Genomic DNA, 72,089 nt, shown 5'->3' with positions numbered 1-72,089 from the left:
GAGCATGATCCCTTCCAGCTCCATCCATGTAGCTCCAAATTGCATGTGTTTATCTTTTTTGAATGCTGATTCTTACTGAACAATTTTAGAGTAAATGGACATCAACTGGAATTAATATGTAAATACTGTCATTCACAGAATGATACAGGCTTTTTTTCTACTTTATTTGGAATTGGACTGCATTATTAGATACAAAATGAAAACTACATTTAAAAATAAATATCTAAACAGGTTGTTAAATCAGAACATTTTATTGCATTACAAATGATACTCCAAAATGAAGAGTCAGAATAAAATGCAAAATTGTTCAGGAAATCTTTGAAAATCAAATGCAAATGATTCCTAGCCAAAGTTGGGTGTGAAAAGGAATAGGTTATTGGAGATTGATAATTTCTTTGAAAAGAGTCTACTTTTGACCTACATTCAAATCCAAGTGCAGAAGGAGAATGTGATATGTACCATCTGCTTTAAAAGAATGCATGTAGAAAATACCAGGGTTTGGTGTGTGCATTCACCTGAGATACCTAAACAGCCAGAAGTGAAATGTGATTCTGAATGGGCCAGCATTTCCTGAGTATTTTGCGTCAAGGAACCCTGAGGCATAATGTAGGTACCTAATCCAAATCAATACTCCTGGTAAGAAGTTCTGTAGGGCCAGGAAATATGTCCACAGAAGAAAAAGTCAGATAGAATTTATATAGAAACAAAGTCCAGATTATAGAACCAGCTATGATAGTAATAATCAAATAAAATACTACTCTTTTATAAATATCTCTCTATGCTCCAGTGTCAGAGCATTCAGAAAGATAATGGAAAAACACAGAAGAAAAAGATTAGCTAAATATGCCTTGTTTGTGAGTGCGCATTAATTTTTCTATCTGCTATAGGCCATACCAGGGAGCAGAGTAGCTATAACTTTGAATGAAAGTGTAATCTTGCATTATTATATTAGAGAACATTATATTAGTGCTCAAAATTAGATAATATAAAGTGTTTTTGAACTCCCACTCATTTGTTGAACCCATTTGTTGAACAAAGGTAAAAAGCTAAGGAAGAAGAAATAAAGCTGATTTCAATAAAACAAAAAATTGGCAGTCGTTTGCACTTCTGTGTAACTCTGGGAGTGTATTTTTATACCTCCATATGTGCATATGTTCCATTCACCCTCCATCAAAACTCCCATGTCAGTGTTCGACCCCTTTCTTTCTTCTACCCTTTCCTTCTTTCTCTCTTCCAATAACCTCTGGTAATCAGAGGTTTTCAGAGAGTTTAAGAATTCTTTTTGCTGTGCTTTATCAGTTTATGTTCTGTCACTTATATTCCACAGATAAGTAAAACCACCTGTATGTTTTCTTTTACTTTATGATTTTTTCACTTAGCATAAGCACCTCAAAACCATCCGTTTAATACTGAAAGAAACTGTTTCCTCTTTTTTAAATAGTGGAGTAGTATTCCACTGAGTATATATTTTACAATGTCTTTAACCAGCTATCTGTTGGTTACTTAGGTTGGTTCTATTACTTGGATATTGTAGCTAATATCGCTATGAACATAGGATAATGCTGCATGTGAGCATTTGTGTTAGAGTTTTAATATTTGGTGGTTAAAACCTACTTAGCAGTGGTATTGTGGATCATATGGTGAATAAAGTTGATTTAGGATTGGATTCCACTTATCTGCTTATTCTGGTTGTATCCCGCAGAACTGGGTCCCCTCAGGACTTCCCTCAGATTTTCTTTTAACAACCATGTGCATTAACAGATCCATGCTGGATGCTCTCTAAAATCCTTAGATGCAACAATGGAGCCATGCCTTCAATGGAAAATTAAAGATCAGTTTTAATTATTATCAGCATTCTAACTTTCTGAATTCCACCATTTTTGACAATTTAAGTAACTACTTCTCTAATTACTAAAAATCACCATGTAAGTCAATGCAGTGCCTGAGTTTTTGTTTAAGAACAGAACTTATTAGACTAAATTTCAAAGCTAACGTAGGAGATAAATAGCCCCTTTGTGACTATACATCATTGTGTCATGATTATAGGACTTAACAGTTATAAGAAGAAGAAAAATAATAACAGCAAATAAACTTGCCTCACTAGAATCTGAGTTTTTAGTTACGACATGATTTAGACTCTGGAAGTTTATGGTCTCAATTATTAGAAGAACTTGAATAAGCCCCTTGGTGCTATTTATTTTTTTTAACAAAAAGAAATTCATGCTGACCAAAATCCAATTGATATTGAAAAACACCTGCCTTTTTCATGCTTGTCGATTTTCTTTTTTTTTTTTTTTTTGTATCTCAAGTAACAATTATGTACTCTGTACAATGTTATTTAAATTTTCAAGGCAGTAGCATCTTGGACCCCTTTAAAATCTGACTCTTCCTTCTCTTGCTCATAAGGATACACATATGCACTTAAAGCCAATTTTCTGCAATTAGTAACATGTTACTCTCTTTTCTTTGAGCAAAAATTACTTCTTTTCAGTAGTGGTACCCATTTAATTGTGGTATGTTTGGAACTGATCCCATCCTCACAAATGTAAAGGGCTGGATTTAATAGTCAACAGTGAAAGAATGGCAAAGTGAAAATTTCTTAAGGAATGGGAGAAACTATTTGCATCAGATAAGAAATGCAAGGAATGGGCCTTCCTCATGGCACATGGGTTAAAGGCAGCTCTATCAAGCTATCTGCAACCATGGCAGCACAAGTTGGATCCCTGGCTGGCCAGGGAGCAACCCAATGACACAGCAGACCTCTCTTGCTTACCCACTGCTCATCTCAGCAGTGTATTTCAGTAGATCTATTTGTTCTGCTCCCCACTCTCTCTGGTGAATCCTCTCACCTCCCACACCTCTGGCTTACACCCTGGTTCTTATATGCATAAATAAATAAATCTTAAAAAAAATTCAAGGAATGGGAGAAACCATGCATCAGATAAGAGGTTAACCTCTAAAATACATAAGAAACTCCCTTAATTCAATCGCAAAACAACTAAGAATCCAAATTAAAAATAATCCAAGATCTTGAATAGACATTTCTTTAAAGAAGAAATACAAATAGCCAGTGGAATCTATTAAAAAAAATGCTCAACTTAATCCATCATCAGGGAAATGGAAATCAATCCCTAATGAACTATTACCTCATAACTCTCAGGATGGTTATTATCAGAAAGGACAAAAAAAGTTGTTGGCAAGGATGCAAATAAAAGACAACCCTAGTGCATTGTTGGTAGAAATGTAAACTGTGCAGTTTTCATAGAAAATAGCATGCTGTTTCCTTAAAAATATTAAAAATAAAACTACTACATGATATAGCAATCCTACTTCGATTACTATCCAAAGTAATTGAAATTAGGATATTGAAGAAATATTAGTACTGCCACATTCCTTGCTCCACTATCCACAATAACCAAGATGTGGAAACAGCTTAATGTCCCTCTATAGGTGAATGGATAAAGAAAATATGTATGTGCACACAATGGAATATTATTCACTCTTGAAGGAAATTCTACAATATGCAACAACATGGATGAACCTGGAGAAAATTATGCTAAGTGAAATAGCCCAATCACAAACACACAAATACTGCATGATTTTTATATGTTGTTGCATGATTCCATTCATGTGAAATTTCTAAAATATTTAAATTCATCAGCAAGAATGGATTGTGAAATGCCCAAAAATAGATGACTGGATCAAGAAGATGTGGTACATATACACAATGGAATATTACTCAGAAATCAAAAAAGATAAACACATGCGGTTTGCAGCTACATGGATGGAGCTAGAAGGGATCATGCTCAGCAAAATAAGTCAGAAAGAAAAAGAAAAATACCGGATGGTCTCACTCATAGCAGGAATCTAGAAAACCTAAATAAGAGACCAGGAAAAAGACTAATCAATACAAAGTAATAATCAAAATCAACAAGCAACTATAAACAAGAGATACACTACATCACTACATAGGGGGAGGGGCAGGGAGAGGAAGAACTAGAGTCAAAATAAGGAGGGGGTGCAATTGTATGGGGAATATAACCAAAATGAAAATGCATACATTGTGCAAAGATGAAAAATGATGTAAGAATTATATAAAATAAAATATTAAAAAATTTGTAAAGAAAAAAACAATGGATTGTGGTTGCCTAGACTTCTCCACGCAAGGGGAAGGAAATGAGGAGTAACTAATCTACAGGCATAGAAGTTCCTTGAAGTAAGATCTCAAAGAGATCGCAGCACAACTTTGTACTTACAGTCAACAATATTGTCCTGTACATCTAAAGATTGGTTAGATCTCAAGTTAAGTGTTCCAATCACAATAAAATAAAACTATAAAAGAAAGAAAAAGGCACTAGAATGTTATCTAAGCCTAACTCTTCAACTGAGTCATCTCACTTTCCCCAGTTATACATTAAAGGCTTCATGACCTAAACTAAACCAGGTATACCCTGGTCAGAGTTCTCCAGAGAAACAAGATCAATAAATACATTGTTAAGAGGATTGGTTCGTGCAGTTACAGAGGATGAGAAATCCCACAATCTGCTGCTATTTGCAAACTGGAGAGCACAAAAGCAGATGACAAAGTTCTAGTCAAACCCAAAGACCAAAGAACTAGAAGAGTCAATGATATAAATTCCAGTTAGAATCTGAAGACCCAGGAACCAGAAGCATTGATTTGTGAGGACAGAGAGAGAGATGGATATACCAACTCAAGCAGAGAGTCAATTTTCCCTTTCTCCACCTTATTTTGTTTTCTTCAGGGCCTGTGGATATTAGCTATTCAGGTAGTAATTGGTGGGGTTCTCTACTCAGTGTACCAATTCAAATGCTAATCTGTTCAGGAAACAGCTTCACAGATACATCCGAAAACAATATTTTGCCAGTTATTTGGACATTTCTTAGCTAAGTAAAATTGACACATAAAATTAATCATCACATACTTCCATGTAACTTTCTCTTGAGGTGTGGGTAGAGTATCCTCTTTTTCTCAGATCTAAAGTAGCAGGATGTGTACCTTAGGGAAGAGTCATCATTTGTGCCTTATTTCAGGGTCTCTCCCAAAGACAAGGAGACAGAACCCTAACATCCTTTGAGCTTCAGAAACAAGACACTCTTGTAGTCAGCTATACACGTTGTTTGGTAATGTGTGTTTAAAAAAATTCCCTTTTTCATGTTAATTAGTTTACAGTTTTGTCTTTTCTCTAACAGATGTACTGAATTACTAAAAATCATTTATAATTTCATAGGTTTCTGGATCTAAGCAATTCATTAATGTCCCAATTCAAGTTCATAGTATTTTTCTGTATATGACATCTAGAAATGATGTCCTGAGATTAGACAAAAAGAAAATGTAACCAAAGGAGAGTTAAATAAAAGCCTGAGTATCTCCCAATTCTTGAGTCCTTCACAGTTTCTTAGTGTTCTTGGTTTACCTTCAGGAAGTAGGGAAAACAGAAGACCTCTCTGAAACATTTAAAACATTCATCAATGGGTTAATGTTTATGGAGGAATAATAATAAACAAATCCCCAGTAACTAAATGGTTTATGATTATGGACAATTGTTCACTAGAATATAAATTTTTATCACTGTAAGTGCTTAGTACATAATAGATGATCAAGAATAACTGTTACATGTATGAATAATTTATGGATAAATGATGGATAAAATCTGTGGGTAACTATGCCTGCATGAATGTCATGTGTATTTTTATAAACTTTCATTATGATTCTTAAAAGGTGATGACATTTTTATCCTAAATACATGAAGTTTTCCCTACAAAGGGTAAAGTTGCTGGTCATTGTGTGGGACCATATATCTGCCACATCAAAATAAATCTTTGACAAAAGAGAGACTTTGAAGCTTGGATAAAGTTGCTTTTGAAAAAGACACATGAAGAATTTTCTTTGTAAGAGTGTTTCTCACTTTACTAGGGACCTAATCTCCTTATCTTTTCAATAAAGAAGGCAGTTAAGTCTGCATACATTGGTTTACTGTGCTTTCCTCAGTAAATGCCCTAACCAACCTTCTCCATACTCCCTCTATCCACGCCTCCCTTTTCTTAAGCTATGTTAAATGGCATTTGAATCCATGTGCAAAGTCACTCATGCTTACTAGACCTCTTCCACTGATACAAGCAATATACAAGTCATTAAACTTCTTTTTAGTTATTTTTCTTTTATCAGTCTGTTTGGTGCTTGTTTGATTATTTGCCAACTTAGAAGAACCAAGAGGTGTGGGGTGTTTTCCTTTGCACCCCAACATCATAGTGGTGAAATGAGGATGGTTGTGTGTGTGTTGCATGTCTGTGTGAAGCTCCTGTTTGTGTTTAGATTCATGATATGAAAATGGGACAAACAGAAGTGGTTTTTGAAATAGAGGGCTCTACCAATGGATAGAAAAGGGAAAACTTCATGTTACTTTGTTAAATTCCAAAGAAGTGCCACACAGTGAGAAACAACAGGTAGACTATGACATAATAAAAATAAGTTACACATCCCCACTACCATGGTTACCTCAGGTGAAAAGTTTAAAATCTTTCCTCTACCATTTAGAGAAGCATTTTCATATTTGACTCCTTGAGTTAAACTTATTGAAGTAAGCTTTCTGTTAAATACCTTTCCTCCTTGAACATGATATTACATAAACTGCTAAGTAATTCAAGACACTATCATCTCTTTGCAGAATTTCTGGAATGGTTTTCTGAATTCTCCCTACTTCTGGTCATGCACTGTGTTCTGTTTTCTCCTACACACCCTGAATGATTCTATTAAAATGTAAGTGATTCCCAATCTGAAATTCAAGTCAGTCTTGAATTAAACTTTGTGTATTGTGTGAAGAAGTGATCTAGAGTCATTCTTTTGCATGTGGCTGTCCATTTTTCCCAACACTGTATATTGAAGAGACTGTCCTTTCTCCAGTGTATATTCTTGATAACTTTGGTATGAATTAGTAGTACATACAGAAAAACAAACAAACTCTTAGGTCCAGAGATAAGATTGGAGACTAACAAAGGGGAAAGGGAATGGCAGGGGTGACTGAATGTATTAGCAGAATGAGAGGCACCCCAGACCCCCAAACTTGCCTGCTCTAAATAGGTTCTGCCATCTGCCACATAGACTTTAGTGCCTAGGACTTTCAATAGAAAATAACTTGAATACAATTAATGTGCAACAATTAGTGTTCAATAAAAAGAGAAAGAATATAATTAAAATAGTTTCCAGATAAAGCACCTAAAGAGGGACTCCCTGACGGCACAAGGGTTTAAGATGCAACCTATAAAGCTGTCAGCAGCCTCTAAAGCATGAGATCGATCCCCTGCCAGGGAGCAACCCACATGGGGCAGCAGACCTCTCCTGTCTCACCTGCTGCTCCCCTCAGCAGTGTACTTCGATCAATCTGCCTGTTTGTTCCCCACTCTGTCTCTGGTGAATCCTCTCACCACCCCGACACACACACCTCTGGCCTGTACCCAGCTCTCCTATGCATAAATAAATCTTTAAAAAAAAAAAAAAAGCACCTAAAGATACACATCCCCTTGTGGGTAAATGCCAATCCAAACAGGGTTGGCCCAAAGCAGGACTGCTGAGGCCCAAAAGCTTGCCCCAAATCTAAGGCACCTATTAGTGGGAACCATAGGAAAGGGGCAGAAGGCACCAGGCAAATTTGGAAGGAAAAGAGCAAAATCAAAATCCAAGTCAATATAAAGGATGTCGTTGTCAAACTCTGCGTGGTGGGTCTCTCACCCACATCACTTTAGAATTTCTTTTTTCATGTCCCCCAAGTCCCTGATACAAATTGAAGGCTGAGAAGCAAACATGGCTTCTTCTTCACATGTCTTTCTGCTTCACATGTCTCCTCCAGACATCTTTCCCCATCTTGCTCTGCTGCTTCCTGTTCTTTTCCTGTTCTGCCCCACCCTACTTCCGGTGGGGCGGGGCAGGGAATCTGGAATCTCCCCTTTCTATGGATATCACACTGTTACAAATGGACAAAAGGGGTAGCTATATGGTGATAAATGGAAACAAGACTAGTGTTTTTTCACAATGTAGTATATTCAGATTTTAAATTACGATACTGTGCCCTTGAAAATGTAATGTTATAAACCAATGTAACATCAATCAAAATTAATAAAATGTATAAATGACACTGCTATTCTGTGCCCTCTTCAAATCTTTCCATAACCAATAGGCTTTATATTACTCAGCCCATTACTATTTCTGAGTTTATCTTCTGATTTTCTCCCTCTTGCTCTTTTTTAGCTGAGATCACTGGCCTCCTTGCTCTTCCTCTAACTTATGCTCTGCCTAGAACATTTGTCCCGTGGATGCTGACATGACTCACAGTCTTAACCACTTTCAGGTCTCTGTTAAAATGTCATTTTGTCAGAGATATCACCCAGATCACTTTATGTAAAGAGGCATTTACCACCATTATCGCTCTTTATTCTCTTAACAGGTTATTTTTTATTTTCCATCTCCCCTCTCTTAACTATAAACTCTACCAGGAAAAGCATTTCATTTTATTCATAGCTGCATTCCCAATTCTTAGAAGACAGTCGAATCTGCTAAAAAAAAAAAAAAAAACCTGTTGAAAAATGAATTTTCTAAACACAGAAGTGGAAGCACAGATTTCATAGCATGAATTTCATAGCATGAATACATTGACAATCACTGGTAGACTAAAATAGTAATATCCAGTTTACTAATAAAAATGAGATAGAGTTTAAGGGCTTTGTAGATTATATCATTAAAAAGAGAGAACTGAAGCTGGAAACCCTGTCTTCTTCATATTTCTTCTTTTTCTCTCTTTTTTTGGTATATCTTAAAATTCAGCTGGACATACTTTTAAAACATAAATCTCTAAAGCTTCTGACATCTGACAAAGGGGCATAGTAACAAACTGCCTTATTTATGAGAAGTTATGCTTGGAAAAAAAAATCTATGTGGTGGAAACTAACTGTTGAGTGTGATGAAACAGAGCTTGGAGGATATGCCACAGCACAGTCAGAATTCAGCTCTCAAATCCTTTCTAGAATGTCACAAAGCATTATGCATTGTTAAAGAGCTGCCAACTCCTTCCCTAGAGGAGATGCCATATCTGTGATGGGTGAAGTAATTTTCTCTGCTGATCTGCAAAGGTGCTTAGCCCTTGAGTTCTGTGGGAATATGAATGCAAGATTTTATAAGTGTGAAATGTTAACAACAATAACTAGTTATTCATGCCATTCAAATGTAATTTGTTTGCAGGAAAGACCTGACTTCTTTTCTAAAGTGGTGTATTAAGGTTTCAAATTAAATACTTATAATAAGAAATGTTATCTTATGATCTGTATAATTATAGATTGCTTCTCACTGCTTTTATTATCTTTCTTTCAATGTACTCAGTACCATCTTTTACAGCCTATACTTGAAGACAAAGAGCTGTTTAAGTACATTTCACTTTGGTATCCTCTTGTGGCTATTTGCCACCCATCCCTCATCATTCTTTCATAAGATCCAATTTACAGAAGAATATAGTAGAGTACAGAGGGTCAAATTTCCTCCACGTATCTTTTTGACTCTCATCAACCATTTTTCTTTTATTTTTTGTTATTTTTAAGTCCAGTATGATGGAAATAAAAGCCACCTTTCAATTAGAGATACTCACATTACAGATTTGACTTTGATTAAAGACAACAAGATGGAAAAAGGCAATATATAGATAAAGAGCTAGAGAATTAGGGTAAAATGGATAATGGGAGTGGCATGAAAGGAAGGGTAAAAGAACAGGAGAGGGTAAAGTGGAGGATAAATGTGTAGGTGAGGAAGAGGTTTGCAGTGACCTTGCCATGGAGTACTTGCCAAGCGGAACTTCCCGACTGGCATCTGACATTTTCTCTAAATCCCTAGGATTCTTCTGTCTCTATGAGGGCCAACACCCAGGGCTTTTATTAACAGTTGTGTTTTTTTTTTTTTTTTTTTGAAGGTGGTGTGCCATTAGCAAGATACTAAAAGGGAAATATGACAGGATATATCCTCATATTTAGGAAGCTGCACCCAGGTAACTCTTAAGGTTGTTTTCTACTTCATGATCGTCACTTTTAACCTGAATTATTTTTGTCTTAATTTTATTCCTGGTGCATGCACGTGTTTTATTATTAGGTGATTGGAACATGTGCTTTATGATGCCTTTCCCCATTGTTGATTGATATCTATGAAGGACCCACTAATTTAAACTTCTGGCCTTCTCAGGTTGTCCTGACTTTGGGCATAGACTCAGCAATATCACATTATATTGAAATGGATTTCAGTGCAATTTGTCAGCTGATGTTTGATCCATCCATGCTTAGAAGTCACCCTCTGTGCCTACTCTACATTATGCTGGGTCTCAATTATTAAGAAGAAATATAGTTTTGAACAAGATAGGCAAGGTTTCTATCATTACAGGTTTTTAATCTCCTGTAGGACATAGATAGATATGGAATTGTTAAAGCAAAATGCATGTGGTAAAGGAGAAATGCTTTAAAGACTGGAGGTCTCTGAAGAAATTTAAGTTGAGATCTGTAAATTATTGAGTTAGCTAGTGAAAGACAAAGTGGGAGGGAGATTCCAGGCAAAGGCACCAAACTTATAGAGAATATCATATTAAAGAACTGAGGAAACACTGTAAGAGTAATGAGTGTGAGAGGGAATGTGACATCTAATTGAGGTGGGAGATGTAGGGAAAGACAAGTGGGTTCTAGAGCGTATGCAGGTTTTGCATATTTCCCTAACAGCAATGGAAACTCACAGAAGTTTTTAAGAAGGTGAGTAGCATGAATGATTTAAATATTTTAAAAGGTTTTCTAGTTTCTCACTAGAGAGTATAATTATAGAAGTTCAAGGAAATGGAGAACCATGAAAAGGTGATTGCGAAAGAGGGTTAGTGGGTTGGGCTGGCAGATTCAAGTGGGATTGGCCAAAAGGTAAGAGCTTCAAGAGTTGTTCGAGTGACTTAAATACTGTAAAAATAAATCAGTGGTTTTGGAGGATAGAGTGAATCAGTGGCATACCTGAATTACTTGGATTCAAAATTGAGATTAATTGTGATAATTGCTATAATATTCATGAGAAGAGGCAGAATGCTTGAAATAGATCTCAAAGATGGAAAGTTATCTCTCTACATAAATGTCTTAGGTTGTTACACTGTGTCTAACAGTAGTTTTCACAGACTTAAATCTGTCCAAACACAATAGCTCTAAGCACTTTTTTACTAGTTCACTTATTGTAGTAAGTGTTAACTGGTATTTGCTTCATTTGTATTACATTGGTTGTACTTATGATTTTTCTAATCCAAGTATTAAAATTTTTTCTGGCATCAGTATTTTCACCTTGTATCCAAATGAATTAAAAACAACTAGGTAACCATATACATATATATTTTATTTGGCTGAGACACAAGATTTATCATATTGGATATCAGTCTAAATATACATTGTATATCAGCATGAACCTTACTCTAATGTGCACATATAATACAGCAAGCCAGGTGTGTAGTTTTATACACATGGTTGACATTTTTTTAAAAATTGGTCACTTCTTTCCAAATTCATTCAGTGGGAATTAGTCACATATTAAACAATTTAGAGAAAATATGGGCATATATGGAAATGTGGAAAAAGGGGTTGTAACTTAAACAAAATAGTGGTTATTAGAGCAGAAGGGGGTGGAGGGTAAGCAATTGGGGGACAAGGGTCAATTGTTTAGTGGGAAACAAGTAGCATATGAAGATGTTGAATTATAATGTTGTATGCCTGATATTTATATAATGTCATAAACCAATATGACTTCTTATAAACCAATAATTTTTTTTAAAAATTCTGTTAATTAAAAGCTGATATTTTAAGTGAATATTTACTTTCATTAATGTCTGGCAGTCAAATCAAATTCCATATTTCAAAATTACCTATTTTAAGTTTTTTAACAACAATGTAATGATTGGCAGTTTATTCATGACTAATAAAATGTTTTCTTCATAATTTAGTTTCCAGCATCCTAAACTAATTGCATCATTCAGATTAAGTACTTTGGAATTGGCTCTATTTAAAATCCCATTGTGTTAAATGCCTCCTATTAAATAACTCCATTATTAGTTCAAGTACAGTGGGGATGTTTTTATCTCATTTTCTTACCTGTTTCATTCAAGTGCCCTTGAATATTTTAAAATTTGATGTGAACCACAGCTCTATAATATCCATATAGGACATCAATCATATAACTGATAAAGAACTGGTGGGAAGTAATTGGGAAATGAAACACATTCATTTGTTCACACAGTGTTGTTTCCATTTACATCATTACTTGTACAATCTCTTACTCAAAATTCCTTTGACAAATATTGAGTAGGTACTGCATGTGGGTTTCAATGTAGAGGTAAAGAAAGCATAGAAGTTGCCTACAAACAACCCAGAACCTCATGGAAGGAAGATCATGCCAGTGGTGACTGTACACTGTCTGGTCATATAAGATGTCTTTCCAGGGAGCTGTGAGAACTAGAAGAGCAGCATCTCCCTCAGCTTGCAGAGTCAGAAGAGACTTGTCAGATGAGGGGACTTGATTTCTGAGGCACGAATATGAGACAGCCAGTTGGATCAGGGAGCAGAAACATCTGTGACAAATAAAAGGACATTTGTAAAGGCATCAGATGATGAGTAAACTTGAAATTTGAAAGGCTGCAATCAGGTCTTAATGTCACATACCCAGGGTGTTGTCATAGTGAGGAGAAAGAATGACATAGAGCCTCCTGTGCTATGCTGAGGGGTTGGACCTGACACCTAACTCAATGTGATGAGAAGTAAAGTCAATGGAAATGGAAAAGACTTCCACCTGCTAAGAAAAACATATGCAACTTCCTCTAAATTGTCTTTTAGATTGAAGGTTATTCATCAATTTCATCAGCAAACACACCGTGTGTGTGATAACATGCAGGATCATACACCTCACACATACCAGTTTTTTTTTAAATTTCTTTTCATGTTTCCTCCACTATTATATCTGCATTATCACTGTAAATTTGTAAGTAGTCATAACGTCCATTTTTCTCTTGCAACAATTCATTCTAAGTATATATAAAAATTTTATCTTCCTAAAATCACTTTTTTCCCCTCTGGTCTATTGCTTATTCAAAAATCTTAATGTTTTGTCTACCAAATCATATTATCTATTGTCAAGGTAAAGACTAGAATTTTGAAACTGGAATTGAAGACACTTCATAATAGGGCTGATTTTTAGCTTTTTAAACCTATTTTCAAGGTCCTTTTTTACTGACTACCAAACAAGTACATCTGTGGAATGCTATCTTCAGTATTTAGTATTTGTATTTTCTCATTATTTGCATATTTTAAGTCATTAAAATATGAATCACCATCACTGATTCAGATTCAGTCTATTGGCACACAGTGACATTCCTTCTTCATGCTTACAAATCTTTTCATATCTTATATTATTACTTTGCTACTCAAATAACCTGTAGGTGTTTAGAGATGGTGTATGTCTACTTTTCTTATTTCTTATAGCAACTTGCATATTACCTGTGAATAGCAGATTTTCATTTTGTATTTAGTGGCTCATTGACTGGTTGATTGAACAAAAGCGACATAAGTATATTCACTTTAAGAGTTTACAATATAATCCTATTATTGCATTATTTATTGCTGGTATATTCTCAAAGAACTTGGAAACATTCTAAAATAATGACTCATAAGATGAGACAGAGGTCCAGATCAGAAACGTTCCCTAGTAAAATGATGGTGGAGTTCTACACAACCCATCGTTTTTTTTCCTTATGCTTATATTCCATTTTGTAAGAATGCAGATAACACATATATTAATATGGAAAAGGTGAGGTTTTAAAAAAACAAGATATTGAGATTTTAAAAATCATCAAGAGAAGGGAAAGGATTCTAGATGGTAGATGAGATGCCTAAATAAATATCTAAAAGAAACCAGGTTATAAGAAAATTAGCCTGGTATGGATGCAAGCTTCTTTAGTTGACATGAAGTATGTAATATTGGGAAAGACCCATATAAAGGTCCCATCAAAAAACATACAAAGATAAGTTACTTAACCTGTAAAACTAAAGCTATAAAAGGGAAAGACTATTTATAGTTCTTAATGCTACAGTTACTTAGAAAAAAAGATGTTTCAAACATTCCTTCATGTCTTTTTGCTTTGCAAGCCTAGAATGTATGGCATATAAGTGTCTGAATGTAATTGAAACAATCAGCTTTCCTTTCTTTTTCTCTACAAAGTTCTCCAACTAACTTTATAAAGAAGCAAAAACTTTTAAGTTATTTTAGAAAGTACACAATATGTCAAAGTTTCCCAGAATTGATTCAGAAAATGCTCTGAACATGACTTCAACTAAAAAAGAAAGATTTCAAATATTTTATAAATGCTTGCTATATTACCTGTATCAGCAACACAGCTGGAGAAAATTACTGCAGAAATAGGGTAAGACCCGGTGGTACAGAGAATGATCTGAAACTGATTGTCCAATAGTTCATGCAAGCTGTATCACTTATGCCAGGATGAACTTGTAGGAAGGATATTACTGAAAGTCAAAAAGAATCATTATGTTCATTTCTATGAAAAATAAAATACTTAGATAAAGGACCCATAAAGAATGGTTAAAAACTGAAACACATAAATTTCTCTCATAAAGCTCCTTACTGAATGGAAAGGGGGGGAAATGGAACATATTCTGGGTTTTACCGATGCCATATCTTAAAGTGAGGCCTTTGTAAGCAATAAAATTAATTAAAGCATACTCATAATTTTATTTCCATAGATGGAAGTAGAATATTTGTTTTCAGATAAAAGGATATATGAAATTCATCACATATTTCTGTTTATCTAATAGTGGGAGTATTGTTAATCATGAAATATGTCTGTGTTTGTGTGACAAGGGGATTATTAATGCTCCTTAAGATGGTCTTAAGTAAGAAAATACTTGAGAAAATCCTCCTTGAACAAATAAGCATGCCCTTTTGAGATCTACCTGCTTTTCCTGCACAGTTATTCACAGCATCCAAGTGCAGTTAATCTCTCTGTTTAGTGGACATGGCTATTTTTGCATTGCCTAAAGAGTTTTGTTGGTTGCCAGATCATTAATGGGCTATGAATTATGCAATAAACTTCTCCTGCACCAATAAAGAAGAAGCCAGCAGTGAAGTCTTGCCTGAGTATAGATGAGATGCAACAATAAAAGCCATAAATGCATTTTTTCATTTGGAAATCCCATTAAGAATTAGAAATAATTCATGTTCAGATGATTTTGTATGGCAGAGATGCTGTAATGAAAGAGTTTGCAGGACTTTTAGAAAATAGAAGAAAAAGGACAAGATCATTGGACTCAAAACAAGAGACTGACTGAGACGCAGAAAGCCCATTGCCTGTTTCTTTTTTCTCATTAAAATTTCAGGCAAGAAAAATTTACACTTATAATCACAAAATTATGGGTCAATATACAATTTGCCAAGCATTTTTTTCCTAAATAAAAATGTTGTTTTTCTAAAAGCATTTTCAAGTAATGTTATTTTAAATTAATGTTAAAATATCTGAAAAGGTATTTTGTATTTGGAACTGCTTCTCCTGATGATGTATTTCTTTCTGAGTCTGAGAGCAAAAGAATGAGAGATGAATAGCATTTCTTCTTAAACAATTAGGAATGCTTTAACCTAGAATTGCAATTTAGTTTGAGTGAGTCTGTCATTATATGAAATTTAGTCATTTAACTTTGGGGTTTCTACACAGTGGAATACATATGCTTAAAAGCCTGGGTGTGAAACATGCATTGTTCCTACACTCTGCTTTTTCACTTCCTCATTGAACTTGGGGCAAATGAATTATATTGTGTTATAGGTTGAATTGTATCCTACAATCTCAAATCATATGTTGTAGTTTTAACCTCCAATACCTCACAATATTGCCTTACTTGATGTGATTACTAACAATGAGGTGATTAAAGTATGCCTTAATCCATTATGACTAACTGTCCTTAAGAAAAGGGGAAATTTGCACAGAGACACTGTTGAGGAAATAAACTATTGTCTCAACCTAGAATCCCTTTCCACAAAGATAGTAAACCATTTTAATAATACATAAGAATTAAACCAAAATGTAATGCACATTAAAAATAATCCACAAAAACATTGCAAAGAGAGAAAGAAACCCTCAGCCTTCAATATAGCTACAGATACAGCCCGTTACATGCATGTTTTCAAGATAAATCACTAATCAAGTAAGAGGTCTTGATAGCATACCCATAGTTCATGCTAATTTTATCTGGCATTTGAAATGACTTTGTATGTTAGCAAATTGTCTTCACCCAGAAGCAAAACAAACTCATCTTTGTTACAGTAGAGATGGTTTTGCAGCTTGGAATAAGGCCCCTCTGATGTTAGAGATCCTACCTTTCCATAGAAACTGGGATATAGGGGTACTATCTCCTGTACTGCTTATATTTCAAACAGATGTCTCCAGCTACTTGAGAAAGACAACCCTAGTTCATCAAACTAATGGAGACCTATTTAGTCTTCAAATGTATTTACATACAATGAATTAAAAAAGGGGACAAAGGGCCCTCCCTGGTGGCACAGGAGGTTGAGCTTCAGCACTATCACGGTATCCCAGCACTATGGGGCAATCCACAGCTGCTGCAATGCGGGTTCCATCCCTGGCCAGGGAGGTGACCCACATGGCTTAGTAGACCTCTCCTGACTGTCGCTCTGCTCCCCTCAGCAGTGTATTTCAGAAGATCCACTGTTCTGCTCCCCACTCTGTCTCTGGTGAATCCTCTCACTACCCCCGCCATCTCTGGCCTGTACCCCAGCTCTTATATACATAAATAAATCTTTAAAAAAAAGGACAAAGTACTTACATTTACAAATTTTCTAAGGTTAATCAATATCCTAAGGGATATAAGAAGAGGTCTCTTATTTCAATAGAATTTAGTCTCATATTTAATATACTTTTGTCATTTCAACATACAGTAAGAATACTCTGAAGATAAATGCAGAGATGGGGTTGATATGGCAAAAGCCACGGAATGCCAGATTGGTGGTAAACTCCCAAGAAGGGGTGGAACAGATTCTCCTTCACAGCCCTGAGAAGCAACCAACCCTACTGACACCTTGATCTGGAACTTGTAACCTTCCAGAACTGAAAAGATAAATTTGTTGATTAAGACACTCAGTTGTTGGTATCTTTTTAAGGTAGCCCCAGCAAACTCATGGACCCTTTATATTTCACTTTCGTTGGCAATGGGAAAGGTGTGGGTGTTTGAGAAAGCATGAGAACTATAAAGTGTTATGGTAACAATATCTACATCAGAGTTATTAAGTAAAAATGTTAAAGCAAATAAGCATGTTAAAATGCCTCGGGCAAGCACTCAGTACTTCCCTGTTATTACCATACTTCTTTCCTTGAGCAAATAGCATTCTTGGAGGCAAAATTAAGAGATGCTACGTGTATTGATATTGTAATGATCCTGACTGATCCAGCACTATATGTATTGCCATTGATTGTAATGACCCTATGATAGAAGGATGTGGCCTATTGTAGAGCCTTTAAGTAACAAAGTGACTTAAGTTATCAATAAAATCAACCCCTTGTTTAAGAAGACATTGATAAACAGACATTTGTAAGGCTGGATAAAAACATGGCTGTGTGGAAAGAGATTCCACTTAAGTCAAAATTAACAGATGGCCCTAATAAGATGCCTCCAAGAAGTGGCATAAATACGGGCACCAAAGTTGAGGCAATTTGTGATGCCAGTGGACTCCACCCTGGATACCATGGTCCTGAGGCCTTTTCTAGAGTTTGGTGAAAGCCACTGGGGATTTTAGCCCTGAGAAGTGGCATCCACTCCCCCACCTCGCATCACAGAGGGATTCCTGGAACTCAGCCTGGAGCTGCCCATTCTGCATTTCCAGACTCCTGAACTGTGAGGAGCATCTTTGCTAAGGGGTTTATTACCTATTCCTCTTCTTGCTGCCAATTTAATCATGTGCTTATATTACTGTAATGTGGACTCCCCCTAATAAATTCATATTGTATTTATAGGCATTTAACTTGAGTGGAATGAAACTTGATTTTGTTTATTTGTTTTCTTTTGTCCTTAAACTCAAGGTGGGTTTCTGTTTCTTACAGCTGAAAATTGATACAGCTTTCAAAGTAGATAACAACACACAGAGTTGGAAGTAACATAGTAAAAAGTTAAAACATTTTAACTGCACTTTAGGACTTGTAGAACAAATTATAAAGCAACCGAAAAAAATGAACTTTAATAAATAGAAAGACAAAAATCTATTATTCGATTGGGTAATTTAAATGTCATTCCTCTCAAAATAATCTATCAATTCAACAAGATACCTTAAAATTCATTATTTTACATTACATCAAAATTACTTTTAAGCTTTATAGGAAAAACCTTGTAAAAATAACTGAGAAATTTCTGAAAATGAAGAATAATATAAGTTTCACACAATAGACCTTATAATCGGTCCAAGATATGGTTAGCATAATTCCAAGTGACAAAGCTGGCCATTTCTACAGTTGCAGGTACAGTCAAATTGTGTGAACTCAAGACACCAAGAGTGTGGACAAGGAATTGTTTTTGATAGAAGTATATTTTGCACATTTTACCTGAAATCTTTCCATTAAATTGTTCAAGATTTAGCAATTGTTCATTAAACTTACTCTGATAGTTTCAATTCTTTTCTTTTAATTGAGGAAATGTTGGTGTATAATATTTCATATGATTATAAAGGTAGGTTCACACCTCTTCAGATATGTTTTACCACATACTCCCACCGCCAATACACTCCTCTGTAGTCCGTTGTGTTCTCCTTTGCTCTTCACCTTCCCTTAACCCTTTGGTAGCTTCAATTTTACAGTTAAATTTGTAGGATTTGTTTTGGTTTAGTTTTGTCTCTTTGCTTTTTTGTCTCTGTATTTCAAATGTGAGTGAAGTCATCTGTTATTTGTCTTTCTCCTTCTGACTTATTTTGATTAGCACAATCCCCTCCAGGTCCATCCATGTGATCATAATGGTAAGATTTCATCTCTATCTCTCTTTCTCTTTAAATAGTTGAGTAGGGAGCCTCCCTGGTGGCACAAGGGGATAAGCACTGCATTATGAAGCAATCCTCAGCCTCTGCAGCATGAGTTCAATCCCATAGCCAGCCAGAGAACAACCCACATGGTACAGTAGACCTCTCCTGTCTCTCCCACTGCCCCCCTCAGCAGTGTAATTTGGTTGTCTGCCTGTTCTGCTCCCCACTCTGTCTCACCCTCCCGCACCTCTGGCCTGTACCCCAACTCTTGTATAATTGAAAAAAAAAATAGTTGAGTATTCCATTGTGTATATATACCACATCTTCTTAATCCACTCATGTCTTATTAGATACTTAGGTTGTTTCCATAACTTGGCTTTATAAATAGTGCTTGTTACTGGGGGCACAGCAATGAAAAAAAAATAAAGCCAATTCCTGCTGTCATGCTTCTACATGCTAGTAGGGATCACATTACCACTGTACAAAGTTAAGAAGATCCCAGCTAGTGCTCTGGTTTCCAGCACTAGTCCAGGTGAAACTATTGCCTCTTGCATGTAAGTCTTCACCTGAAAAAGGGATAGTAATTTTTTTTTTTCAAGTTCTGATTTGACTACCCCTACCTCACTTTTAGTATCTACAATTATCAGCTATAGAGACCAAAAGATTTACCTTATCTATCATTGGGAAATATTTCTTTCCTGTCTACTGTAAAACCCAATCAGCTAATTGGTTTATATAACTTTAGTAATTTTTTTTTTAATTTATCCATGTAGAGTCTCTGTCTTGGCGTCTTCTTCAAACTGGATCTATTACCTGAATTTGTCAATTAAATGATTTATACAGGAAGCAATTCTTACTACATACCAAAATGAAATACAGCATTATAATGCAAAATATATATAACACTAATTCAAAAATAAAAATCCCCATGAATCAAATATAATAGAAGTCAAAATTCAATTATTATAAGAAAAATATGTGATATAAGTAGCATTGATTAAAGTAAATAATTTCAATTAATGTTGCTGAAAATATTGAAATAGTCTAAAAGAAAACAATAATAAAATTGGGCACCCTGTCTTAACATCCTACACTAAATTTCCAATTAGTTAAGATCATAATGGGAAGAAATTGAAAACTTTTAGGTGTAAGAAAAGGATTTCCATTTTACTACCAATATTCAATTTAGTACTGATTGTCCAAACTAGAGCAATTAGGCAAAAGAATGATAGAAAGGAATCCAAATTGGAAAAGAAGAAAAAAACTATCATTATTTACAAACAATGTGATAGTATACATGGAAACTCCTAAGGACCCTATTAAAAAAGTACTAGCACAATAAATCATTTAAGTGAGGTGGGAGGCCACAAAATAAATGGACAAAAAGTGGTTGCATTTCTATACGCAAATAGTGAATTGATAGAGAAAGAAATCATGGAAACAATTCTATTTACAAATCACATAAAAAGGAATTAAATACCTAGGTGTAAACTTAACAAGGGTTAAAAGATCTGTGCAATTAGCACTGTAAGACATTGCTAAAAGGAACAGAATAAGATACAAATAAATGGAAAGTTTTTCCTTGCTCATGGTTTGAAGAATTAAATTGTTAAAATGAATGTTTTATCTAAAACATGTATACACTTAGTAAAACTCCTAAAAAAAAAATCAATGGCATTATCAAAGACATAGAGAAAAATTATTTAAATTTATATGGAACCATAAAACAGCATGATAGCCAAAGCAATCCTGACAAAAAAGAAAAATGGAGGTATCACACTCCCAAACTTTAAACTATACTATAAAGATACATCAAAATAATGCAATATTGGAACAAAAATAGACAGACCAGTGCAACAGAATTTAGAACGTAGAAACATATATGTGGATAGTTATTTTATAAAAGACTCAAGAGTGGTGCAGGGGTTAAAGATAGTGCTATCAAGCTATTAGCAGCCATTGTAGCACCAGTTTCATCCCAGGCCAGCCAGGGAGCAACACACATGGTACAGCAGACCTCTCCTGCCTCGCCTACTGCTTCCCTCAGCAGTATATTTCAGTAGATCTGCCTGTTCTGCTCCCCAATCTCTGGTGAATCCTCTCACCTCCTGCACCTTTGATTTATACCCCAGTTCTTGTATGCATAAATAAATCTTAAAAAAATAAATACAACTGTGTCAATTGTATAAAATGGAGAAAGGAGAATCTCAACAAATGGTGTTGGGGTAATTGTGCAGTCACATGTTAAAGAATGGAACTAGACCATTACCTCATACCATACACAAAAATTTTCTTAAAATAGATTAAGGACAGGGGTGTAAAACTGAAACCATCAAATGCAGAGAAGAAAACAGGAAAAATGCATCAAGATATGGTTTCAGGGATGTCTTAGTGGACTCAAGTCCAACGAATACCAGAATAAACAAATGGGACTACACCTAACTGAAAAGCTGAAGAGCAAAAGCAATGATCAAAGCAAAGATCAAAAGCAATGATCATTAAAATGAAAAGACACCTTACTGAGTGGGAAAAAATATTTCTATTTCTATATCATAAGTGTGACAAAGGGCTAATATCAAAGACCTAAAAAGAATTCATACAACTCAGCAACAACAAAAAACAATTTAATAAAAAATTGGGCAGAAAGCTAACTAGAAATTTCTCCAAAGAAGATATACAGATGACCAACAGGCATGTAAAAAAAAATGCTCATAATGATTTGTCATCAGGAAAATGAAAATCAAAACCAGAATAAGACACCATTTCACATTATGACAAAGACCCATATCAAAAATAACAGAAACAAGTGTTGTGGAGGGTATGGAGAAAAAGGAAACTTCATTCACTATTGGTAGGAATGTAGACTAGTCTAGCCCTTATAGAAAACAAGTGGAAATTTATCAAAATATTAGAAAAAAGGTCAGCCTTGTGATCCAGCAATTCTACTCCTATGTATCTACCTAAAACATGCAAAAAACACTAATTTAAATGGATATATCCACTGGAATGTTCATTGCAGCACTTTTTACAATGGCTACGTTATAGAAGCAACCTCAATGCTCAAGAACCAGTAAGTGGATTAGGAAGATGTGGTATATATACACACAATGGAATACTACTTGGCTATCAACATGAGATGAACTCTTGCCATTTGAAATAACATGGATGGAATTAGAGAGGATTGTGCTAAGCAAAATAAGTCAGAAGGCCAAAGACAAGATGATTTTACTCATGTGAGAAATATAAAGAAACAAAAAAGGAACAGAAAAAACGAAATCAAACAAGCCATAGAAATACGATGGTAGAACTGAGGCTATGAGAGGTTGTGGGTAGTGGGATGAAAAACAAAGTGGGTTGTGGACCCAGTAGACTATGGTGTAAGCTTGTGGGTGCTTTGGTAGTGGGTAACATACATAGGAAGAGGTATGCATCTTTACCCCTAAATGGTATACATTGTTTAAAACCAATGTTACCTCAATAAAAAATAATACAATACAAAAAAATAAAACTGAAAATGTGATTCAAAATGCCTACATAAAGAGAAGCATAACATTTGCAATGCAAATGAGAGAAAAATTACTAAAATAGGACTTGGGGGCCTCCCTGGTGGCCTAGGGGTTAAGTCTCAGTGCTATCACCTCAATGGTCTGGGAGCTAACCCCCAGCCATGGAGCTAAACCACATATTGCACAGCAGGCCTCTCCCGTCTCACCCACTGGTCCCCTTAACAGTGTATTTCATTACATTTGCCTGTTCTGCTCCCTACTGTCTCTAATGAATCTTCTCACCCTGGCACCTCTGGCCTATGCCCAGTTCTTCTATACAAAAATAAAGAAAAAAAAATCTTTGAGGAAAAAAAAGGAGAAAACATATATATATATATATATATATATATATATATATATATATATATATATATATAAAAGGATTTGGTTATTACTACTTCTGTAGTTTTTCTTTTAATTTCTTTTAATGGCTGCTCTCTTCAAGGGGCACTTGTGTATTGCAATTATGTTTTCTTTGATACATTCAAAAATGTTTTGTAGTTATAAAAATGTATTTATTACTTTTAAGTAATTTAATAATAGTAAAGTCAACTGTAGTTAAGGTGAAAGCGTATTTTCACTCTGACTTTACCTTCTAAAATTTTCCATGTTTATTTAAAAGGTTATACACACACACATGCACACACACACTCACAAATATAAACCTATTTCATGTTTAAATTGAAGGTCTAGGTGATGCATTTACATGTGAATTTATACAATTTTTTTTATCTTCAGGAATAATATACAATGTTTTGATATATTTAAATGTCAATTTTCTAGAGAAACAGGAAAATATGTAAATTAGAAAACTGAGCTATAAATGCTATTTATTTCACTTTCCTTTCCACCCTATCCATACTGAGTCAAAGTGTTTTTTATTTCCTCTACCTACTCTGTATGTTATATAAATTCTGTTTTTGTATCAAAACATTTAGGTAAGAAGAGAAACTGGGAAATTATGCCACAATAATAAAGGGAGTATTTCATAATCATCAAAATAATGTACTTGTTTCTTCAAACTGAAAGCAAAGTTTCTAGTATTGTTAATATGCTGAAGACAATGTGTTCTGGCCAGACACAATGGATTTTGATTAGGTAAGATTAGGACAGCTTTTAAAACTTACATCTCCTTTTTCAAATAACCATTCTGTCTCTTCTTTTCAGTAAATAATCTTCTGAAATATCTGAATGTTTGCCTATCACTTTATTTTTTCACATTTCATTGTATTGTTTTCCAAATAATTAGCAATGCTATTCCAAAGACAGATGCTTGTTTTAATTTGTAAAATAAGGATTATGTCTTTTTCCCCTTTGTTATTCAGCAAATCATGTTCAACCTGTTTTATCTTATTTACACAAGAGGCATGTTGACATAATTCCAGTGGTAACACATTATGCTGATAGAATGTGTATAGTGTGTGTTTAATTGGTTTAATTAGTAATTTCCTTTCCTATGTCAACTCAGTTGTCAGACTGATCTTTCAAAAATATTGATGAAATCATATTTTTATTATGATTGAAACTTTCTACCATTGTTTACACAATGGTTCAAATATTTAATCTGACTCAAAAGCCCTTCCTATGTGCTTCTAACCTACCTCTTCAGTCTTGGTGGTTATCACATTCTTTTCTAGCTCTCACTTCCTAACTTCCTCCAATTACAACTGGTTCTTGACAAATGTCCTTTTGTTCAACGTCATTGCATTAGAACATGGATGAGGAAAAAGTGCAATTTCTGGCCTGTTGTTGTCTGTACAAAATTCCCATATTTTTCTTGTGTGTATGGGTTTTCTCCAAGCACTCTGATTTCCTCTACATCCCAAAGATGTATAGCCTATGATCTCTGGAGTGTCTGACCAGCTCCATCTGAGTCCATGTGGTGTGTGTGAATGATCCTGTGAAGGAAGGGTATCTGTCCTTGGCTAGTGCCGACTTTGCACTCTGAGATAGTGTCTCCCACTATCTCTACTTCCTTACACAAATTGTTCTATGACTAGTCACTCCCTGAGTTGTCCTTTTTTACATTTCCTCAAGTTTCTATCTCAAGAATATCTGCTTTCAGGCCTCCCTTGTAGTGCAAGGAATTAAGGCAGCACTATGAAGCTATCTGCAGCCACTGCTTCATTAGTTCCATCCCTGGCCAGGGAACTAACCCACATGGTGCAGCAGACCTCTCCTGTCTTGCCTGCTGTTCCCCTCAGCAGTATATTTCAGTTGATCTGCCTGTTCTGCTCCCCACTCTCTCTGGTGAATCCTCACCCCCCATACCTCTGGCCTACACCCCAGTTCTTGTATGCGTAAATCTTTAAAAAAAAAGAAATTTTGAGATTCTAATTTAAATTCTATCATCATTTACAAAAGCTTGACACTAAGGAATTTTCAGTATATTATCATTTTTTGGCATAGAAGATCTGGGGTGTAGGCCAGAGGTGTGTGTGGGGGAGAGGATTCACCAGAGACAAAATGGCGAGCAGAACAGGTAGATCTACTGAAATACACTGCTGAGAGTAGCAGCCGGGGAGATAAGAGAGGTCTGCTGTGCCATATGTGGGTTAGCTCCCTGGCCGGTTATTAAACTCAGGCCATGGTGGTGTTAGCACTGAGACTTAACACCAAGGCCATCAGGGAGGCTCCAATAAAATATTTTATTCCTTCATGATCATGTTAATTGTTTTTGAGGAATTTTTTAAAATCTCTCTCCCTTTGACATATTTCAAAGTTATTTAGGAAGTTGGTACTTCTAGATGCTTACCAGGTCAAGTCTATACAAAGTAAAGGAACCAGAATTTACAGCTCAAGGCATTTTGGTTTATATCTTAAATGTTCGCATACCTGGAGTAACTGGGGATAGAATCTATTATCATGATATAGGTAGTTTGGCCTCTCTCTCTCTTTCCTTTTAAGTGTACTTCCCAATAGTCATCTCTTTATTCATTTAAATAATTGGCAAGAGATGCAGTCCTTAGCAGAAGGTGGGAGCTTATTTATGTCTCCTCTTTGTCTGTAAAGACAAAGGGGAAGAACAGATGAGATCAGATCAAGTAGTACTTTGTTTTATAATCTCTCTAGAGAAATATAGGAGTTCCCTCCCTCCATGCTCATATTTCTTGTTGTGAGACACTAATGAAGACACTAATTAGTTGTTTAGTGGCATGGGCTTCCCTTGGATATGTTCAAGATCTACTTTGCATTTTGCATATGCTTCACTTACATGTTTCTCGTTGTTCTTTCTAAATTCCATCCTTGAGATAGAATAAAGAAAGCAACAGCAATCCTCAATCTCTTTCTCTCTCTTTTTTTTTTTTTTTGGATTCAATGTGTCTACAAGCTCATAGTGAATGCACGTCAAAGAAAATTTACTTCAGTCAGATACATCAGGCAACACATCAGGTAAAAACAAAGTGCCACTGACTACATACAGTAAAGTTCAAAAATGAGAGTCCAAATCTTCTGATAGATGTCCTCGCTAGAATGTTTATGCTCTCATTAGCATATTGCAATGCTAAGTGAACAGTGATATGACAACAGAAGTGGTCTCTAAGGATTAGTACCAAATTCAGGATTAGCAACAGCTCTCATTTCTTGCTCATCCTAAGTTTGAATTGCATAGAATATATCGATTTCATTAGGTTTAATGATTTCATTCAAAATACATATTCACAAATATGTGATTCTTTTATTCAAGATATTGTATGTCATAAGAGGTAAATTCATCAAATTCATCCAACTAAGGACTAACTACATAGTCTATAGATAATAGACTATATTGTTTAACTATTAACTATAGACTACATAGTTAATATCAAAATTTATTTTGGAAGGTTAAATAAGTAGAATTCAATCTAGCAACAGAAATTATGACATGAAATAAATATAAAGACCCACAAAATACATATTTGAGAACATCCTAGCATTTTAACTTATTTCAGACTCACTTTGAATCAACAGTATGGTTCTCTGGTGAGCAAACAAAAGTCAAATAAAAATATAAAAGCTAAAAGCAGCAGAATTAGAATTCTACAGCATTGGGTCATAGAATTATAGAATTCTTGAGGAGAACAAAGAAGATAGTTGAAGAGTTTGACAGACAGTTTGAAATAAGAAGCTATATAGTTTGAAAAACTGAAAAGTGCTGTTTTTCAATATTGGGATTATTCTACATGGTCCTAGAGATAATGCCTCCATCACTTTATTTATGTAAAATAAAAAATGTATTAATGTATGATTTAATTAATATAGAAATACATTGACACATAGTCCATAGATTTACTGTATAAACGTAGTGCAGTGATGAACAAAAAAGACATGATCCCTGATTTAAAATTACAGAATGAAAAAGGATAAACATCAATGGCAGAGACAAAATATTGCAAGCAGATTTCACTCAGTATAAGGAAGACTTTCAACCAGAACTGCTTCTAAATGGAATGGCTTCTCAAAACTGATATTTCTGTTTCTGTTACAGGAGGGATCAAATGTACCAAATGGCCACTTGTTTGGAAATTGAAGCACGGAGTAAAACCCTGTACCAACTCTTTCTCTAACTTTTATGAGTATATTTCTACTTTAGTTTCTTTATTTGAGAGCAATTTAGTCAGATGCAACTCAAAGGAAATGTTATGATCATAAAATAACTAAACATGAAGCTTTTTTTGTTTGTTTTCCATGAATAAGCTTAGGCTAAACATGATCAACATGAAATCCTGTTTGCAACCTTTATATATATTCATAACACTTATAGATTATAATTTTAGAGTTCTAAGAAAAAATACACCTATAAATATTCCAATTTACAAGGATAGTCACATATGGAATGGGGAGAATGAAGATGGGACAGATAACTCCTATTCTTTACAAGTAGCTTTATAAGAAGGGGTTATTCAGGTACAAGCTATAAAACCCAACTCAAATTTGTTTAAGATGTAGGTGATGTTTGTATATATAACATGTGAATGTGTGTGATGGATAATTGCAGGAACAGATGTTTTCACTCCTGCACTGAGTCATAAAGTATCTTCCTTTTTCCTTCTCTACTTCTCAGCTCTTCTTTCTGCCACAGTGACTGTCTTTTTGTGTGGTGAAAATGCGATCAAATAGTTGACCCAGGCCTGTAATGTCCAAGGGAATTGCAATAGTTGATTAAAGTTGTCTTTCTTTCATGAAATGTGTTTTATTGATTCTCCCAATCTCCCAATGTGTTCCCCATATGCCTAACCTTATGATGGAGTTAGTGGTATCATCAATAGTTTTATTTTATGGGAGAGATAATTCTCCCAATAGATTTATTGCTCAGTAGACAAAAATATGGCAGAGGAACATTAGAAATACTGTTCTCTGGATTTCTTCATTTTGGAATTTGCATGATATAACTCAATAAAGATATTATCAACAACAAATTTTCATTGAGTAGAGAAGTTTTGCATTATAATAATGCAACTAATATTCGCCAAGATCTAAAAATTAGTAAAGATCCAAAGGAAAGGTGTCCCAGAATTACTAAGTTAATGAGATGAGTGTAGTAAAATCACAAAATTTTATCTTATAACTTGCACAAGTATCTTTCTTTACCTGTACCAGTTTTCATCCATCTGAATTAAACTTTAATTATATCACTTGCAACTGTGCACTCAACCTGCCTAGGCATTGAATGACAAAGCTTCATATTTATTAAGCTTTATTCATATAAAGACACTCTCTAAACTTCATGACATTCTCCTGAAGATGACGGGCATTATGCTTGTTCTCTAGATAGAGAATTTGAAGGCTTTCAAATGTCTCCAAATCGCTAGCTAGTTGAGAGCTAAGCACAGTAATTCTAACTAACATTTCAGTGTTCTGCCAAACCCAGAAGATGAAATGTTATGAAAGTTTCTTCTTTGATTTATTTTAATTCAATTCAGCTCATTTTGATTCACTAAGCAATATTAAGAATCTACAATATACTCAATGTCACCCAAAATACTCTGGGAAATGCAAAATAAGCATAAGGTAAAATCCCTTAACCTTAAGTATTTCATAATTTAATTGAAAATATAATACCTAAACTCAAGGAATAGTTGGATAAAAATTTGAATTAATACATATTGGAAATTCTTAACTGAAAAATAAGTATAGAGGTGATCAGTGCAATTGTATTTAAGATATTATACAACAAAATTTGACATTGGTTGTCTCACATACTGCAATAATACAGTATTATTATTTTCTGTAATACAATCTTAAAACACTTTTGTAATGTATTCACTCAAAATTAGTCTTTGTATACCTACATTAAATCAGTCGAGGTCTCAATTGCAGAGTGCACAGTGGTGACTAAAAATATATCATCTTGAACCTCATAGCATTATATTTAAAGGAAGACAGAGATTAAACAAACGTTCCTTGATCAATAATACAACTTGTTATACTTGTTCTGTAGGGGAAGTCCAATTTGATAGAGATTTGCAAAAGGGGATTAAGAAGATTAAGGATGAGACATTTAAATTTAAACCTGAAGAATGGTTTAGAACAATAAAATAATTATATATATGACAACATGATTTCTCTTATTCTTCAGATTTCTGGGGCAAATGAGAATTTGGCATTGTGTTTATTCAGAAAATTATTGGCCCAAGGACTGAAAAATGTGAGGAAAAGCTCAGATAAACATATGACATTAGCAAGGATTTTGGGTAAATTTGGGTAAGAATAAAGGGAAGAAGGACCATCTACAAGGGTTATGTTCTGATAAAGGGATGTGAAGTTACTTATGAATATTTTAGATTCAATTGACTGAATACTAGAAATTCATTATAAGGTGTTTAATTATCTCTCTTTCTAATGAAATGTAGTCTCATTAATAATCTCAATGAATGTAAGAACAAATCTTGGCCTGCTGTCTTCCCATCAATACTTAAAATACTGCCCAGTCTGTAATAGTATTCAGGTAAATTTTGTGGATCAACTGAAAGACTGATTTTATAGGACACACATAGTAAAACTAGATAAACTAAATTATGATGTCTGGAGTAAGCTTCTTTAAAAAAAAGTTTAAAATACAGTTTAATATACAGTTAAAAAATAAAAGGCTGTAATTGTTCCCATTATTTGAACCTGTTGAACCTGCTGTGTCTTGTGTATTACAATGCTCATCCCTAAGCAGCACAGTAAGTTCAAGTTTCTGTATTTACTACTATATTTTGAGTCCAGACAGATACTAAACTTGAGTATTTTGTATCCAGACAATTTATATGTGGCATGAGATAAGTGGTTTATATTTACTGAATGGTGAATGAAGGAGTAAATGAAGTGAGCGAGTGAAGAGATAAAGTGACCAGGTCATCTTGAATTATCATTTGGTTAAAGCTGATATGATGAAAAGAAAGGAAATGGAAAAGCATGGTGTACAGCACATACAAACCACTTGGGGAGAGTGTGCTGAAAGGAAAAAGCTGCCCTGAAAAAAAATTGATATGATTATGTACTAGATATGGGAAAAGCAAGATGAGTTGAAATGTACAGAAGATTCATACTTACAAAAGTCTTTGAACTGTTGTGGATATAATAATCACTTGGAGAACCTTTTGTAAGTGCATGTATACTTAAACTGATAAAAGTATTCAAGAACTGGGGTGTAGGCCAGAGGTGTGGGGGGTGAGAGGATTCACCAGAGACAGAATGGGGAGCAGAACAGGCAGATCTGAAATACACTGCTGAGGGGAGCAGCAGGAGAGACAGGAGAGGTCTGCTGTGCTGTGGGTCGCCTCCATTGATGGGGATTGAACTCGTGCTGTGGTGGCTGGTGATAGCTTGATAGTGCTGAGACATTAACCCCTGAGCTACCAGGGAGGCCCAAATGGATAAAACTTTTAAATTCATTAGATTGAAAAAGACTATTAGCAGTACTACTGCATGTGGTCCCAGGTCACACTTAGGGAAATCCTGCACTAGCTAGAAATGGTAGCATCATTCATTCTGTTTGAAAACTTGAAAGGAATATTGTTCCCTTTGAGTTGGACAAGAAGAATTTTAAACAACTCTAATTTTCATCTGTATATATATATATATATATATATATATATAAAATTTGTTGAAAGAAACAAACATTGTATGATGCTAATATCTCCCTTTGATTCTTGACCCAGAGAAAAAAACAGCTTGAATTGTAAACTGACACTCAATTTATTCATTACTGAAACACCTTTAATCAAGCATTTGGGAGTATATTTCAGCAGTTTACAAAATAATGTGCGACACAGATTCCTGCTGGAGCTTTCCCCAAACCTGTGACTTTATAAGCAATTATGTTCTTATTGCTTATAGGGAGGTGACCATTTAGAACAGGTCATGGAACCACTAAAAGCAGTAAGGTTAAATGTTATATCCAACATGGCCAATTTATAACAGAGTTTCTCAGAGTGTTGCCATTCTCCTTTGAAATGAAATAGAAGAGAGAGCCATATAAAGGGATTATGGGTCTGCTTGGATTTCATTTCCACACTTTCTGGGAAGAGCTATTTCCACCATTTTAACTGTGATTTTAGTGAGATTTCTATGTTCTCCTATGCTCATTGGATGCTGCCCCTGGTTAATTTCAATGAAAATGGGCAAGTAAACCAGCTAGTATCTTGAGAGGCATGTCTCAATCTAGAAACAGAAAAATATGCTCCTACCCCACATCTAATGGCAGGATGGATTTACTGAAGCAAGTGTTTTCTGCATAAGAGACTGGTTTTGCCAAAGAAAATTAAACAGTGTGCATGGATGTGGCACAGTAAAGACATTAAGGTGAAGGAGAGAGATCAAGACAGAGGAGACAGACAGTCCCTTAATTCACCTTTATCTTGGATCCATACATTTTATAATAACCCTCCCAGTTTGCCTAAATCAATGTGAATTGAATGTTTAAACTGATAGATTTTGGGGCCTCCCTGGTGGTGCAAGGAGTTAAGCACAGCACTATGAAAGTATACTGTAGCAGCCACTGCAGCAACCCACATGGCACAGCAGACCTCTCCTGTTTCACCCACTGCTCCCCTCAGCAGTGTATTTCAGTCAATCTGTTCTGTTCCCTACTCTGTCTCTGGTGAATCCTCTCATCCTCTACATTGTGGGTCTGCCAAACTTAAGTGGCCTGTTTGGCATTCCTATACAAGGTCAGAACTACATTCCCTTTTTTTTTTTTAAGATTTATTTATTTATACAAGCACTGGGTACAGTCAGAAGTGCGGGAGGGTGAGAAAATTTACCAGAGCCAGAGCAGGGAACAGAACAGGCAGACTGACGAAGAAATACACTGCTGAGGGGAGCAGCGGGTGTGGCAGGAGAGGTCTGTTGCACCATGTGGGACCCTCGCCAGCGGCCAGGGATCGAACCAACGTTGCAGAGGCTGCGGGCAGCTTCACAGCCCAGTGCTCAACTGCTGCGCCACCAGGGGAGGCCCAGAACTGCATTCCTATACAAGGTCACAACTGCCCTTCAGAACCGGTCAGTCAGCCATAGGAGCCAAACCTTACAAGGTACCTTTCATATCAATCAAGAGCTTGATCCCTCTGGGAAGGGTATGCATCAAGAGGTATGACCGGGAACATCCAGGGGGCTGAGGACGGAAGCATAAACTTACTCCAGACTCATACATCATGAGGTATGACAGGGAATGCCTGGAGGCGGGTGGAGGGGCGAGGACCAATGTATGACAAGGGACCCCAGAAACTGACCAGCCAGCGGAATGCCTTGTTGATAAGATTAGGACCATGGCGGGGGCGGGTGAGGGTCTGGGATCTGGTTTAGATTATAACACTTGCTCATCAACCTGATAATATGGTCAGCAGATTCATGTACCCTCAAGCCCTAGATGACATTTCTTAGTTTCACCCATCCTTTCTCCTTGTCCTCCTAACCCACATAGCTGATGCTGTATGATTATTCTATCAATAAAAACAACCAGGATCTTGCTCTCAGCAGCATCCTGCATTCTATAGCCTACTCCACAACTCCCGTGTCTTTGTCAGTGTGGTGTTGCCTGACACAACACCGCACCTCTGGCCTGTACCCAGTTCTTGTATGCATAAATGAATACATTTTTTAAAAAATTACTTTAATAGATTGTATCTATATATTTAGAGAAGATGTAGGTTCACGGGAAAGCTAATAGCATGCAGAGATTTCTCCCATCTCTCCTGCTCCAGCCATGCACAATCTGCCCCCATTAACATCTCCACCAGAGTGATACATCTGTTGTAAGTGATGAACCTACATTGACACATCATTATCTCCCCAAATTCTTAGAGTTCACTCTTAATGTAATACGTTCTGTGGGTTTGGACAAATGTTTAATGGCAGGTATCTGTCATTATATTATCACATAGATAATTTCACTGTCCTAAAAATCCTATGATTTGCCTAGTCATACTTCTCCCCAAGTTGGATTTTTGACACTGAAATCAAGGATTTCTATCAAGTGTGGATGTGGGATTATTTTTCAGTGACTTCATTAATTTGACCTGTGTGAATTACAGAGAGTTAATATTTTGGAGGAATAATTTCATATTTTGTGAAGTTATTAGTTTTAACTAATTTAAAGTTTATATTACTAATTTAATTAGTTGAATTAAAATTTGCATAACTATGCTTTACATTATCAGAGAAACTCCTTGAGTGAAAAAAAAAGCTTTTTCTCAGTTCCTTACCCACATCCCACCTCAAAGAGTAACAGCATTATAGAGACCTTGAATATGGGGAATAACCAATCACTTTAAAATCTCATTTTTTAAAATGTTTCCATTACACTTCGCTGCTCAAAAATTATGCTTTTAATTCTAATGACTCTTGACCAAGGTCTATTTAAAGTGTCTCCTTTTGTTGCAGAGATATTTCACTCCAATCTTGTTTGGATTATGTATATTTTATTAAGTTATTCATGTTTTCCTGTCTCAGTAACAAATGGTTGAAAATTCTTTTTAACAGTCATAAATAATCTGTTCTCTAAATGCCCAAACTTTTGCAAAATTTAATCCTTCAAATCTCATTGTCTTACATTTAAAACTCACCCATGCAATTACGTGAAGTTCATACATCATCGTCCATGATGTTCTGGCTCCCTTGCCACTTAGTGACTGATGATTACCAACTTTTCCTTGTCTTTATGCTTTTACTACTATTGAAGACTTTTTTTTTACTACAGATTTAAGGTTGCTATCTTTTTGCATAATTACTAGAAATTGTTCCTTAAAATTTCCTTAAACTTTGAATCTTCCTACCCCCTAATTTTATTGATTTTCCAATTGTTTACCTCATTTTATATAATTTTGGAGTTACAACTTCACAATGCTTCTCTGACCCTTCACCAAAGGTCTGATGCCAATACCCTATCACCTTCCCTCCTAATTCTGTCCTCTTTCCCCACTATGCCTTCTGATAACCTGTATATTTTTCACATCATCTAAGACATATTTTTGTCTCAATTGAATCTTAAACCTGTGTTATATTTGCCCTTTTAACTCATGACCTAAGGCTACCTACATACAATTTTCAAAATTTAAGGACGAAAAACATGCCAGAAAACATGTGATGCAGGCCCAGGAGAAGAAACAGATTAGATTCTCCCCAATATTTTATTTTATTTTTTTTTTAAAGATTTATTTATTTATTTATACAAGCACTGGGTACAGTCAGAAGTGCAGGAGGGTGAGAGAATTCACCAGAGCCAGGGAACAGAACAGGCAGGGAACAGAACAGGCAGACTGATTAGGCACGCTGCTGAGGGGAGCAGCGGGCGCGGCAGGAGAGGCCATGTGGGACCCTCGCTGGTGGCCGGGGACTGAACCAGTGCTGCAGAGGCTGTGGGCAGCTTCGCAGCCCAGCACTCAACCACTGCACCACCAGGGGAGGCCCTCTAGTGAATGTTTTGAAGGCAAGTCTAAGAGATTATGAACAAGAATGTCTGGACTGAGCTACTATTGGATTCCTGATACTTGGAGACCATAAGATCATAAGCATTTGCTAATTGAAGGCACTCATTTTCAGGAAACATACAGAAAATGTAACTTGTCCTGAGTGCAATTAGATTAAAACTTCCACCAAATATATGTGCTTATTTATATAATTTCTACAGATCATACCTATGTCAATGAAGAGGAAATACACTCAAAGATAATGATCAACTGCTCTTCATTTTCACATTAAGCCAGGAAAGTATATACTTGATTTTATTCTAGGCAATTTTTTTTTTTTTATAAATTTTATTGTTATATTCCCCATACAATTGCAGCCCCCCATTCTGACCCCAATCCCTCCCCTCCCGCCCCCGCCCCCCTAAAAGTGTCTCTGGTTCATAGTTTTTTGTTGATTTTGATTTTCACTTTCTTATAGTTATTCATTTTCCTGGTCCCTTATTTAAGTTTTCTACATTCCTGCTATGAGTGAGATCATCCGGTATTTTTCTTTTTCTTTTTGGCTTATTTCGCTGAGCATGATCCCTTCCGGCGCCATCCATGTTGCAGCAAATTGCATGTGTTTATCTTTTTTGAATGCTGAGTAATATTCCATGGTATATATGTACCACATCTTCTTGATCCAGTCATCTATTTTTGGGCATTTGGGTTGTTTCCAAAGCTTAGCTATTGTAAACAGTGCTGCTATAAACATAGGGGTGCAGGTGTTCTTTGGAATTGATGTTTCTGTGTCCTTTGGGTAAATAATTAGGAGTGGAATTGCTGGATCATATGGAAGCTCTATGTTTAGTAGGTCCAGAAATCTCCACACAGCTTTCCACAGTGGTTGGACCAGTTTGCACTCCCACCAACAGTGCAGAAGAGTTCCTTTTTCTCCACACCCTCGCCAACATTTGTTGTTGCTAGTTTTTTTAATATGTGCCATTCTCACTGGTGTAAGATGGTATCTCATGGTAGTTTTGATTTGCATTTCCCTGATGACAAGTGATGTTGAACATTTTTTCATATGCCTGTTGGCCATTTGCATTTCCTCTTCAGAGAAGTTTATTTAAGCTCTTCTGCCCATTTTTTGACTGGATTATTTTCTTTGTTGTTGTTGAGTCTCATCAGCTCTTTGCAGATTTTTGTGATCAGTCCTTTATCATTAGTGTTGGGTGCAAAAATGTTCTCCCAGTTGGTGGGGTTTCTCTTTGTTTTTGTTATTGTCTCTTTTGCTGTGCAAAAGCTCTTTAATTTGATGTAGTCCCAGCTGTTTATCTTTGCCTTCACTATCACTGCTTTGGGTGATGTGTCTGTAAAGATGTCTTTGATGTGCAGATCACGTAGTGTTTTGCCTATATTTCCTTCTATATATTTTATGGTTTCAGGTCTTATGTCTAGTTCTTTAATCCATTTTGAGTTGATTTTTGTGTATGGTGTGAGGTGGTGGTCAAGCTTCATTCTTTTGCATGTAGCGACCCAGTTTTCCCAGCACCATTTATTGAACAAACTTTCTTTGCTCCAATGCATATTCTTTGCTCCTTTGTCAAAGATTAGTTGACCATAAATCTGTGGGTTTATTTCTGGATTTTCTATTCTATTCCATTGGTCTGTATGTCTGTTCTTGTTCCAATACCATGCAGTTTTGATGATTATGGCTTTGTAGTATAGTTTGAAGTCTGGGAGTCTGATGCCTCCATTCCCTTCTTTTTTTTTCAGGAGAGCTTTGGCTATTCGGGGTTTTTTGTGATTCCATATGAATTTCATCAATAATTGTTCTATTTCTTTGAAGAATGACATTGAAATTTTGATTGGAATAGCATTGAATCTGTATATTGCTTTTGGAAGGATGGCCATTTTAATAATGTTTATTCTTCCAATCCATGAGCAGGGGATGTCTCTCCATTTCTTTGTGTCTTCTTCTATTTCCTTTAACAGTGTTTTATAGTTTTCTTTGTATAGGTCCTTTACCTCTTTTGTTAGATTTATTCCCAAATATTTGATTTTTTTTGTTTCAATAACAAAAGGGATGGTCTTTTTGATTTCTTCTTCTTCAGATTTATTGTTTATGTATAGGAAGGCTACTGACTTTTGCGTGTTGATTTTGTATCCTGCCACTTTACTGAACTGATTGATGAGTTGAATTAGCTTTTCTGTGGAGTTTTTGGGGTTCTCTATGTATAATATCATATCGTCTGCAAATAGTGATAGTTTGACTTCTTCTTTTCCTATTTGGATTCCTTGGATGTCTTTCTCTTGTCTTATTGCCCTGGCTAGGACTTCCAGTATTATATTGAAAAGCAGTGGTGAGAGTGGACATCCTTGTCTTGTTCCAGATCTTAATGGAATTGCTTTCAGCTTTTCACCACTGAGAATGATACTGGCTGTTGGCTTGTCATAGATGGCCTTTATGATGTTGAGGTATGTTCCTTGTATCCCAAGAATTTCAAGGGCTTTTATCATGAATGGGTGTTGCACTTTGTCGAAAGCTTTCTCAGCATCTATTGATATTATCATATGGTTTTTATATTTCTTTTTGTTGATGTGTTGGATAACGTTGATTGATTTTCGGATGTTAAACCATCCTTGTGCCCCTGGAATGAATCCAACTTGGTCGTGGTGAATTATCTTATGGATACATTGTTGGATTCTGATAGCTAAAATTTTATTGAGGATTTTTGCATCAGTGTTCATTAGGGAGATTGGCCTGTAGTTTTCCTTTTTTGTGTTGTCCTTGTTCGGTTTTGGTATTAGTGTAATGTTGGCTTCATAGAACGTGTTTGGTATTTTCCCTTCCTTCTCAATTTTTTGGAAGAGTTTGTGAAGGATAGGCACTAATTCGTCTCTGAATGTTTGGTAGAATTCATTTGTAAATCCATCAGGTCCTGGGCTTTTGTTTTTGGGGAGGTTTTTGATTACCATTTCAATTTCGCTAATTGTAATTGGTCTGTTTAGGTGTTCTATTTCTTCTTTATCTAGCTTTGGGTGATTGTAGAGTTGTAGGAATTTGTCCATCTCCTCTAGATTGTTAAACTTGTTTCCATATAACTGTTCATAGTAGTTACTGATTATTCTTTTGATTTCTGCTGTGTCTGTTGTGATTTCTCCTCTTTCATTGATGATCCTGTTTATTTGTGCTTTCTCCCTTTTTTCCTTTGTGAGCCTGGCTAGGGGTTTGTCTATTTTATTGATTTTTTCAAAGAACCAGGTCTTGGTTTCATTGATCTTTTGGATTGTTTTTTTAGTTTCAATTTCATTTATTTCTGCTTTGGTTTTTATTATTTCTTTTCTTCTACTGGTTTTGGGGTTTTTTTGTTGTTCTTTTTCTAGATCTTTGAGCTTCGAGATTAGGTTGTTTCTTTGCGTTCTTTCTTGTTTCTTGATGTGAGCTTCTATTGCTATATATTTTCCTCTTATTACTGCTTTTGCTGCATCCCATACATTTAGGATATTGGTGTCCTCCTTGTCGTTCAATTCAAAAAATTTTTTAATTTTTTCTTTGATCTCCTCATTAGTCCAATGGTCTTCCAGTAGTGTGGTTTTTAATCTCCATGAGTTAGGAAAGTTCCTTGCCTTCTTTTTATGGTTTATTTCTAGTTTGATGCCTTCATGGTCAGAAAAGATGGTTGATATGATTTCAATCTTGGTGTATCTGTTGATGTTTGTCTTGTGCCCCAGTATGTGATCGATCCTGGAGAATGATCCGTGTGCGCTTGAGAAAAATGTGTACTCCGTTTTTTTGGGGTTTAGTGTTCTATAGATGTCTGTTAAGCCCAATTGCTCTAGAACTTTATTTAGAGCTTTGGTTTCTTTACTTATTTTTTGTCTTGTTGATCTATCCATTGTTGATAGTGGTGTGTTGAAGTCTCCCACTACGTATGTGTTTTCTCTGATGTCTGTTTTCAGAGAGGACAACAGTTGTCTGATATATTTTGGTGTTCCTTCGTTTGGTGAGTATATGTTAATGAGTGTTATTTCTTCTTGAAGTATTGTCCCCTTGATCATAATGTAGTGACCATTGGGGTCTCTTTTTATCTTTTTGAGTTTGAAATCTGTTTTATCTGATATAAGTATAGCTGTTCCTGCTTTCTTTTTTGGTCCATTTGCTTGTAGGATTGTTTTCCATCCTTTAACTTTGAGCCTATTTTTATCTTTTGTAGCTAAATGTGTTTCCTGGAGACAGCAAAAGGTTGGGTTTTGTTTCTTAATCCAGGCTGCAACTCTGTGTCTTTTTATTGAAGAGTTTAGTCCATTTACATTTAGAGTTAATATTGATATGTTAACATCTGTATTTGCCATTGTGTTTGTCTTTCCTTTGATTTTATTTATTTATTCTTTTAATAACTTTTTTTTTTTTTTTGGCCTTCTTTCATTGTTATTCGTCGCTCTGAGGTTCTGGCTTTAGGACTCCTTGTAGTATTTTTTGGAGTGGGGGTTTAGTTGCAATGAAATCCCGGAGTTTCTGTTTGTCTGGGAAGGTCCATATTCTTTCTTCAAAGAGGAAGGAGAGCTTTGCGGGATAGAGTATTCTTGGTTGGCATCTGTTTTCTTGGAGTCTGTTGACTATGTCCCTCCACTCTCTCCTTGCCCGTAGTGTTTCTTCGGAGAAGTCTGATGTCAGCCTGATTGGTTTTCCTTTGAATGTTATCTGTTTCTTCCCTCTTGCCAGCTTCATTATTTTTTCCTTGTCCTGGATTCTTGGGAGCTTTACTATTATGTGTCTTGCTGTATTTTTCCTTTTGTCATGGAAGTTTGGTGTTCTTCTTGCTTCTTGTATATCAATTTTCAGCTCCTTCTTCACATTTGGGAAGTTCTCTTCAATTATCTCTTTGAATATTTTCTCTGTTCCTACATCTCTCTCCTCTCCTTCTGGTATTCCTATAACTCTTATATTTCCTTTCCTCATGGAGTCAGATAGTTCCCGAAGTCTTTCTTTGTTCTTTTTCCTTCGTACTTCTCTTTCCTTTTCTGTTTTGGTTCTTTTTATTTCTGTGTCTTCAAGATTACTTATTCGTTCTTCCATTTCATCTATTCTGCTTTCATTGCTTTTCCCAGAATTCTTTAGTTCTTCCATTAATTCTTTGATCTCCTGCATTTCTTTTACTTCCCTCTTTAGGGACTCAATTTCTTTCTTCTGACCATTGTTTTCCCTCTCTAGGGACTCAATTGCATTCTTCTGATCGTTGATTATTTTTCCCTTATCATTGTTTTCCTTTATGACTTCTGTCAGTTTTTTAATCACGGCAATTTTAAATTCTCTTTCTGGAAGGCTCAGAAATTCTTCCAAGTTATTGTCGTTGCAATCTGGGGGATGGCTTTCTTTTTGTGGTGTGCTTTTTCTCTGGAGAGTTGCTAGGTTGCGTGTGGTTCTTCTCCTCCCTACTGTCTGTTTTCTAATTTGCCGTATGCGTTGGGACACTGTGTTGTTGGGACTGGCCGGCATCTTGGGTGGGCTTCTCTGTTCCCCTCTGGTTCTTCCAGGAGTCATCTGTCAGTTTCAAGCAGCCTTTACTGGAGAAAGGTCCCTGTTCTAAAATGCCGATGTGGGGACACACTCCCCTGTGCGCCTGGTCTGCCCCGGCGGTGGGTTCCTGCTCCCCTCTGGGCTTGGACTGCAGGCCAGAGGGGGTCTGGCGTGGGCGAACTTCCCCCGCTCACCTCTGGCTCCTGAGGAAGCCTTCTGCAGGTAGTCTTTACTGAAGAAATGTCCCTGTTCTAAAATGGTGATGTGGGACACACTCCCTGCGCTTCTGGTCTCAGGCACACTCTTCTGCGCGCCTGGTCTGCCCCGGCTGTGGGTGCTCGCTCTCCCTGTGGGCTCAGACTACTTGTTCGGAAGGGGCCCGGTGTGGGCTAACTCCCCAGCTGGCCACTAGCTCCTTCAGTAGCCTGTGCTGGGGTCAAGTCACTAGGTGGCGCCAGAGATCTCTCCTAGAGCCCTTGGGGAGCTGATTTTCCACCCCGTGGGACAGGGAGCAGAGCGGGGATGGTAGGGTACACCTCAACGGCTTTGGGGTACTGTGTCTGCCTTGTGCCCCACCGTCGTGGGGAACCCACGCCCCTAATTTCGTGCCCCGGGTCTCAGTTCCAAAGCCCTCAGTTCCAGGACGCGGGCTGTAGCCCAGTTCAGTGGCGCGGGAATGGCGCCTTTTGAATCCCGCTCCCCTGCCTGGGCGCCTTGTTCCTGCTCACTCAGGGAGGGCCTCCGCCCGGGTCTCAGTTCCAAAGCCCTCAGTTCCAGGACGCAGGCTGTAGCCCAGATCAGTGGCGCGGGAATTCTCCCCAATATTTTAGAAAAAGAAAGGCTTTTCTCCATAGGCTTCATAGCACACAATACAAAATAACTGGGAAGAACAGGAAGGGCAGTTCTAACAGCAAAGCCTGTTAGATGATGGAGAACCTGGCCTTGCCATCTGCCTGCTTAGAATTCACAAGTCTCTGGAGATGGAGGCGCAGAGAATATAGAGAGCAACTGGCCTGGAGGTCTAACTGGTAAGGCTTAAAGATCCATAAATTGTTCTGTACTGGTTTGACACTCATTATTGCTTTGTGGAAAGTAGACAAAGTCTCTTCAAAGCTTAAAAAAAAAAAATGAATATGTAAAATAGGTCTAAGATACTTTCCTAATGCTTATAATATTGAGAGGTTCAAGAGAGAGAAATGTTTTCTCATGTAAAATATAATGCAGGTTAACATTTCATATTTAGAATTAGAAAAGAAATGCTTGAAAAGGTTTTATCATTACTTTCTAGATGCTATACCTGTCAGTTTCTTCCTTATCTTGGTTTTTAGGTATTCTTCTGTTCAAATTCAGAGTACTAGAATTCTTGTAAACTTTACAAGTCTTCTAAGCTTCTAAGGATAATGTTTATATGTTTTGCTTAATTTTAACTGCCATTTTTTGAGTGTTCTCTAAGTGAAAACTTGTTTCATAATGTTTTTTACAAACTTCATTATAGAAATGATTCTTATACTCATCTTGTTAGCTACCTCCTCTCATAGTGTGTATACCCTTTCAAGGCAGGTTTAAAATTTTACATCCCAGAGTCTTGGAGCTAGTGGCCTCTCATTTGTTAAATGAACAGAAAAAAGGAAGCAAATAGAAAATTTAGAATTACATTTTCTTGATCAGCTCTTCTGTTTTGCTTAGATTGCAGGTCAAGTACTAGAAAGGATTTTCCAGAAGTAAATATGATATTTAGAGCATATTTCTTAATGCATGTATTTATTTTGAATGCACTTATATACAGAAGGCAGTAAAGCATTTAATAGGACTGTATTTACCCCTTTACTACTACCACTTACCACTGCTATTATTATTATTTAAGAGTCTATTATTTAAATTTACTAAATGCTACTAATTTCCATCCAGTAAAGAGGAAAAAGCAAAAATTGAACCATGAATGAAACCATTCACTTGACTCTTAGAGCTACTTTTCTCTTGTGAAAACACCCTTTCTAATTCATATCCTAGATTATGAATTTATTCATGCCTGTTTGATTAAAGAAACATTACATTCTGTTTCTGAACATGATGAATGGCTCCTGCTCTTTTGAAAGGTGACAATGCAACATTAGTTTGATTCTTGTGTAAGACTGTAATGATCTTTGCTAACAGCCGAAAGCAACAGATTCAGATGAAAAATTAAAATGTTTACTATCCTGCCACTGTATTATGTAAGAAGAGTTCCTCAGAGAACATCGTTTTCATTAGCAAGGATAATGTATCCTTGTGATTTATTTTGCTGTAAAATTCAGAGGACAGACACATTTCTGACTTTATGTACAGTTTCGTCTCTCCACAAGGCAGCAAGAAGTGAAATAACCTCTCAGGAAACATTGAAAGCAGATACTTATTACGTGAAACAGTTTAAACTATTCAACATCCACAGCTAATTCTGTTATGCTTTGCTACAATAGTGCAGCATTTAAATACTGAAGAAGCAATATACTGATAATGAAACCATTTCCAGGCAAAGAACTTAGAACAGGTATTTAGTCTAGAGACTTTCATTATAAATGTCTGTGCAAGCTAAAAAACATTTCAGGCTAATGCAATGGAAAGAACTGCATCTGGAAGGGAAGACCAATGTCTGTTTTAATCAGAACTTGATACAGAAAGGACCTTTTTAAATGAAGATTCCCTTAAATGGAAAAACAACTCTTGTTGTGTTATTAGCACACACATGTAATTAATTCAACTGTTAATATTATCTACTTAACCCAAAATTATGAACAGACTTCTGTATGCCAGGCATTTCCTTAATGCAGGAAAATTCTGGGATAATAAGACAGGTTAAATATATGAGCACATTTAAGCCCAGAGATGATGAACAATTTCCAATAAAAATTAAAGTATTAATTCTGATCATTGTTGAATGTTTTACTGTAATCAAAATGAATTTTTGATTTAAAATTTTTTTTTTTTATTTTGTTTGGTTTCCAACTGTGATGTAGACATGTATAGTACAGGCTTTTAGTGTTACATGGCACACAGGAAACGTGGACACCAGGACTAACAAGAAACAGGTTTATGCACTGGTGCTGACCCAGGGATTCACACCCCAAAGCTGAGCCCCCTTTGTAGGAAGTCAGGGGCTTATATACACTTTTCAGTTTCTACAAGGTTCCGGGTGGGCTTGCATTGGCAACTCTACATGGTGAGATAGGATGTGCCTACATACAAGAGGTGAGTGGTATAGTTGCATACTAAGGGTGAATAAAGGGTCAGCAGTCACGGGGCCCCCCAGGTCCAGGCTGCCTTATGGCAGTATACAGTCTAACATGAAGCAAGAGTCATATCAGGGACTAAGTTGCATATCAGGAACTGAGGAAAAGGTTGTTACTAAGGTTCCCAGGCTGCTTATCTCAGGTCACCATGCCTCATTAGCTTGCAAGGAAGAAAGGGTAAGAAGAAGCACTTCAGATTTAAAATAAAAAAACTCTTGCTAACGAGGTGATGGCAGGCCTATAATTTTGTAATCAAATCATGAAAATATTAGTTTAAAATTCATTTTTATATGTTCATATTTTCTGGGAAGTGTTTTAATATTAATTAAATTAAAAACAATTAGATAATTATTTTAGTGGATTTTGCCATTTTTGTTTCTTTCTGTTATCCTTTAGGGCAGTGGTCTGCCCTAATCCTGTCCAAGTAGGGATTGGAGATAGGGGCAGCCCTAGGGCAGGGACCTGTCTAAGTCTTGGCTTCCTCTGTGCATAGAGCTAATAATCATAGTGCCTACCCATATTTGGAGGATTAAATGAGTTAAGGAGCATTACTTTAATATACACTTGAACCTTGGTCAATGTGAGGATTAAGGGTATTTTTGACTCCCCAGAAACTTAGATACTAATGCCTATTGTTGATTAAAAACCTTATCAATAGCATGAACAGTCAATATTTTGTATATTATATGTACTATTTCCTGTTTTCTTACAACAAAGTAAGCTAGAGAAAAGAAAATGTTATTGGGTCTCCCCAGAGGCACAGCGGGTTGAGTGCAGTGCTGTGAAGCTGTCCACAGTCTCTGCAGTTCAGATTCAATCTTGGCTGGCCAGGGAGATACTCACATGGCATGGCAGACCTCTCCTGTCTCACCTGCTGCTCCTCTTAGCAGTGTATTTCTGTCCATCTGCCTGTTCTGCTCCCCTCTCTGTCTCTGAATTCTCACCCTCCCATGCCTGTGGCCTGTACCCCCATTCTTGTATAAATAAATCTTTAAAAAAAAGAAAATGTTATTAAGAAAAGCAAATAGAAAATATATTTACAGTATTGCACTGTATCAAAACTGCAAGTTTATGTCATGTTTATTTTATTTAAGATTTATTTATTTATACATACAAGAATTGGGGTGTAAGACAGAGAGAGGTACGGGAGTGAGAGGATTCATCAGAGTCAAAATGGGGAGCAGAACAGGCAGGTCTACTGAAACACTGCTGAGGGGAGCAGTGGCCAAGACCCCACCATGTGGGTTAGCTCCTTGTCTGGGGATCGAACTCTTGTTGCAGTGACTGGCAATATCTTGACGGCGCTAAGATTTAATCCCTTGTGCCACTAGGGAGACCCTGTCATCTGCTTACAAGACAAATATGTGTTTAAATGGATCTGTGCAATTCAAGTCTATGTTGTACAGATTATGCCTCAGGATTATCAAGACAAATATTTGATCAGCAGTGTAGTCTTCAACTTCAGAGATCAGAAGACTGCCCAACCATAAAGATGAACAAAAAACCATCTAAAGATGTGAGGAACCACGGTCACGTCCCTAAATGACTCATCTCTCCTATTCCAAGTTCACCCAAACCCTAAACAAGATCTTCTAAAAGACAGATGGTGTTGTATAGGGAAAGGGGTTTAGAAAAGGAAGATCAGATTGTTTTAACCCAAAATAAGGAAATTATATTGTACCTACATTATTGTATTGCATCTTGGATTCAGTGCTGTAATCCACTAAAGATATGAAAGTTTAATTTTGCTTTTCTAGGTATCTTCAATATATTCACACCCATGCCTGATACATGTATATAAGTTAGAGATGAAAAGACAGGCATAGATAGTTATAAATGTATAGATTGGCAAAACAATTAAAATGCTCTAGGTTTCTCCCCATAACTAGATTTAAAGCCCAGTAAACTGACAGCTGGCTATTCAATTTACCACAAAGGACTCACCTCTAATTAGCATTTCCCATGTACCCAGCACAGCAGAAATTGCAAGCTGGTTGAAAGTCAGGACTTCAGATTCACTGACAATGGGTGGTATCATCCTGTCCTGTCAAGCTAGAAACGGTATATTACATGGTAAGGAAACAAACACAAGCAGACATACGTGCTGCTGGGACATGATAGCTTTGGGTCTGTCCTGTCCTCACAATTCATGTTCCAGTTTAAACGTTAATCTATAAAATGAACACTTGTATTTAAACACCTGTTTCTCCTAGGAATATTAATTCCATCTTGGAATCCTAATATCTAATCAATAAATGATTTTTTGAGTCATATATTACAGATAAACTCTTTTCATATCCTCAAGGTCCTGCTAAAAGAATTCATAAGTCATGGATCTTCCTCACAGTCTTGATAATATAATGTTTGCAGTCTAGCATTAACCTGAGTGAAGATTCTACAAATACACTTGTAGCTTTAGTGTCTATAATAAGCTCTATTTTTTCACAGTCTCTGAACCATGGGACTATTTACAACCAACTCTCTATATGCCAAAATCATCTTACCAGATGATGTCATTTTCAGAGTTGTTGGGTTTAGAGAGTGGGGCCCTTGGATTCACTCTAAGAAAGGTTGCACTAGTGCTCCTCTTTACCAGCACCAGTGAGTTTCCCCATAAGACAGAGATGTTATATCCAAAAGGGCAGGTTTATTATAAAAGGAAGAGAAGGATAAGGAATACTTGCATAGATACAAATGGGCAGAAAGGGCTGCCCCAGAAGGGACAGGATGCTAAGAGAGGCCTGCATGTTGCAGGCAGGTGTTCCTGAGGAGAGCTGCCTCTGTTGAGGGAGGTCAGCGAGGAGAAGCCCCGGCATGGTACAGGTCCCGGGCAGACAGGAAGGCTGCTGCCCTGCAGAGGGACAGAGAGTTGGTGAAAAGAAGCACCTGCATAGGCACAGGTAGGCAGAAGGACTGCTGCCCCATGCCAGTGCAGAGATTGCACTGACATAGACTTCTTCTCTTTGGGAGGCGCTCACTGCTTTGTGGAGTGGTTTGTTTGTTGTTGACTTTGAGTAAACTATACAGAATTTGAGGGCCTCCCCGGTGGCACAGCGGTTGAGCACTGGGCTGTGAAGTTGCCCGCAGCCTCTGCAGTGCCAGTTCAATCCCCGGCCGCCAGCGAGGGTCCCACATGGCACACAGACCTCTCTTGCTGCCCGCTGCTCCCCTCAGCAGTGTACTTCGTCAGTCTGCCTGTTCTGCTCTCCCCTCTGGCTCTGATAGATTCTTTCACCCTCCAGCGCTTCTGACTGTACCCAGTGCTTGTATAAATAAATAAATCTTTAAAAAAACCAAACCACTATGTAGAATTTGAAAGGAGCCAGATTTCTACATGGCCCTCAATCTCCATATCTTCACCTTCAAGTCTGAGCTCCTGACACTCCCTACAGCCCTCTGATACCAGCTTGGGTCTTGTGCTTTGTGATCTAGGCATTGGTGCCTAGGAATCTTAGTTCCTAAGGCTGGGTTAATGGCTATGTTTATCTGTTCTACCCCCACCTCTAGCTGTTGGCATCCTGTGAGCCAGGTTTCTGATCTTGTGGCCTCTCCTTTCCAGTTTTTCAATCCTTATCCTCCATCACCAGATACCCATTAATAACCGACAGCTATTTATAGAAGTGGGGAATTACTACATTCATAGTTTGAAATGATAAGCACATGTGAGTTTGACCTCTGTATATTCAGGGTTCAAGTATTAAAAAACCCATGAAGAAAACACTCCAAACCATGTTTCAAGGGATCATAGGCAGCATTCAAGGAATAATAGTTAAGAAAAATCAAGTACCTCTCAACCCAGACATAGTGAGGTTTATACCACGAGTAACTTAATAAGCATCCCTGATCTTTACAAAAGTTATGAGTTGCAGGTGAAGTTTTTTTTTTTTTTTTAAGATTTATTTATTTATACAAGAACCAGGGTACAGGCTGAAAGGTCCATGCAGGAAGCCCAATGCAAAAACCCACCAGGCAGCCCACCTGGGAACAGGAATGCGGAAGCCTGCCTAGAGAATTCAGACAATGAACCTCCCACTGCCCTACAAATCTTTTCTCAAAGAAACTCCCTCCCCACCCCCACAAATCTTTTTGCACCTTACAAACTTTTCCCCATAGAACCCAGTTTCCCACCTGACCTCTCCTCACCCTATAAAAGCCTGCCTCTCCATGACAAAACTGTGAGGCTTCACTGACCCCCACCTTGGGCCCACCTGTGAAGTCTGCCCAGGGAGCAATAAATTTCCCTTCCTTTGAGAAAGCTTAGCCTGGCTCTCCTTATCTTTACCTCTCCGAACCTTTCACAGGCCAGATGTGTGGGAGGGTAAGAGAATTCACCCAAGACAGAGTGGGGAACAGAACAGGCAGACTGACTGAAATACACTGCTGAGGGGAGCAGTGCGCAAGACAGGAGAGGTCTGCTGTGCCATGTGGGTGTCTCGCCAGCCAGCCGGGCTCGAACATGTGCCACCAGGGGAGGCCCATATATTTATATATATATTTTAAATTTAGTTGATAATCTGGGAGCAGAAATTTGCAGTTAATCTGACATAAAAAGGGGCATCCCTGGTGGTGCAACCTATGAAGCTGTTTGCAGCCTCTGCAGCTTGAGTTCCATCCCCCGGCCAGCCAGGGAGCAACCCACATGGTGCAGCAGACCTCTCCTGACTCACCTGCTACTCCCCTCAGCAGTGTACTTTGGTCAATCTGCCTCTTCTGTTTCCCACTCTGTCTCTGTTGAATCCTCTCACTCCCCCCTCCCCCCCCCCACCTCTGGCCTTACCTCAGCTCTGGTATGCATAAATAAATAAATCTTTTTTTTTTTTAAATCTGACATAAAAATACAAAATTATGTAATAAATTTAAAACATAGAAAACCTTTTACTTAAGCTATGCTTCTATAATATTTATTTATAGGAAACATTTATGGGAGCTCAGAAGATGCAGAAATGTAGTTCTTAGACATGGTGATGTTATAGAACAGGGAGAGGGGCAGCCCAAACCCCGCAAACCTGCCTATTCTAAATGGGTTCTGCCATCCACCGCATCAACACAAAACATAGGAGACTTTAATGAAAAGGAACTTTAATAAAACTAGGAAACAATACAGGTAAGGCAAAGAATCTAGTTTCTAAATCAAGCACCCAAATTTACCCATCCCTTCGTGGGTAAAAGTCCATCCAAATGGGATTGGCCCAGAGCAAGGCCCCAAGGCCTGCCACAAGTCTAAAGCATCTTCCAGTGGGGACCCACAGAAAAGGGTCACAAACAACCGGACAAGCCCGGAAGGAAAAGAGCAAAATCAACATCAAGATAAAAGCTGCCATTGTCACCTACCCACGGGTCTCACCCACATCTGTGTCACCCAGTCCACGACCAAAAGACAAGTGCAGTTTCTTCACGTGTCTCTAGGCTCCATGCGCCTCCTCCAGGTCTCCTGGCTCCATCCTGCTTCTTCCTTCCTCAGTCTCTTCTGCAGCTTCTCTTTTTCCTGCTCAGCTCCACCCTCCCTTGGGTGGGGCAGGGAACCTCCCCCTTTCCTGGGGACCACTCTGTTACAGTGAGTCATAGGGCCAGCATATAGCTTCTAGGGTCAGAATAGAGTAGGAAAAGCCTTGATGTCATAAGGAAGACTCCAGAGATAAGGGCAACAAATTCCAAAGGAGACTAACCAAACACCCGAGGACTAGGGGCAACAGGACATTCCTGAACAAGGACTATAAAGAAAAAGGACTCTAAGATAAGAGCTGAGATGCAAGATGCAATTCTGGGCAAAGACACATTAAGACAGAGTGGGTGAGACAACTTAGAACTAACCAATCACAAAGAGATTGATGGGGCCTTAGAATAATTAGGGAAAGAAGGTGCATATACCCTGAGGCATGACTCCATTTGGCTTCCTAGTCCCTCCCTGGCCTGCTCCACCAGTCTGGGAGTCCCACATGATTTCTGTTTCTTTTCTCCTTAATAAACATTTTTTTTTTATATCTATCTCACTAAACAAATTTGCCTTTTTTCATTTGCTTGCCAGAGTGTCAGCCAAGTGCCTGCTGTGGCTTCTTGAGACACCAACCCGTGATGGCCTAGTGAGTGGGACTCAGCACTGCCACTGCAGCCTGGGATCCAATCCTGGCTAGGAGACTAGACCTGAAATGATGGTATCAATTCATTTCAAATTTCCTCCACTTGTGATCTAAGAATGCTTCTGAGGAATTAAATAAAATCCAAATTCTGTTGTCTTTCTGCCTCCTCCACCCCCCGCTTCCCTAAGCAATCTATATCAAATACATGTGCAAACAAAAGGTGACAATCCCAACTACCTAAAAGATAAATCGCTCTGGCGAAGAGCAAGAGCACAGTTAACTAGTGAGTCCATGTTTATTTCTGGAGGGAAAAATTATAGTAAGCGTCCAACCAAAGACTTCTTGAGAATCCCAGGCTCTGTATAAAAGTAGCCTTTCTTTCTGGCTTTACCTTCAGGCAAGCTATCAAAACAATTTGGTTATGAATAGATCAAATAAAGCCAGTTGGCCCCCAATGACTATTACTTTCTAAAATTCAGTTTGAGACTATATAATTTTAAAATCAAAGATCTTAATGAAATAACCTGCATTAAATATTTATTTTATAGTGAGGAGGTAGTCTAAAACAGAAGTTTTTTGAAAATAGGTGGGGATGAAAGTAGATAGAGATGAGGTAGGAATGATTTTTAAAAAAATGCATTATCTTTGTTCTTGACATCCACATTTATCCCATTGTAACAGGGTGGTCCCCAGGAAAGGGCGAGGTTCCAGGTTTCCTGCCCCCACCCAGAAAGGAGGGTGGAGCTGAACAGAGAGAGAAGAAGCTGCGGAGGAGACTGAGGAAGGAAGGAAGCAGGATGGAGAGCCAGGAGGAGACCTAGAGGAGACACATGGAGCCGAGAGACACGTGAAGAAACCGCACTTGCCTTTTGGTTGTGGACTGGGTGACACAGATGTGGGTGAGAGACCTGTGGGGAGGTGACAATGGCGGGTTTTGTCTTGATTTTGCTCTTTTCCCTCCGACTTGTCTGGTTGTTTCTGATGCTTTTCTGTGGGTCTCCACTGGAAGGTGCTTTAGACTTGTGTCAGGCTTTGGGGCCTTGCTCTGGGCCAATCCTGCTTGGGTGGACTTTTACCCATGAGGGGACGGGTAACTTCGGGTGCTTGATTTAGAAACTATATTCTTTACCTTTCCTGTATTGTTTCCTAAATTATATAAAGGTTCCTTCCCATTAAAGTGTCATGTTTTGTGTTGATGTGGCAGATGGCAGAACCTATTTAGAGCCGGCAGGTTTGCGGGGTCTGGGCTGCCCCCTCCCTGCCCTCTAATACACTCACTCAGCTAAAGTCTTGAAATACGAATATTGGGGTACATATGAACAATCATCTCCTGTTTCTCATTTTTCTCTCCTGTAGAGTAAGATAGGTCAAATAGTTTAACCTGAAGCAAAAATATATTATTGAGCAATGAATGTAATAAAGATTCCAGCAGAACTTCCAGCCCAGGTGCAATGAATATTCCAACACAGGCATAATCAACAAGTTTGCTTACTTACAGCTCCTTCCCTTTCAAGATTCATGGCCAGGGCCTCAGCACTCTCATCTACCAGGTCAGGCAGCCGGCCAAGCTGGTCTGTCTCTCCAAGGCCATCCCCGAATGCCTGCACCTTTCTCCCCTTGCTTTGACCCCCTTGTCTGGAGACTTTGCTGCAAATGGTTGTATCTGCTGAAAAATGATTTATCAGTGTAACAGATATGGATACAGTGGTGTATAAAAGGAACTCTTGGTCTTTAAACAGGTGCTCAGACCTTAATGGGGCTACCTGTAAGGGCTCATGCATGAGCAATAAAGCTTTTCCTGACCTCACCATTCCTGAAGTACCGTTTGTTCTTCCTCTGCCTGGGTAAAAAGTAGACTTTATTTCTACAACAAACCTTGAGCAATTTCTTTAGTGAGAACTTAATATAACTAAACCTCCCTAGACGCCATTGTTTAATGATGAAATAAGAAATTTAGAAATTTTCTTCCAAGGCAGTATAACCTGCTACTCATAGTTCTTAATTACCGTTGGTGAAACAACAAGGAAAATTTAAAAAAAAGGACTCTAAGATAAGGGCTGGGACCAAGATTTAATTCTGGGCACAGAGACATTAAGGCAGAGTAAGTGGGACCACCAAGAACTAATCAATCACAGAGACTGACAGGGTTTTAGAATAATTAGTAAAAGAAGATATATATTCCCTAAGGCATGACTCTATTTCAGCTTCTTTGCCCCAACCTGGCCTGGTTCCACTGACCTGGGAGTCCCAGTTTATTTCTGTTCCTTTTCTCTTTAAGAAACTTTTCCTTGTATCTGTTTCTTTTTTAAAAATTGCCTCTTTTCACTTGCTTGCATGAGTGTCAGCAAAGTTCCTGCTGTGAGACACCAACCCGTGGTGGTCTAGTGTCTGGGATTCAGCAGCCTAAGATCCACTTCTGGCTGGGAGACTAGGCCTGAAGACCTCAAATCACGGCGTCATGATACCAGAACTCAGGAAATATTATGATGACTGTTAAAGTTTTACTATAATAAAGGATAAAAATGAGAACCAACCAGAGGGAGAGAGTCATAGAGTCAGGTCTAGTTTGGACCCAAACATAATCTTCTGGTTTTCCTCGCCTTCTAGATTTCTGGATAGCATTACCTCTTCCCTACCAAATCTGTGACAATACAGAAAGTATTATGGATTAGTGATGTCCTGTGTTCTCATTGGGGTTCAATAACATGCTGTTCGTGTTTCTGACTTTTAGTTTCCAGTCCTTCTTGGAGGTTTGGTCTTCAGTTTCTGCAGAGATCATAACTGATATGAACCTACTAAAGACCCCATCAAAAGTCACATTGTAAGATTGCCTATTGGCCAAAGCACCCAGGCAAACAGAGACATTCATGTCAGACAAGACTTTTGGGAGCCTAGAAATCACCTCTCAGTAGCCTAAGGCAAATGTCAGAATTCTGTTTGGATAAAGTTAATTCTTCTCTACATAAGAGGATCCTTTTATAAACAAATCCAGGGACTTACATGTATTCCTCCACTTGAAACTCCACCTGCACTTATAAACACACCTGAACTTGCACAGGAGTCTGCACTTGTCTTCAAGGGTCTCAAGTAAGTTTTTAGTTAATATTTATCTGCCTCTTGTACTTCTCCATGAAAAGAATTTTATTCCACCATTTGAAAAACCCCATTTTATTAATCTAGCAACATTTTAAAAATCCTTTCCAATTTCAATGTCAGTGTAACACAGACAAGTTTTAAGTGTTTTAACTTTAGTATGCTTTATGAATGTAGTTTCTTACAACATTATACCTACTTGAAGACAGGATTTTATATATTTTTCACTTTTTATTCTTCAGGATTTCCAAAGGATATGTTTCATATTATTACTAGCAAATATTTATTAGAGCCAGTGCAGGTAAAGCTAGTCAATTAGCAGGACAATTATATTATAGCCTATAAAAAGAACTGGGATGTAACATCAATGTCCAAAGAAATTTCAAAGTTCAAATTATATAAATCATTATAGTGACCACAAGTCACAACAAAATGGGAATCCAATTGGTGGTATTAACTGTGGCACAATGACACTGTCAGCTCACATTGCCACAAAAGTCATCACTGCCATCCCTGATATGACTATCCTTTTTCTATGTAATAGTATGACAATTCCACCTCCAATAAAGCCAGGAATCACTTCCAGATGTTCTTTATCATTTTTCATTTCATATATTATTTGTATAGTGGGAATTTTAGCTTCCGTCTAAGATGCTCTAAACACACTCAGACAAGTTTTGCCAGGAATAAAATTCACATAAGCTTATTTGAAAGAAAGACTTAGACACTTCCATGGAGATGTTATCAGGGAGCTCAATGGAGAAGCTAATCTCCAGACTCTTATCTTGAGAAGAGAACAGCTGTAAGTGGAAGTTGCAAGGCCTCTCCAGGGAACCTGGAGTTGCTTCTGGTGTAAGAAATTCAGCACTGGGTAATGAAGTATGAGTCAAGGTAAGAAAGAACATTTTGTTTGTTTCATAAGGATACAACATGGCTTCTCTGTACCAGGAAAAGGGTTACTAGAGGACATCGAGAGTCAACTGCAGCATCAGAGGTTGTCAGTACTGTTAGTGAAGACATCAGAATCAGCCAGGAGGTATTTTGGGGTGATTTCTCAAGTTCTCATGAAGCTACCTTTGCCCTGTATCAAGACAGTGGAGATCATGTAACCAAGACAGCGGTATCATGATTGATACTTTCGTGATAGAGAGGGCTGTGATTAGCAGCTGTGAGATGTAATTTAGGAACTCTCAGAAACTTGTTGACAAGAGCCTTGCATTGCCTGGTATGGAAAAGAGCAAGGGGAAAAATTAAATTTATCATATAAATACTTTGAATACTCTGTTGTTAAAAGTTATTTTTTTCTACTCTGTATTGTACAAACTATTGTTTCAAAAATTATACTGAATTTAGGGCCTCCCCCGTGGCACAGTGGTTGAGCACTGGGTTGCGAAGCTGCCCGCAGCCTCTACAGTGCCAGTTCTATCCCAGGCCACTGGGCGAGGGTCCCACATGGTGCGCAGACCTCTCCTGCCGCCCGCTGCTCCCCTCAGCAGTGTACTTCCTTGTTCTGTTCCCCGCTATGAAATCTCTCACCCTCCACGCTTCTGAGTGTACCCAGTGCTTGTATAAATAAATGAATCTTAAAAAAATATATACTGAATTTACTATCATTTTTATGCCAGTTTGTTGTCAAGAAATGCTAAGCAGTTCACTGCCACTGCAAGTCTGCATCCTGCTGGATCCCTTCTTTTCTCCTCCATGTTCACTGCTTAGAAAACTCACTCACCCAGGACTCCTGATGCTTACATTTTTGTTAGAAAAGAGCTTTACCTGAAGTCAAAGGTAATGGAAGGAGAGAAAATCAAGAGGGAAAAAAAGCATAGGAGGAATGCTAGGAATTCTTTTGAATCTTCTTGCTACTTCTCACAGCAACAGCTCAGGATAGATTCCAAATACAGGAGCTTCAGGGAACAACTATGAGTCCATGTTCCTAGATTAAGCTGTAGGACTAATAGAGAAGTTTTGGGCAGAAAACAGAGGTTGTCAGAGAAAATAGACTCCTGTTATCTTCCCATCTATTGAGGCAGAGGAAAACTTGTAAAGGGACACTGTGGTCACCATAGATAAGCAGATGCTCCTATTTTAGACAGGGATCTCTCAAGAAAGAGATACAATCAGATAGCTAGCTAGCTAGACAGACAGAAACAGAGACATAGATAGATACCGACATAGATACAATGAAATTTATTATGGGAATTGACTCTCACAGTTATGGAAGAGAGAACTCCTATAATCTGCAGAATGCAATCGGGAGATAGAAAAGCTAGTGATACAGTTTAGTCCAAGTCCTAGGTCTGAGAACCACAGGGATGACTATAAAAGTCTCAGAGTCTGAAGGCCTAAGAGTTAGAAGTTCTGATACCTGAGGGCATGAGGAAATGGATGCCCCAATAAAAGATAGTTGGTTTTCTTCTGCCATTTTGTTCTATTTAATTCACAAGGGATCAGATGATGAAGATAGCCTTTTAATTTTTTTTAATTTTATGGAGGAAACATTAATTCATACCATTACAGATGTTTCAAGTGTGCAATGGTGTTATAAATCAACATCTGTATATAGTATGTTTACAACCCAAAGTCTAGTTTCCATCCTTCACCATAAAACTGGCCATTTTTACATAATTTATCCATTCTGGTTTTCCTTCCTTTCTGGTAATGCTATAGTGTTCTTATAAGCTAAGAGTTTTTATCATTGTTTTTGTACATTTGTTTGTTTTGTTTCTTCATCTGCCATATATCACTGAAATAAGGCTATGTTTCCCTTTTATTTCTGACTTATTTTATTAAACATAATATCCTATGGGTCTAGCCACATTGCAAATAGTAGCATTTCACATATTTTTTTTTTATAGCTGAGTAGTATTTCATTGTGTATATATACCACTTCTTTTTTAGATGCTGAGATCTTAATTACTCAGTCTACTAATTCAAACTCAAGTCTTGTCTGGAAATATGCTCACAGACACACTAAAAATAGTGTTTTACTAGCTACTTGAGCATCTCTTACCCCAGTCAAGATGACACATGAAATTAATCATTAGAGTTCTTTATGCCTTGGTTCCTACATTCCATTCTTCATAGCAATCCTGACCTTTCAATTCAAGGATTTAGAGCTGGTAAATTCTGTCAGATGAGATGTCATGTGAGATGTTATTTGTACTTTATATATATATATATATATCTTTATATATGCAATATATATATATATAATATGCATATATATGTAAAATAAAGTAGCATAATTATGAAAAGTCTTACTTTGTGATTAAGTTAAATAATGTAGAATAATAAGATTCTCACTGAACAGTGAATTATGGACCTAAAATATTTTGTTGTAAACTTAAAATGACCATTTTTAATGGAATGCCTAGAATGTGCTTTTTTCCCTGCAGGTCTACGTCAAAGTATTACATTATTAAATATTATTTAGATAAATTCAGTCTTAGATATAAGACACAAGTGTGTGTGTGTGATGCTTATGAAGAACAGTATCTCAGTACAGAGGAACTCAATCTTCTAATACCTCTTACATGTGCCTCTTCTAGGACAGTCAGCTTAATATCTGATCACAGCTTATCCTCACAATTTAACTGACAGACCTACGGGGTTTGGGATTTGTGTCCCACTTTGTGATTCTGTGTTCACTCCTGAGACATAATTCTAGAACACAGGAAGCTCACGAGTGATTATGCACATTGAATGACAAAGAAAGAGAAAGGTGTTGAGATTAGTAATAATAAAAAAATAAAATGATGATGGGAATGGAGTAGCATTTGTATTTTCTAATTCTTGTTCCAATGAAGGGAACAGTCATGAGAACTGTGAAGTTAAAGAATTGAGATGTATAACTCTCAAAGACTGAAATATTAGGCCCTTGTTAGTACTCAAAAAAGCACTCTGCTTCTGAACTCACATGAGAAAGAAAAATTGAGTCATTACTGTTCCATAAATTAGTCATTTTGAGAACTAACTAACTTTTTGATTGCCCTCCTTATAACAGAATCTTTTGCTACTACCTAATAAATCTTTGTTCTAAGGCAGAACAATGTCCAATGTGAGATTTCGGCTGTCAAGAAAAGAACATCCCATCAATTCAACAGGTCCCAGCATTGTTGCAACTGAATCCAAAGAGAATATAGCTAACCCAATGGGGCATATGTGATGTCTTTATTTTTTTTAAGGCTTATTAAAGTAGACTACTTGGTGCCTGTGGAGTGCAAGTCATGAACTAGATGCTGAAGATGACAGGACTGAAAGTGTTTTTTTGTCCCATGAGCTAATCCTCAGTACACACTGATTAAGGACTGATAAATGAAAAAGTATAAAAAAGATAAAAGAGCCTTTATCATAAATGTAAAAGATTTTTCCCCTTTGGGGTTTAATTATATTTTGCTTAATAAATTTCTTCAAAATATTATACTTAGAGCTTTATTCTCTAATGCATTTTGTCAGGGTTGTTGTCAAAAAATATTCATGAGAAGTGTCTAGAGGAAAGCAAAACATTATGATTAAGACAACACAATCAAATACAGACATATCTCCAAGGTCTGGGTTTATTGTCCTTTTAATTTTGAGAAACAATACTCCTGCTGGTAGATGTATTTCAAGATTTTCTGAAAGCATGTTATGGATATAGGAATAGAAATAAGAAGGGAGACCATTTGAAGAAATTGGATAACAGGAAATGCAGGTTTGGCCAGGAAAGTCCCATTGTACAACTTGAACCTTTTCCAGAAAGAATGTTCTGTGATTGGTGAATGTTGGTGTTCTTCCATCTCGGTGGGTACATTTGTATTGATCTAAGTCAAGATCCATCAGGTCCGTATTCTTATCCAACTTAACACCATGCCCCTCAGATGTGCTAGTACAGTAATTGCTTGTGGTCAGTGTAAGAGAGAATAAGAATGATGTAAGGCAAGGTCAAGGTGACACTTAGCTCAGAAGGCTACAAACCCTACTGCTGCATGTGGGTTTAAAAAGTCTCTAGTGTAAAGTTATCTTCATTATGAAATACTTTGTACAGTTTGAATGACATTTAAATTAAATAGAACCAAATTCCTACTGCTTTTAAACCTCTATGTATTGAGTCTACAATGTGACCTGCTCCACAGCAGTATTTTCATTTACAGTTCCCATTCATTTCTAATGTCTACTGACATTGTTCTCTGTGTTGTGTCTGCCAGAATGGATTGAGGCCATCGAGAGAGACGGATATTAGGACCAGCAGAAAGTGATTATAGGTGGCATCTGGCAGGAGTCATTTTCTCTTAAGCCTTTGACATGTCATTCCTGGTAAATAACTTCTATTAGCTATCTAAAGGCACCAGATGTACCATGGGAGATTATGCCAATAAATCTTTTGTGGATTATATATTTTATATATATATATATATATTACTATTGCTGATTCATTGCAGTTCATATAAGCTCAACTATGTTGTCTAGAAATGGATTCCTATTTAAGCTTCTTAGGTGTTTCCTTACTAAATATTCCTGAAAGTTGTTTTCACATGATATGACCCAATGCTAAGATAAATTCTTTAAGCAGATATTGGTTTATTGATAAGCTATTTTATCTGTTTGACTTCAGAATTTTCAGATTATTATCAGGGTGCATTCAATAAATACTGAAAATATATTTTAGTGAAATAATTTTCTGTAAGGTCTAGCAGTCACTGAGTTCATCTGTGTGAAATGACTACTGCAAGATAGTTCAAAACATGCAAGAATAAAATTAAAGTGGCTTGGGTAGTAGTTGGGGACTTACAGCCATTAGATGACAGATGCAAATTGGAGTCAGGTGTGCACATTCTGTGGGGTTGCCTCTTCACTTTATGAACCCTAACCACTTATACTTCTACAAGTTTAATTTCTACACTTCCTTCCGCATTCAGTTCATGCTTGATTCTTTAAAATTCTTATTAATTGCCAGTAATCATTAATGCCTTCTCTATCCTACAATTATTAAATACTTAAATTCTTTGTTGTAGAAATTGGTTGAATGTCTACTTATGCTCAAGGCCCACATTAAGTGTTTCCTTTCTGTTTCATCTAATTAAATTGACCAATGCATTCTTTGTGTCATTTTTGTGCCAGGTATCTGCCACTAGTTTTGAATTTGTCACACTCTATTACTGTTTTCTTGTTTTACTTTGTTCTTACCTACCCTTATTTTCTGAACTATGTTAGTTTTTACCTCCACATAAAATAGAAGGGAAAAATAAAAAGAAACATAGACATGAGCTTTCTTACATCTACTTTCTTTATAAATTTTACCTAACAGCACTAACATCTGATAATATGTTGCTGTGTTTTCAATACCTGCTCCTCCTCTTATACAATTCAAACATTTAGTTTGCATTGGTTTTATAGGATTGTCTTTTTTTTCCTTATTTTTTTTTACTTTATACATTTTTTACATTATTTTTCATTTTTGCACAATGTATGCATTTTCATCTTGGTTATAGTTCCCATACAATTCCCTCTCCCCTTGTTTTGATCCTACTCCTTCCCCCCCCCATAGTGTGTCTCTGGTTTATAGTTGCTTGTTGATTTTGATTTTTACTTTAATTAGGTTTTTCCTGGTCCCTTATTTAGGTTTTCTAAATTCCTGCTATGAGTGAGACCATCCAGTATTTTTCTTTTTCTTTGTGGCTTATTTAGCTGGCATGATCCCTTAAGATAAACTCATGCAATTTGCAGGATTGTCTTTTAAAGATATCACTGTGCTCATTGTTCTGCTTAGTGCTATAGAGGAGATCACATAGTATTAAAAATAGAATATTTACCTGGAAGGAATTTATTACTCTTTAGAGAGACAAAATATACATTCCTGAAAAATAACAGAACTATGCTAAATGGAATCCTAGTTAAGTGACAAATTGAATGATGTGACAAATTAACAGAATTTTGGAAATGTCTAAGTATGTACAATGCTAAATGTAATAAGCTGGGAGGGAGATGATGTATATAGTGTGGTGTTTCCTTATATGTAGGTAGATGTCTTCAGTGCAAGATAATGGAAGACCTTCAGAGGTCTAATGCCAGCTTTTATATTCTTTTCATACCATAATCAATTGCTTTGCAGAACATTCTTAGTAACTTAATCCTGGTCTTAAAATTTTTCTAGACTTCTAATTTTCATATTGAAGTTGCAGAGACATCCGTCCATGTAAAAATAGGAGCAGAAAACTAGATTTAATAAAACATCTCTATAGAACAGTGAATAGTGTGGTTATTGTCACTATCCATCTCTATCTTTTGGTGTGTCTGAGATTTAATACTTGAGAATCAGTGGATTTACTTACTGAAAGTTGTGTCCTCTGCAGTGCAGTCATCGTTTTTGGGACAAATTTGTTCTTATAAGGAAGAGCCAGGAAAACACTATCATGATGATCTCTCCAAATGCTTTGTTACTTAATAGAATCAGGGTGTCACTTTCATGTGTTTTGCGTGGGAGATGCTGATGCATGAATAAAGTGGTTGACAATGGTTTTAGGATGCCATGGAAACATCCATATTACTGAATTTGACACTGTTAATTTCTCTCCTGTAATTGTGTCAATAGCGTTTTATAATTTAATATTAAACTTTTTTATTTTTTTGTAAATAACAGATCAGGCATCAGTCTGCCTTACTCTGAAGTCTATGGGAGGTTTGCCAAGGATATGGCTGATGAAACACAACCTTAGACAAGCTCCATCTGTCCCATTTAGACGATATACAGTGTCAGATCTCAGTGGTGGAAGTAATAACTGCAAGCTGTTCTCTGGGCAGACAGCAAGAGAGGGCTACTGATCACACTGATTAAAATAAACAAACCCTTAGGGTAGGTTGTAGTCAGTATAAATTTAAACTAGATAATCATTTTCAAGCAGACTTCTACATTTAGGGCCGGTGTCATGTGGAAAAAAAGCAAATACAAGTCAGCTCATTTGAAATATATGTAATTTTTATTTAACCATTAAGAAAATATTTCATAGGTCCTGTTGTTTATCTCCATTTATAAAATACCAGTTAAAGGATATACAATAGTCTAGACTATTTTCCCAAAATATCAGGATTCAAGGGCATCTTTAAGTTGCAGCAGGAGCTTAAGTCAACTTTACTGAAAAGATTCCAAAAACAAGGTCAGAAGAATGGGTCAAACAGAGCCCTATCATTCCAGCCTGAGTTTTAATGGGAGTTTCGATTGCTACCTTAAATCCATTAATGCAGATGAAACTCCTAGAAGCAGAAAACTTCTGAAAAACCTAAATCCATTGACTTATGGGCGAATTCTTCCAAAAAAAGGTTCCATCTAAAACTATAAGAAATTATGCAGAAACATTTCTAGGATAGTTTTTATATTGCTTTTATACACACATGGGCACACATACATGTTAAGCTAGTTTGTGTACTAGATATCTAGTTAATCCTTAGAAGTAAAAGTTGAAGCTCTTCTCAGAATATTGAATATAAGCAAAGGTGATTAAGTTTAAAATGAGAGTGAATGCTTCTTTGTAGTCATAAAATGAAGCTTGATTATCCATATGCATATGATTGACTTCTAAAGTCAAAGTTTATTTTAGTCTGCCTTTTACACTTCATTGCAAATTTGGTGAATAAGAATGTAAGGGGACTAGTTTGACTCAATGATGATAGTACATTTTCATAATTATGAGGCAACTTCTATTGAAGACCAGCTAAGCATGTTGTCTTGATTTCCCATGAGAATTTTATTATGTCACAAAGAAGCAATCCCTTTTTCTTTTTCTGAATATAAAAGCTATCTAATAAATTGAACTATGGTCACACAGATGCTGGTGTTGCTCTAGAAATGGAAGGCAGAGTTAAAAGGAAGGAAGCAGTTATTTACATAGGACAATAACAATCATTTTTAAGTATCATGTTTCCTCAACCATTAAATGAGCAGGTTGAATTAGACAATTTCCAGAATTCCTGTTAACTCTGACATTTCAATTTCTGATATTTTTTTCTAAATCAAAATAACATAAACTCAGTGTCCTCCATGTGTATAGCTTCTAATAAGTCTGATATGTTAAGGAGGTGTCCTCTAGATGAGGCTCTAGGTCAGAGTTTCTTACCCTCAATAAAATTGACATTTCAGACCATGTCATTGTTGTAGGGTTATTGGTGCATAGTAGGATTTAAGTAGCACCTATGTACTCTATCAACTAGATGTTGATAACTGCCTCTCACTCCCCACATTTAAGTTTTAATTGGGGAAAGCCACGTAAAACAATGTGATACTGCTAAACATATGAAGGGTTTTGCTAAAATGAAAATGTTAAAAATCAACAAAGATGACAAGAAATAAAAATGCTGAAAACTAGGGAATTATGATAAAAAATGTTGTTGGAAATGTAAGTCAATTACTTCAAAATCAATTTAATACTATCTATTTTACTATAATTTAAGATAGATGCCCTTTGACCTAACTTTTTTACACACTATGGAAATGAGTGCTTAGTTATTATCACTTTTTTATTTCCAAATGCCTACTTGGATGTCAGGTGGAATTGTTCAAAATTGCCAAGTCATGTACCTGATTTACCTGCCCATCCACGGATGAGTGGATAAAGATACTATGTAACATGTACCCAATGGAATACTATGCAACTATTAAAAGAGATGAAATAGTGTCTTTATGGACTAAATGGGTGGCTCTTGAGGTGATTATGTTAAGTGAAGACAGAAAGTGAAAAATAGATATTGGATGGTTTCACTCATCTGGACTATAAATAGCTCCCCCTCCCCTACCCCCCCCACCACAATACACTGCAAAATGTAGTAAAAACAAATCTTGGACTTAATGAAAAAATTTACTGGTTACCAGAGGGGACAAGGAGGTGGGAGGAGATGGGAGAAGAAATTGGCAAAAGGAGTTTTGTGGAAGGTGAGTGGAACATGTACAAATATGGAGGAGTTAAAATGTAACTCCCATATTAAATAAAAAAAATCAAAAATCAAATCCAATATTACCAAAATGGAACTTTCTTTTCCTTTCTGTTCATCTCTAACTTTCCTTGTCTTTCTTTCCTTGTCCTTGCCATTTCAGAAGTGGCTTTATGACCAGTAATTCTTTAGTTAAAACTCTTATTACCTTGCTTAGCTTATCACCCCATCCACATTCCAGATATCAACAAAACTTTCAATGCAGCTGGCAAAATATATTGCATCTGTTCTCTCTCTCCACAGCTACCACTATAATTCCAAGCTGCTATTATCTCTTGCCTAGACTTCTTTGCCAGACTCCTATTTATCTTCCTGATTTTTATTCTTACTAGCTCCCAATCCATTTTAGACAAAACACTCATTTTTTAAATTTAATTTTTAAATTAAATCATGCCACTCCCCTTACTTAAAATCTCTGTGGCTGCCAACTGTTCTTTTAATAAAATTAAAATCCCTTAAGAAAATACATGAACCAGCAAGACCCAAATCTTGTCTCCCTCCCAATTTCATGTTTCCACTATTCATTGTACTTCATGAGTAATGGTAATCTTCTGTTACTTCCTTAAATATTTCAAGTCTTGCCTGACTCAGAGCTTTTGTACCTGCTTTTCCATATGAATAAAAAGAAATTCTTTGCTTTACTCTTCCTGATTGGCTTCTTTTTTTTAAAAAAAAATATTTATTTATTTATGCATACAAAAACTGGGGTATAGGCCAGAGGTGTGGGGGTGAGAGGATTCACCGGAGACAGAGATGGGGAGTAGAACAGGCAGATTGACTAAAATACACTGCTGAGGGGAGCAGCGGGCGAGTCAGGAGAGGTCTGTTACACCATGTGGGTTGCTCCCTGGCAAGGCCAGGGATCGAACTCGTGCTGCAGTGGCTAGCAATAGCCTGATAGTGCTGTCTTTAAACCCCGTGCCACCAGGGAAGACCTGATTGGCTTATTTCTTTATCTTCAAGCTTCAGCTCTTACATCCTTCTTCTAAACTTTCTAATGTTTCCAATTACCTAATAACACAGTTCAATTCTTTCATTGAGATAATAAACTATAATTATCTTGTTGACCATGTATTAGTGAAATATAAATTTCCCACACTAGGGATATAAGCTTTAAGGGACAATGAACTTGTCTGTCACTGTACTGATACCTAGGGAGGTGCCATCTACTTTGGCGAATCTCAAACAATACCTGCTGCATCTGTCATAGTCTAAGCTAAATGAAGTAATTAACTCAATACTTAATTAAGTGATGAGTGAAAAACAAATCCAATTTCTAGAAGCATGAGATTCATCAGTTTTAAATTTTACTCTTGGGTAGAATTAATGTGCTGCATTTCCCAGGAAGATAGTGATCTAGGAAGTCCCTTGAGTTTTATGTTTTTGTTCAAACTTTATATTCTTTTGGATACAGATAGTTTTGAGTAAAATATAGAAGACACAACTTTTACCTCTCAAAATATTATTAAAGGCAGTTGAAGTAAAGAGTGCTATGTAGGAAATTTTTTCCTGAAGGAAAACCACTTTTTTTAATACTTATTGAAATAATTTGATCACTAATCATTTAAACTAAAGGTTGGTGATATTATCTTTTTGGTATAGTCACCTTTTGTTTCTTTCTCATCTAATATGGGTCCATATTTCACAGTAACTGGCATTTAGGGCATTGATTTTTCTGTGTTCCAAATTACCTTTAATTTTTTTAAACTATTATTTAGGTGTGGGATATTTTTCTGGATATTCATAAAGAAGGAAAAATAGTAAGTTACTTATTTTTTTAAAGATTTGTGCATACAAGAACTGGGGTACAGGCCAGAGGTGGGGAGAGGGTTGAGAGGATTCACCAGAGGCAGAGAGGGGAGCAGAATTGGTGGATTATTGACTGAAATATACTGCTGAGGGGAGCAGCAGGTGAGACAGGAGAGGTCTGCTATGCCATGTGGGTCACCTCCCTGGTCTGGGATCGAACTCGGGCTGCAGTAGCTAAGGATAGCTTAATAGTGCAAACTTAACCCCTTGCACCACAGGGAGGCCCCAATAGTAAGTTACTTATTTTAAATAACTCTGTGATTTAGCAGTGTATATCCATCAGATTGTTTAGTGCATAGAATGGTTTTATATGTGTATAGAAGAAATTCTACAACTTTCTGACTTCGGTTAGCTAATGAATGCAATAAAGTACAAAGTACTTTTTAATATAAGGAATTCCATATCAAGGATATCATCAACTACCAAATATATTATTCTTTTGTTTTAAAATTTTATTTGAACAAAATTTGCTTTTTGTTCCTACAACTATACCAGATATGTGATTTTTTTCTAAAAAAATTATCAGTTTCACAGACTCACTCACAGATTCATGAATTTTGTAAACAAATCTGAAAAAGAAACTATAATCATCTTTATTTTACAAATGTGGAAACCAAGACACAAAGAAGTCAGTTAACTTGCCTACAGTCACAAAGATAATCAATGAAGAGCTGTTTGCTTTTCTGAGTGAATTTGGTATTCTAACCAAAGATGCAGAGTATATTTTATATAACTGAATTTTGCAAATTTGATGTTTTGAAGATTTCTTATAAATGATGTTAGTGGCTAAGTACAGGATTTGGATTCTGATTATTTTCTTCAACATAAAATGAAAATATTAACAGAATCAGTCATACAAAGAAGGACTTTGAAGCGTTCAAAAATGTAAGATCTCTCCTATCACCTTCAATCAAGGATATGAATTATCTTAGGTTTGGTTCCCTAGAAGGAAATCCTGGGATGAGATTCAGTGTTGGTGATTGAGGTTGTCCTTTAGGAGGAAGTTTCTGATGTAAGCAGAATAAGAATAGGGAAGATGGGAAACCAGAAGGTAAGTTTAAACTAAGCCTGATTGCACAGGAGCACTGGAACACCTGTGCACCTGAGAGTTGCTCTGTGAGGCCATTTTTAGCTCTGTGTCTGTCATGTCCAATCACTGATTCCCAGCTACATGTGGAGGATGGAGATGAGAATTAATGTGCTTTTCCTATAGAGCAAAGTGCCTCTTGTTCAGCCCATGACAATTGGCTGGGAAGCTCTGTGCCAACAGAAACCAGAAAAGAATAGATGGAAGATGCAACTCTAGCCCTGTTAAGGCTAGGTCCCTTTGGGTGGGACCCCAAAGGCATTTACCCTATTGATGGTGTCTATAATTTGATATTTCAATCAATATGTTTCTAAAGACTTTTATAGTCAAGAATAATATTTTTGAGAGGTTAAATTCATCATTGCTTCTGTGCATTTGTTTATTAGCACATTGACATTGCTAAGGTCTTCAGAGGTTAATCCAAAAGTGGGTGAGATTTTCAAAAGATTCCAAGAATTGGAGCTTTGAGCCCTGACCTTTATTTTTTGCAGGCAGTGAATTATCAAATTATTAGCAAAATTCTTTTCCCATGTAACAATCACAATTTCTGGGACTATAATCAGCATACCATGCTTTAGAATTAACTTGAATTTACTATAATTATTAATATAAAACATGAACACCTATAATAACTTCTAACTGTAGAACTGTGGGTGGTTGTTCTATTAACAAGAGTAGTAGCTTAAATTGAATTCATTTTTTTCTATTGTATTTTACATTTTTTGCAGCGAGAAAATCAGAATGGGTATAATTTTGAGTATGTCAAATTTTAGTAAAATTATATATTTTTAGACATTTCTCCAGTCAACTATTTATTTTTAAATATAGGTGAATTTGTTCCATGATGGAATAATCAACCTCCAGGCTCCTTCTAGATTAATTTCCAATTAATTCCTAACACCTTGCCCATTTCCCAAGATCCTCACATGTTCTCTCTTGTTATTCCTCAGCTCAGTTTCATCAAAAAGCTCTTTGATGAAGCATTTTCTCTCTACTCCCTATGTATATCCCATAGATCTTAGCCTTGTAAACAAAACTGATTTATTATTGGCAAATTGGCATTTTTTTCATATATAATTGTGTGAGTATATACATATACATACACACACATTTACTATTCATAGTACGCTAGTTGTAAGTACCAAAAACATTGTGATTTTTGTTGGTATAAAAGCATTAGTTCAGTATTTAACAATATGAAACCTGAATTACTTATGTCTTGAGCAAGAGCCAGAGAATTACAAGCTGCATTCAATTTTTGAACAGAAAAAAAAACATATGTTATTTTGAAGTGTCCAGATAACATTCCTCCTAGGTATCTTGATGTTGTTTTAAACCCCATTTCTCATTCTTATTGGGTTTTTATTTTACATCATAGGTAATAGTGCGGTTCCTTTCAAAACCAAGTGGGAGAAATATTTCTGGAATGGCAGAGCGGAGAACTCCAGATTTGTTTTCTCCATAAACTGAGAAGATTGGCAAAAATCATAAAATCAACTATTTCATTATTCTGGAAACTTACGAGAACCTTGCACTAATCTGAGGTGTATTGTACAAGAAAGAAATGCAGATTAATCTGAGCAGAAATGTGACATTGTGGTTTTTTAACCTGCCCTGTTTCCATACGCTTCTCTCTAACAGCACAATAGCTTAGAAGAGAGCAGGGCTGACATCTAGTAGCTACGAAACAAAAGGCCTCACAGCTAATGGAAAAGGTAGAAAAGGTTTGAAATTCCTAGTGAAACCTTATCTCCAGAACATTGTGACTATTTGACCGCACAAGAAGCTTCCCAGAAAAGTCACCAACATCATCACCAACTTGTCTGGTTTTCGTTTGACTCAGATCTTAGTAAGAAAAGTTCTATTCCCTAGATGTTTGGCAAAAGCAAGTAACAATTGTTTAGCATTGCAGTTGTCTGAGATAGCGATACCAGATCGTGTTGGGGTGCAATCAGAGGAGCCTAGACAAGCAATTTAAGGGTAAAAGCAGGGGATGGGCTGTCTCTGGGGTTTTGAAAAGGACCAAAATGTACTTGGTGATCTGAAAGGTCACTAGTATGTTCAGGGTTGTGTACATTCCCACCAAAAAACCAAAACAAAACTCTAATACCTTAAACTCTAACCTTGAAGCTCTGGTTAAGTGGAAAATAAAGGGTAGGGCGTGTTCTCAATGGTCAGAAGACAGAGTATCTGAGCAAGGGAGATTTATGGATCCAAAATGTTTGAGGAAATCTCTATGCTAAACAGAGACAAATAGGCTGAATAAATGCTTCAATGGCCATTCTGGGCAAAGCATATAGACTCTACAATTACTCCTGGACAATCATTACTATACAAATTGCAGTACTAAGAATAACAAAGACACCCTTGGACAGGGAGATTTTATATGGTTTAAAATTTATATTTTTCTTTTTTTTTAAGCCAGATTTATTTATTTATGGATACAAGAACTGGGGTGTAGACCAGAGGTGCAGTAGGGTGAGAGGATTCACCCGAGACAGAGTGGGGAACAGAATAGGCAGACCCATTGACATACACTGCTGAGGGGAGCAGTGAGCCAGACAGGAGAGATCTGCTGTGCCATGTGGGTTGCTCCCTGGCCAGCTGGGGATAAAACTCCTGCTGCAATGGCTGGAGACAGCTTGATATTGCTGTGTCTTTCAAAGCTTGATATTGCCACCAGGGAGGCCCTAAAATTTATAGTTTTCAATAAAACAAATTATGGGACACATGAGGAAATAGGAAAGTAGTTAGATAAAATATAAAGAATTTGATGCTAGTAGATCTGCCATAGAAACACTGGAGTATATGCACATCTATACATAATAGCTGAAATGATGGGACAGAAGATACTAACTTGAAGAAACATGAAGAAATAATGAAGGAGCAGCAGTAAAGGTAGCAACATAAATGTTGAGTGAATGAATAAATGAACAAATAAAAAGCAGTATTAAAGTATTTTTATATGTATCTCTCTTTTTCCATATGATTCAAAAGACAATGGGATTAAGCAATAATTATAAAACTGGTTGGATAATCTATAAAATGTAATTTGTGTGACAAAAACAGTATGAGGAGAGAGGAACTTAACTACTTTGGTCTAAAATTTTTGTACACTATTAATACCAGTTAAAGTGACATTTTTCCAACTTGTCTTAAATTAGATCATTTCAAATTAAGATTTACTTGTAATCTAGGTCACCACTAATAAAATATATATTATAAAAAGAATAAGGGATTAGATTGGTACAGTTATAGAAATTAGAGAAAACAAAATAAGACATTTATAAAACATATGGCAAAATGGAGAAGATAATTATTACTTTGTCAGTAATTATAGTGAATATAAAGGATTCAACATGGAAAACAAAAGGCAGAGATTGGCAGAATGTATTTTAAAAATTGTTCCAAGTCTTTAGAAGGCATGCTGCAGATTTTATCATGCAAATAAACTGAAAGTAAAATGATGAAAAAGGATACACAAAGCAAACACTAACCAAAAAAGAGTAGAAGTAAGGATGTTAGGATCCAACTAAACGGATTCACTCCTGCCATTTCTACCCAATATTGTACTAGAGGATCCAACCATGGCATTTAGGAGGAGAGAATCGAAGTGATTACAAATGTGTAAGTAGTTCCTTTTTGTTTTTCTCTGGGGAGAGGGTGGTAATGAAATATTTAAAAAAATATTTACTGGTGATGGTTGCACAACTCTGTAAATATCGTTAACAATCACTGAGTTGTACATCTTAAAATAGTGAAGGTGATAGTAAGTAAATTTATTGTAAGTGAATGATACCTGATTATCATTATTTTAAAAACATTGGTTTGGGCCCTGATCAACATCTGTTAAGTTGTGGTTGATGAAAGCAATTTTCTTGGAAAATATGAGAATTCCTTACAGGGATGCTTTCCCATGGTTCCCACATGACAGCACAACCTTTTTCTTTCTCTCTGATAAAACAGGATGTGATAATGAAGAGTAAAATATGCTTATATTAGATTACTGGAAGTTATGTTATGGCAGGAATCAACCTACAAATCTTAATGGCTTAAAATATGGCTATGTTATGCCGTGTCCACCTGTTTTTGTTCATGTCTTATTAAAACACAGACACACCCAGTTAATTACATATTATTTGTGGTTGTTTTCACTTTAGAATGGGAAGAATGTTGAGAAAGAGAAGGTTTGGTTCACAAAGTAAAAATATTTACAATTTTATTCTCAACAGAGAAGTTTGATGATCTCTGTTCTAAAACAACTGACATTTATTTCTTCCTAACACAGGGGCCTTGTCCATCTGAATGACTCTCTGGGGCAGCTGTAAATCAGTATGCACGTCCATATTCACTCGGACAGGAGAAGAATAAGATCAAATGACTACACTCTGCTGTTAAATGTTTCTGACACCTCAGATCTACACACATTTTATTGGCCAAAGCCAATCACATGCTAATATTCAAGTTCAAGTTTTCAGAGAAGGGTAGCTCAAATGACTACTCTTCTGTTGCTGATACTTTGTTCATTCCTTTCCCTGTGGCAATTCATCTGTTTTCATGTGTGATTTCAAAAGGATTCAGCCTAACACAGGCATCTTTGGTTTTTATTAGCTTCATGATTGACTTTTATAATATTTTTTCTGAGATTGTGATTTCTATGTTCTCTATTTTAAGAATTGACATGAATTCTAATATAAAAGCTGATGATTTACAAATTCTATAAGAAAATATTTTATGCATGTGACTCTATCTACATTAAGGAAAACATATATAGGAACTAACATTAGAAATGCTTAGCATTTCAATAATCTACTGGTGATTTCTCTTTTTAATTGTGGGGTCCTTACTGCATATTTAATGATTGCATTGCAAAATATTTGATTTATAGGTGTTACTCAGGAGCTAAATTATTGTAGAGAGAAAATTTTATTTTTTTTTATAAATAGGAACTCAACTTTCACTTTAGTGTTTTCAAAATCCCTTTGAAAAGTTTTCAAGAGAAAATATATGGAAAATAAATGAGAAGGATTGCTTCACTGCTCTTCAAAGGGTTAGTATTCTGTAACTGCAAAATCAGTCCCCAGGATCACATAATTTAGAGGTCCTGCATTTATTTATTGGTGAGTAAATGTTAGCAGACAAGCCAGAGATGTACAAATTATTTAAGCTTCTTTTCGCTTATATTTCTTTTTGTTAATCACTGTCTCTACCCAATCTAAAACTCATGTTAAATAAACTCTAAAATGATACTACTCTTTTGAGCCTGTTAGCTCTATTAAAGGTTTAGGGATTTTGAATCCCTAAATACATGAATCATTTTATGATGTGTTTTCTTCATGCTGCATAAAATGACAGAGAGCACTATCTTTCTCTAAAATTTAGCATGGAAGCCATTCAAACATAAGCAAACTGAAATCAATAAACAGGGAAATAACTCAAATTTCTTCAGAATTTGCCTGTGAAACATTCATGCTAGCACTTCATACCAATATGCAGAAAAATCTGTTACATGCTATATACAAAGTTAAATGATTGAACTAATAGTGTTTGGCTAAAGTGTAAGATAAAAGGCTTCCCTGGTGGCACAAGGGGTTAAGACGCAACTTATGAAGCTATCCTATCCGCTGCCACTGCAGCATGAGTTCAATCCCACATGGCGCAGCAGACCTCAGCTACCTAGCCTGCTGCTCCCCTCAGCAGTGTATTTCAGTCAGTCTGCCTGTTCTGTTCCCCACTCTGTCTCTGGTGAATCCTCTCACTCCCCACACCTTCTGGCCTGTACCCCAGTTCTTGTATGCATAAATAAATAAATCTTTAAAAAATAAAGTATAAGGTAAAACAAGGCTCATGCACATATGTTCCATGAAAATTAACAAGCATATTTAGAAATTATGAAATAGATGAGTTCTAATAGAATGCCTACTTTTGTTCTTATTTTTTTCTCTCCTTTATATATTTCTTCTGCTGGTTCTTTTTCCTAGGTCACAGCAATTGCAATCTCCCTTCACTGTTTTCCTTTTTCCTCACTGTGGCATGGATGGACTTACACTGTTTCATATATATTATTCTTAGGTGAATATAAAATTCCACTTATTTAATTTTTATGTATGAAGAATTATTGCAAGAACAGCACTACTCCATGCCTCTGGGCATTTCATAGTTACTGTTTCACTCATTCAACTAATTTCTTGATCATTTGCTTCATTTGGGCACTTTATTAGCAACCTGCTGAAAAGTCTCAATCTTGTGCTCTTCATTATGGGAATGCCCAATCTGCTAAAGTTTCTGTCTCTGGTAACTGGAATAATCACCACTTGATTAGGAAATAGCAGACATATCGCTGTCACTACAAGGTGAGTGTATGGGAGGTGACAATCTTACTGGAAGTGTATACTTCTGGAATTCGAAGTTGTAATTTGGATTGTTCTCTCTGTCACACACACACACACACACACACATTCATCCTCATATACAATTATGTGGGTGTATAGTATCAATGCATTATAGTTTCATGTATAATACCTAAAGTGTGAGTTATAGTCTAGTATTTTTGGATTCATATCCCAGCTGAACATTGAACATATAGAGAAACTGCTATTTGTGTCAAGTACCTTATCTATAACATAGTAGTCATAAAAATACCTATTTCATACAGGAATAAGAAAATTAAGGAAGTGATATGATAAAGATATATAGCAGAGTGATTAAACCAATATAAGCACTAGAAATCAAACATATATCATGAGCAAAAGATGCTTTGTGGCCTACGTCAAAGTCAAACAACATCCATTTAAAGAG

This window comes from Talpa europaea, assembly GCF_964194135.1.
Source record: "Talpa europaea genome assembly, chromosome: 5".
Classification (NCBI taxonomy): Eukaryota; Metazoa; Chordata; class Mammalia; order Eulipotyphla; family Talpidae; genus Talpa; species Talpa europaea.
The sequence above is the reverse complement of the archived record's forward strand: the minus strand, read 5'-3'. Positions refer to the sequence as shown.